Source organism: Diadema antillarum, unplaced genomic scaffold (genome assembly GCF_040938485.1).
Source record: "Diadema antillarum isolate AM-2024a unplaced genomic scaffold, OU_Dant_1.0 scf00000126, whole genome shotgun sequence".
Taxonomy (NCBI): Eukaryota; Metazoa; Echinodermata; class Echinoidea; order Diadematoida; family Diadematidae; genus Diadema; species Diadema antillarum.
Genome location: NW_027271015.1, coordinates 1,208,952 through 1,281,040, shown reverse-complemented (window position 1 = coordinate 1,281,040; position 72,089 = coordinate 1,208,952). Strand labels below are relative to the sequence as shown.

Below are 72,089 nucleotides of genomic sequence, written 5' to 3'. Positions count from 1 at the left end.
TAAATGCAAAAATTTTTGGTTTACGGTGGACTTGAAATTTAGATGTAAGCTACTACAATGTAAATGTACAATGTGTACCATATACACTTTGTATCCTGCTTGTGAGTTTTCACAGACTGTAAATATGCATGGGATATCTGGGAACATTTGGCAGAGTTATCATTTTGTAAGCACAGTAAATGCCCAAAAGCTGTGAGACTATCATGCGAGCATCATATACACTGTACTATCATAGTATGATCAAGTTTGAGCAGAAAAGAAAGTTATAGCAAGTTTGTTTGTACACAGTTGTACATGCCTGTTCTCTTTGCAAGTGATTATGGCTCTATGATGATTTAGTAAAGAAGTACACTGATCATGTGTTTCTCTCACTAAGTATTTTCAAGAGAGGCTTTCCTGTGTATTTTATCATGCAAATAAAGTCTTTTGCAATTGACTGCTTGTATAGAAATCAGTATTTGCTAGCAGACTATGTGTAGCTTCTTTTATACATAATGTAATGCATCTTAAAGTTATTGTGTTCTCATGATTACTACACTTGTACATAAAAGGTGTAATATTCTGTAGGAACTACAAGTTATACAATATAAAATTGTATCACCAATCAGTAAAATACAATAGGTTTACTTTAATTGGGATAAACTTGCACCCAAAGCATTCATTAGATCATGCCAAGTGTATGAAAATAAGCTTTACAAAACAAATCCTCTGGTGTTCAGAGGTACAATGTAATTTGATGAGTGTCAGCTAAAGCAAGTTAATATGAGTGTCTCAATATGCTTGTCCACACATTTGGATTAGGCAGATTTTTTGCGTTGTGGGTGTGCAGCACTCCACACACTAACCCCCCCCCCCCCCCCCAAAAAAAAAAAAACAACAACAAAAAACAAAAAACAAACAAACAAAAACAAAAACAAAAAAAAAAATCAAAAAAAAAATCAGAGCTTTTGTCATTACATAATGGAATCCCAGGTTATAAATTGTGTTTATGGTAACATTTTACATGAGCTGTGTACATGCTGTGTAGTATCAACATACAACATTTGTTATCTCTGGAGATTGTACACTGTAACAGAAAGAGTCAGTACAGATGATAATCAATTTGACAACTGGGACACATTTTACCATCTTGTTACTATAATGCTGCCTTTGAAATTTGTATAAAGCATACTTTTGCAACACATTAATATCCAATATCATCCTTTGTATGTTCAGATGTGTACTAGTCAGTGATAGTGACTTTCACATACAGGGCTACATTGTGTACATATTTGTCTGTTTGAATCTTATGCTGTACACTTGAATGATATGCAAAATTGCATACTTACATTGTATGTACTAGAAACTCCAGTGTGAGCCAGTACTTGTAGTGTGTCTTGAGTCATTTGAGCACTTCATTTATACACATTTGGTTCCTCCGCACTGGTGCATGATCATGTCAAACATGTCTAATGTAAGTTTATGCTCATCTTTCCCTGTACATGTACAGGTTGTATAAGATTAGTTACAGTATCTCATGTAGATGCTCATTACTGGATGTTAACTCCCATTTGATTTGACAGAGGATCTCTTCTCTTCCCTAATGTTGTAGATCATGCCATGAAAAGGGTCCCGTTTCCCTGAGCAAACATGCATTACGATTCTTCCCATACAAATTATTTTGACATTTACCTGTCTTGTGTGTGCATCTGGTAGTGCAATTTGCTGACACACAGCGTGCATGTACCCTGCCAAATTTGTCGCTTATTGCTTTCACTATGCTCTGTGTGCCTATGGCCATTTTGGACTAGCCTTTTCCCTTCAATAATATAGTGCCTTACATGTCTGCAATTAAGGCGTGATAACACAGTACCCCTGGGAATGTGTTTTAAATTTACCCTGTGATGCTTATGTTTACTGTACGTCTCATTGCATAGTCCTGTGTGATTCCCACAAAGGTGGTTAGTAGTGTAATTATCTTCTTCTTTTTTTTTTGGGGGGGGGGGAGCATTTCTATTACTGCATTGTACAATGTATAGAGTAAGGCTGTGTTTTGCATGTAAGTTACTTTCCCCTCCTTTCTTTTTGCTGAAATCTGGATGTGTTTATCAGCTATTCCAAGCTAGTTCAGTTTGTGAATTACTCACACTCTAAACCACTTACAATTGTATAAGATGGGTTGCAAATTGGAACCATTTCACGCTACTTGTAAATGGTTTTGGATTACCTTGAAACACTGCATCAGTACTGCCCAAACATGCAAAATTGTTGGCCTGATCAAAACACTTGTATTGACCACTGCAATTGTCTCATTTTCAAACTTCAGAGTAAATGTAGTTTTTAAGAAACGGATTTATATTTGTGCTTGCTCAAACTCTTTTTCGGTGAAAGGAAATCTTGATTGATGGTACAAATGTTACCAAATGCTAACAACAATCCCTGGATGACATGTTACACATGATAGAAATGTGGATAAAAGTATGTGACAGCATTGTCACTTTGAAGTAAAATTTGTGTGCTGTCAATTTGAAGAAAGAAAGAAAGAAAAGAGATTGAAGTGAAAAGCTGTAGATTCAATTCAAGTCACCAGTTCACTAGTCGTTCTTTGTGCCTCTCCCATATGTATGTGCATAATAGTTTATTGGCATCGAAACCCACAATTTACAATGTACTGAAAGTGATTTCTAGATCATTTTATCGGATGCACTGAAAGGCAAACTGTACTACAGTTACAATGTACATGTATTTCACTTCTTAATGGCCGTTATGACCTATTGTATGTGAGTGGAAATGGGCTTTCATTTCTATAAGGCCAAGTAAAAAACGAAAGTAGTTTCTCATCCTTACGCGCATCCAATTTTGGCGGTGCATCAATTTTTTTTTTTTACTATTTACTATTTTTCAAAATGGTAATGAAAATATAAAAATGTGTTTCTCGTCCTTTTCTGCATCCTTTTTTAGTTGCCACATCAACTATTTGATATTTACTACTATGGAGCGGCCCAAAAACATTGGAAATTCACCTACCGATCATGATGTCATGCATACGCTGTACATTGCATTAGAATCTCCTCTAGTATTGTATACATGTAGTTATGATATGGTCTGTGCAGGGTATCGTATCGCCAGGCTGCAAGAGTGATCTGTTGTACAAACCAGCTGCTGTATCTTGGACCTGCACGCGAGGTATTGAGAAAGCATCACAACATGTCATACATTTGTACATCGTCAATACACAAACATATCTCCATACGTCGCGTTTGCATGCATATTACACATATTTTCATTGGTTTTGTACTCATGCCAGCTGATACCGTGCTTGCCAAAACATGAGTGAAGTTTCGTGCTGCCTCGTAAATGATTTTCAAACATATACAAACTCACTGTAAATATTTTATACACTTTCTATAGGGCTTTCTATAGCTCAGTCGGTAGAGCACCGGTCTAGCCCCGGAGGTCTTGGGTTCGAATCCCAATGGAATCCCATTTTCTTTGCTCATTTTTCCACTAGTAAATTAGTGTATATTCATTTCTAGTCAATTTCCTTCTCTGTTTGCGTTTGTTACATACAGCTGTACCCAAAAAGCTGCATCACTTCAGTGATCCCTGGCATTTATCCCCAAGTTGAATTATCCTTTGGGTTTATGTCAGGTTTAAATGTGGGTGTGTGACACACACGCACACACACGCAGCTACATGATAGCTTCTGACCTCACGAGCATTGAGAATTAAGGGTTTCTGGAACAAACACTGTACTAGGGCCTTCTATAGCTGAGTCAGTAAAGGAACCGGGCTACCTCTGGAGGTCTCAGGTTCATATCCCGATGGAATCCCATTTTCTTTGCTTGTTTTTCCACTAATAAATTATTTTTAACACTATTACACGTGCTTCTGAGTCTCCAAAGTCCGTTTGAAGACAGGTACCTTTCGGAATAACTAGATCGCGTGAATTGAAATCTTTATGATGTCTTCATCACAGGCAGTCGGTCGCGGTATATACGGTGTACGATACATACATGGTATAGCACAGCCATTGGTGTGCGAATATGATACGTACACACATATGCACCAATACTGTAAAATCATTCTGAATTGTGTAAAAGTGCCAAAAGTAATGGCAAATATCTGGCAAATATTCAATTTTTACCTTTACTATCTAGACTCAGATACAAGTGTTCTAGGTTGTGAAATTTGTAGGGGTAGTTTGTGCATTCATAAAAATCATTCAAATACGAGATCGTGCAAAACTAGACTAGCGCCTTGCGCTAGCTTGCAATGGCCCTTGATATTCAGCGGCTTCAGATCAGAAAAATAATAGGATATCAAATAGTAAGGACCTCCTGCATCACCTCTCTCAAAAAATTCGGACAAGAAACTATTTTCTTTCTTTACTTGGCCTAATACTAGTATCTATATGTAATTCATGCACAGGACTTCCTCACACTGGTAAGCTACAATGTACCATATCCACCAGCAATTTTGGAAGGCTGCACCTCGGTATAAGCCTCATTTGACTTTAGTTAAACTAAAAAAAAAAAAGAAATGCAGAGGATTTTCTGAATGTGGACCACAAATTTCATTTACTATTTCTGCCTGTTTTACATATCCTACATTGTGCTAGTGTGTGTGCGTGTGATTGTTCATTCTAAGTTTATAGAAGTGCAAACTGAATATATACACAAGCTCTGTTGTAGGATTTTAAAGAATAAGTGAGTGTGTGCAAGCAAAATGTTGATGTGGAGAGCTTGAGAATTAAACTGGTGTGAAAAAGAGTCTGCACATTTGTGTTTTCATTCACACATGCTGTACAGGGTGCTACAAATATGACAGTAGAGTGTTGCACGAGTTAGCGTTATCAAAGTGTGATGTTATGATGCGTGCAGGGCAGGTAATTGCATTGCAATGGCCACAATGGCTGTGTAAAGTTACTTGCTGCACTTTGTGTCTAAGACTTTGCCTAGTCTCTTGAAAATTGTCACAAACAGGGATTAGCAGTAATGACAAAAACAAAGAAAGAAAAAAGAATGAGTTCTTTCAGTTGTTTTTTTCTTGTGAGATAAGCAGGTTGTCATTTTTTTTTTCATTGTCCTAAGTTGAGTGTGGAGTAGACCCAATGATAAACAAATGTGTTTAATTTGAAATGGAGCATGTAAAAGCTTTTTAGAAGCTGTACAAAATGATGTTCCTGGATACTTTGCAAAAAAAAAAAACTTGCAGAAAATATGCTTTTAAAAGCATTCACAGAATATTGTCATAATAGGCAGGTTTCCCACTGTCTTGCAATCCGCTACACATGCCACAATTGACCATTAGCAGCTGATCATAATTTCTTTTTTTTTTTTGGTATAAAAATGTTTATCAAAAATTGCACCACTTTTAAAATTGTGATCCTAATCATGGAGTAGTCATGGTGATCTTGTCAGACTTTAGCAGATCTTAACGTCAGTCCTGGCAATCACATTGTTTTTGAACCATCCGAAATTTGTCTGTCATCAACACAATGCCACAACTGACCTCAAGATCTGATGAGATCACCACGACTACTCTGTGATAAAGACTGTCATGATTCCGATTGTGGCACAAATTTTGATAGACGTTTCAACCAAAAATTCTACGATCAGGTACTATTGGCCAATCATGGTACGTGTAGCAGATCACACAACAATGGGAACCCAGCATACACTGTAATCATGACAGGCAAAATGTCATCATTAGCAGTTATTTGACATGATTTATTACAAGCATTTTTATTATTGGATGTAGGGCCTAATGTATGTTTCAGAAATTTGTTGCACATGGACGTGAGTGTTGAAACTATGATGTAATATGGACCTTTAATTATTTACAATTGTACATGTATGTGTTTTCATTAGAAAAATAAATAAGATACAGTACCTGTATGTCTCCTTGGAGATATCGTTTACTGATTAAAATGCTGGAAAATGTACTTAGAGATTGGAGCCTGATACACAAAATCAAGCCTACCCTTCATGCTAAGACCAAGTATTGGTCCTTTAGCGGAAAAAAAAAGAAGTTTGAAATTGCCAGACGGAACTTCTTTGCACATCATAGACATCAGCATCATCAGATAAACCGTGAACCTCTTGATTGATGCAATTACGAAGTAGTTTTCAAAGGAGTGATGTTTCCATCGGCTGTATGGTACAAAGAAGATAAATTTCATGTGATTCAATGATTTTCGTCATGTGGGATTATAGTACTGCAGGAAAAATGTGACCTGCTACAACAAAAGGATCCTTAAAGTCGCTGACGGGTGAGCCGAGAAAATCGAGTTTGAAGTCAGATCCTCAAAATCTGTCCAAACATTCGGATTTCTGTTTTTGACATAATTTTGTGGTTTAATGTATCTTCTATCATCTGCCAAAATTTTGGAGCTAAATGATCAAAGGAAAGGCAAGAAAATAGCATTTTTCTTGGCCATGATTTTCCGACTTTCAACGGAACAGAAATGTGTCCAAAGATTTGGACTTAGCGCCGCAGCTAGACTCCGCCCATAGCAACGAGGGAGTGATCTCATTGGTCAGTGCGTGGCATCCTGGTAACTGATTGGTCGTGCGTAGACCACTGGCGCTAAGCTTGAATGAACATCGTAGAGGTTGCTAGGAGCGTTGCTAAGAAACTTACCTGGCTGACGCGGTTTGCTGGAATGATGAGTCGGTTTGGAGTATTTTGAGAAAAATAATAATAGTAGGAAAACCGACTTTTATTCCAGAAGGCTCCAGACTAACTCGGTCTCGGGAAAAATTCGACCCTACTTCAGACAATTCACACGCAGTAAGTGATCGCCACATTCTACTGGCCACTGCATAATATCAAATGAGGCCTAACTGAATGGACAGGAGCGTGCTAACGTAATCCTGTACAAAACAAAACAAAAATGACAGCGCGCGGTCCTCAGTTGCTGAGACGCGCGGTCTTTGGAGTTTTTGTTGTTGTTTATCAAGCGCCTTTGATTGTTTTAGAGGTGCTTGATAGGCGCACACTAATTTTGCATGCGCGCAAACGAGGTTTTTGATGCGCGCGTTGTAACACCTCGGACCATTACTGCGAGTGGCCAGAACACGAAGCGCTAGTTTATACAGGCCGCTCCCATAGGACAACACTGTACAATCAGAGGGACAACCATCCCGCCGTCAAAGCGAAGCCGAGTTATCCCCGAGTCCGAGTTTAGCCTGACCCCGTTCGGGTAAGTTCTGAGACTGAACCTTTTTGGTTAATATTTCACATTTTCGTCGTTACCCATCGAATATCTTGTTATTACAGCGTTATTCCGCACATATCCTAGGCATACGTTCACATTTGGGAGCGAAATTTGACAACTTTTGCAGGCATACCAGAACTTTGTTTGGGCTTTAAACCACTCGACATGCGCTAATAAAATCATCCATATCTCCGCAACCGAGTACATTTATGAGTCATGTTATATATGACATTAAAGTGGAAGAGTAAGGGAATAATGTCATGTCATTTTCAGAAAATTTTCCTCCCCCGACTTTTGGATCCTTTTGTTGCAGCGGCTCACAAATGTTTCATGTGAAGATTTAGATTCATGAATGTTCACTAAATTGGAAGTTGAGTGAATAATACATACTGTGTGCACATGGAAACTCACTGCACATTTCCAGGGAGAAGTTTCCTCCTGAGGCCAAATCTGATTACATGCTGCTCCGAGGTCATAAATTAAGTGGGTAGGTCGTGGCTGCAGGTGTACTTGAACAGTGCATGCAGTTCGTCTTCATCTCAAATCATGAGCTAATTTTGCAGTTAACCATTCTGAAGGTTGATGATTGGTTAGCTTGCTGCCACAGAAGTGATTAGAAGTTTTGTGCACAGTGTACAATGTATATGACTCTCAAGAGAAAAATAAGCAGCATGTGCTTAAAATTAAAGATGGTGTTATTTCAATATGAAAACACTTCGTGTTTTACACTTTGTGTTTTACAGTGTCAAGTGCATTTGTAGTTTATATAAAGATACATGTACCAGTACACAGAGGAGACACGTACAGTTGTACCACATGTCATGCACAGATACACATGAAATGCACTCATATGCACATCCACACCAAATATACACACCCTCCAGTAGCATCGAAGGCAGATCTAGTAGAGGCAATGTATGTCATGCCACATATCAGACATGATATTTTACCGATCCAGTTTCTAATCCTGGCAGAGTACTTGTAACATACACCGTGTGGCTACACAGGCAAATCACATATAGTCATAATTGATTGAAAGCGCAGATTAATCAGCCAGCATATAACAAACAATTTCTGCGTAGAGAGAGAGAGAGTGAATGCCATGCTGGTGTGTGGGCCTCACTGGGACTGCCTAAATGCCGGCTAACATGAACAAACGTCGTCGAGCTAATAATTTAGCTGGCGTTGGCCTGCTCGCTGTGTAGTATAGGGGGGAAAAAAAACAACAACTTTTGACTGTTGACATGGCCAGCCAAGCCAAGTCACTGCTGACATTTGCATGCTATCAATTTCCCCATGCAAATGAAATTGCAGGTAACAAATGCAGGCCGTCCATGTCTGGCAGCTTACATTGATTGCCAAGGATGAGAGGAGGGGAGAGCCATGGTGATGAATGAACACTTGCTTTTTGGGGATGTTTATTCTGGAAGCCATTCTGTGATTTATGCTATTCATTTTGTGAAATAAGCCCTCCCACATGTCCCTTTTTAAATCTAACTCTGCCAGTTCGATTCACCGAGCTTGAAATACCGCTTCGAGTAACACTTGGCATGTGTTTGTGATGTTCTAGACCCCCATTCCCCATCCCCCACAACTGAGAGGTAATTTTATGAATACAGGAACAAACATTTTAAAGATTTAGAGAAGGAAAATATTGGTTTTATTATGTTGCATTCCATTTGTTTATACACTCTAACACTTGGTGGTAATGAACGAGTCAAGACTTCCATATGCAGGGAACTGCATCTCACATCTTGGAAATTTCACTTGTTTACCTAGTGAATGAATATTCAGTAGTTTGAAGTGGATCTTTTGAATCATGGAAACATCTTCATCAAACTTGAATGCTGTGAATTACCTTTGCTGTGTACAGATGTAGGTACTTGCATGGTTATCTGATCAATCTGTGGTTAAATGTGATTGCAGTGTAACTCTCTGGGTTACACACAAATCCTCCTGCTGCATAAAATCACTATCACAATTTCAAAATATTGTATACATTAATACCTCTGTTAACCTGTGGTACATTTCATGACCTACAGCTATCAAGGCATCAGTAGTAGAAAAGAAAAGAAGAAAAAAAAAGGATGGTGGTAGTTGAAAGTGATGGCAGCAAATCTCTAATTTTATACTGCTGTTTTTTAAGACATAAATTTGTTTAAAGTAAAGATCCTATTGATGTTTCTTTGAAAGAGATATATTGTATGAAAAATCTATAATGGAATTGAGTGACAGCCGACCTTGCTCAAAGCCCTGCTCTTGTCTGGGTAAGACTGGTTGCACGGTTATAAAAGAACAAGAAAATGGAGGAAATGTAGGTTACCTAGTGTTGCTAATGCGCAGTCATTATGATGTTTCTTGTGCATGTAAATAAATCAATATCTGGCAACATTTCAGGTTGGCCATTGCTATTTCTATTCCAGTGCATCAGAGTGGGGCTTATTCCATCGTTGACTTGAATGCCAAAAGTGGACGGTTGCCGCCGGCTGGCTGCGCTGACCTTTCTTTCCACTCACATAATATTCCACAGACTTGAGTGCTTTGCCAGTTTTTAAGTCAGGCATCAGACCCACTCAAGAAATGCATTTCAGACTTGGCTTGGCGCAGCCTGCTGCGGCGTACGCCTGCCGTATGCCTGCTTGGCCCACTGCACAGGGTTATATATTCATGCAAGATTGCACTGCGTTGTGTGAATGCATTATATACTGTACATCTACGGGTTGTGTCTGCCTGGGTCCATAATATTCATAAATAATCATGAATGGCTTTCAAGCGTAATTGTCTCTGCATGGATGGGATGTGTAGGAGGAGTTGTTGGGGACATAGTTGGAGAAAGGGGAGGGGTGGACGGAGGGGCAGGTCAGAACTGACGTCTTGGTTATGAAGTTATCCTGAACAACTTGTAATGGTAGTTTTCGTGTCGTTGAATATTGTACAAAGATATTGCCATCTGTAGATTTCAGGATGTAGCAAGCTGCAGAAGATAACAAAACAGTTTGCTGCAAAGATGTCACAATTATCTCTGTGTATAGGCCTATGTCTGAATATTTAGAAACTGTAAAAGTGTACATTTTTTTTATAAACCATGTCTCTAAAATCACTACCTACATTGTACCATCATATTGGTACCAAAATTCTTCACACTATCAGAGAGCATGTTCTCTTTCTGAGTACATTTGTTTTATCAAATACAATATTATTTTCATCAGATTAACAATTTTATTTTCGTCTCATCATATGTAAGTTATTTCTGCCAAAGTCTGATGAAAAGAAAGAGGAATCAGTATAATATCCAGTGTCCTATTTCTTTTTTAAAACCCAATTTGCTGCAAGGCAACCCCTCTTGGTAAAGTTATATTAATTTTAAGTGATGTTAGATGCAGCAGATACATGCAGAATGTGATGTGAACAGATGCATACAGCTGTAGTTTCCTGCAACTACTGCTTTAGTGTGAAATAGTATGACACTGAAGTACAAGTACTAGTATGTCTTTTCTGTTTCTTTTGTTTCAGTATTTGTTTTTTATTCATTAATCTGTACTATAGCTCTTCCTTGATAGTCCAGGCAGATTTGTTCATCGACACTGTGACCAAAATAATGCACTGAAGATTACTAAGTATTACCAAAGTGTTCTTTATCATCGCTGATGTAGACCTGTGCTTTTCTTCTCAGGAAGCAGCTTGATATTACTGGATGGGAGTGCAAACAGGAGCTGCAAGGTTGTCGTAGTGTGTGATATACAGAGAGTAAACATTTATCGATGAATGTAGCATCAGGGTTTTATATTCATTGATCCACTGGTTGCGTAGTTCTATCCCTGAAATAATTTCCTGCTGTGCCTGGAAAACGAACAAAATTCATGGGCACCCAATTTGATATGGCAATCAATGATGACTGCTGTTGGAGGAAGGAAATAGCCTTGAACTGTTTTGTTACTGCTGGTTGTCATAGCAACTAACATACATTGGTTAAATCAATATGCAGTAAGTGCTGATAATAGGCTCGCTCCCAAGATCCACCGTTTCCCCTCTCCCTGTATTATGGTTTGTTTACTGCTTATGAACACTTCTGCAATATTCATTTGCCTGTTGAGTGGATGTCTGCAAGTACCCATGTGTGGCAAGATGCAACAGTGCTACCTGTGATGAGCTGTGAACTGCCACTGTGTAGGACCTACGTATGTACAGTGGCTGGAAGGTTTAGAAATAAAGGTGGTAGTGTCCTGATGTACAGAGTGTACATAGCCTTCAGTATGTTTCTGGGGGTGTCACCTTAATAGGAAGACGGAAGTGAAATATCATCCAAAGCATTATGTCAAATGAATTGCACTGGATTCGTCACACTCTTTGTGCTGGTACCATTGAGTAGGCCTACAATGTATCGGAGTAGGAACTGATTCGTGCATTGAATAGTAACAAACAAGAATATTTGAGTACATTGATCCCTGATGTACTTCAAACATAAATGACTTACATTGTATTATAAGAAATCTCAACTTGTGTACAAATTGTAGCTTGTCCTCCAGCAAGCCTCCAGTATACAGTGTATTGGTCAGAGATTCAAATGAATACCATTTGCTGTGCCCAAATCAGTTATTTTCTGAAACTTCGCAATGGGCAAGAAAAAAAAGCAACAACAATCAAATTCTTAACCCAACCTACTTGCTACTGAATACAGCCAAACTTTTAAATGAATAAAAAGTTTTGCCCTGAAATTATGAATAGTGAAATTATTGCCACAGACTTTGTGACAGATAGTAAAACTTCAGAAAATTCACTCAGTAATGGGGTGGGGATTGGGGAGGGGTTTACTTACTGAACTCCTAACAGTTTTTATATCTTTATGTATGTGCATTGATATTAAACGTAGTTTTTAGTTTCTGACTCCTTGCAAAAGGAATATGTTTTTAACTGCTCGTTGAATGTCAGTGGTTATTCTTATACAGGCCTGTATATTCAGTGAAGTGTTACTTTCTCTCATAATGATAAAGAAGGACATCTTATCGGTGGAAGAAGAGATCCAGAGAGGTTTGTTGGTATGAGCAGTCCATTTAACCTCACAAACCTCCATAAGAAGATGATAATAGTCTTAAGCGATTACTGATTACCCTCAGATTTGTATAAATCCATACAGGCCTCATTGCACCCTCAATGAGCTGTGATATTTTACTTTATTATTCCCATTTATCTGATGGTGCATGTTTACGAGGTGTGTCTTTTTTTCTTCTTTCTAGATAAGTGCAGTTTTCTAAATGTCTGCCTAGATCTACAATTTTTTTTTGTAAATTACCAAAGTGTAGGATGACAGCAATTTGAATTCAATGATGCAGTGATGCATGTTATATTGCATAATTGATAATCTAATCATGAAGTGTTTTTTTTTAATAAAGTTCTGCAAACCTAGCTTACATACAAAATTATTAATGTTAAGTAGAACTTTGCTTTTGAAGGTTCTGTCATTGAAATGTCTTCTATGTATATCTCTATATATTTGTCAGAAATAAGCATCAGAGGTTAACAGTTTGTTTAGTTAGTCGGCCTTCACATTTACAAGAAACTGATGCATTTGTTCAATAAGCAAGTGTGATTAAATATTTTTCCAGTCTGTGAGGTATAATGCCATCATGACAGTGAAAAAAAAAAAATGTCAACAAGGATATGCAGGGATTCTTCTGAAGCTAGCAGACTTCCCCTTCCACATTGTAGTAGTGCTAACATGCCTGGATGGTGGCTTGCTGCTCCCCATTCATCATGAGCAGGCCATTTGCCCATGTAATTACATCAGCCTTTCCGAAATATTTTTGCCTTGACTGTTTCAAGTCAGGATCAATACTAAAGTCATTAAGCAATTTTGGTCCATATGCCTCTCCTGGCCAACTCGGTTGTTAGTGAGGGCTGATGCATTGTGTGAACTCTTGCCCTTATATCCTGTGGGAAAAATCAAGCAAGAGAATGAGTGTGAGCAAGATATATCAAGCCACAGTTTGACTATTCATATCACTATACAGCTGTGTGTGAATTCAGTGCCTCAATAATATCACCTGAATTAGCCCAGTGTCCCTTAACTAGTTATAATTATAAACAAGACAATGAAAGCAAGATGAAGGTACCACCCATGTCCTAATCGTGGTAGGGGGCATCGCCCTTGCCTTAGATGCATACAAACCCAACGTAATAGCACAAATAAAGGAGTGCTCAATATCTTCTTTGTTATTGAAATCATCGTGCTGCTTCAGCGCACCATGGGTCCAGGGGGAGGTAGCAACTATGCTCTGAAACCATTGTCCTAATCCATGGCTTTTACAGGCAGATAAACACTCCTGGAGTTTAGCATGAGTCTTTTGTTGTAGTTACAATCAATGAGATTGTCACCCCATTATAGAAGGGGGGGGGGGGGGGGCAGTGCAAGCAAGAGGTTGAGAATAGAGCGGGAAACAGAAGTTTCCATCACACTATGGTTGTGATTTTGAATGCCTGTCTTTTTTTTTAGACCTCTCAAGGTGTGACTGAAAGGTGTTATTTTTAAGACACAAAAAAAGGGAGAAGTAACCTCACATCATGCTCTGACTAACTTTAATCATGCAGGGGTCGCACTTAACTTTTTTTTAACTAGCCAGGCGGACTACTTAGAATCAATTTTGACACTGAAGCAATATTTTGGCTAGCCAGACGGACTAGTTACTTCAGAATGTTATGATTTTTAGCTAGTCCGACATGATTTTGGGTGGCCAATGGCCAGCGGACCATCGCTAATTTCGAACCCTGTCATGGCAGTCTAAACACACATCTTCAAAACAAACTCATAACACAGTCAAGATCTAGCATGATTGTTACATTGTATTGCATGATATAGTGTATCAAGTGCCCCAGGGAAGATTTCTCTTATCTCAAAATGTTTTCAACATTGAGGTTTATGGTAGTGGAAACAGGTCATATTATTGAATGCCAAGTCACATCTTTTACTACTCAACAATATGACAAAATACTTTTTTTTTGGTCACATCTTTAACAACTCAACAATATAACAAAATACTTTTATTGTGTGTGTGTGTGTTTGTTTTGTTTTCCTTTCTTTGTTTACAATGAGCAAAGTCTAAGCAAGTACATGTACATCATATCGCCAAATTCCTGAGTCTAATAGAATGGAATGAAGTAAGGTTAAGGATATGGAATAGATTTTTTTTTTTTTTATAGCATCAAATGCATTGAGCACTTTACTCAATAAGACGGCAGTATCCCAATCAATACATTACGAGAAGTTTACAGATGTATCGATTTTCTTTCACATTCAAATGCCGCTCCTGAAACATTTTTTTTTTAATGTTTAATCATGCTGTTATACTCTGTACCCCTAACTCTGCCTTTGTATGACTTACTAAGCTAACACAAGTACAAAAGCAAGGAAAAGTACACATAAACTGATGATAAAATATGATATTTCTCTATGCAAAAAATATATTGAATTTGTAACATTTAACATACTTAAGACACTTCAAGATTGTTCAGGCACACAATTCAACACAACATTGCAATGACACAAATATTGCATATCACTTTGGCACAAAAGTTGTTTTTGTATGCCCCATTCGAAATGCATCTGGCAGTAAACCCCATTTCATACAGCAAAGGTTAAGACATGCTAAGAATTAATCACGTGAACCAATCCGATATTGTTCTGAGCACACATTCTTGTGAAACCACAACTACGTCAATGATAAGAAAATTCTCTCAATGATCCTTTCCCACAGCTTGAAAGAATGACACTCATATTGAAAGGAATGGTATAGTTTTTGTTGAGATGGGGATTCAAATTTCATTTTTCTTTTTTTTTTGCAAAAATAATTAAAAACCACTAATGAAATACCGTGTATTAAAGAACAAACAATTCTATGTGGAATTCAAAGTTCACGTGATGAAAATCGGTTTTGAAATGGCTGAAATATTCAAAAATAAAGCAAAGCAAAGAAGCAAAGTGATCTTATAAAAGGTGAGTTCCACCTTTTATCAGGACCTCTTTGCTTTTTGATATTTCACCCAGGGTGCTACATAACTTTTTTTTTTTTTTTTTTTTTTTTTTTTTAACCACTTGCCTAGTCTGGCAAGCAAATTTTCAAATTGTTGCAGAACACTTACGGCTCAAATATGAATTTTACTTGCCCGACAAGAAAGTCCAAAGATATACGAAAATGATATAGAAATTACGTAAAAAGTCAAGGGCTTGATAAAACACAATCATATAAAAAACATTCGTATAAAAAAACAGCACATGCATGAAGTAACAAACTTGGTTCAGTAGAGTGTTGGTGTTGGATTGCATTAAGATGTATTCACGTATGTGTTGGGAAGTAAAGGACTGGTGGTTTTAAAACATTTTGCTTGCCCAATTCCGGCATTTTTTTTTTCTCATTGTTCGAAAACACTTGCCAGACTTTGATTTTTACTTCCCCCGGGCAATCGAGCAATCGGCAATCGGGCAAGTGCTTATGTAGCACCCTGTCACCCATTTCAAAATCCAATTTTCATCACATAAACATTGAACTCCTCTTGGAATTTGATAGGCCTATTGATATATTTTCAAAATACACGTAAGTTGCTCATTATCTCACAAAAAGTTGGAAACCTCAAGCTACACCTCAATCAAAAGTATACCATCCCTTTAATTTCAAAATAGTTTGTGGAACCCCCCCCCCCCCCCCTCCCATGGCCTGTTTGCATAAATTGCACATCCTATGCAGACATGTCACCCATGTCACAAACACATCTCACAAATGGCTATCCAAACCATGAGATTATTCTATTTGACCTTATTGCACATGCATGTACCTCCACCTATAGCATGCCTTCCATATTACCACAAAACCCTGGAATTAAGACAAGCCACGCCATTGCTCTGCAGAAATTCTCTATTCAAAGAGTCACATAAAACATCAGATATTACTCCATTCTAAGCAGTCCTGTATTCAGGGCTCAATTTCATAAACTTGTCATGACAGCAACTCTTGCCACAATATGACAAGCAGAACGTTTTTCAGTGTTGGGGGGGGGGGGGGGGGGGGCTGCGGGACGGGTGTCAAGGTCATATCTCGTATACGCATATAATGATGGAATATTTGGGAAATTATCAAAAAAAAAATGATGGAAGGAACTGAGAGAGGAAAGGGTTGATTAAAATGGGATATTCCTCTTATACATGAGGGAACTATTGATTTTTCGGAATGTAAGTGATAAGTCTTGTGCACTCAGAATTATTCAGAATCTTTTTTTTTTTTTGGGGGGGGGGACCGCCCCCATCGCCCCCCCCCCCCCCCCCCCCCCCCTTTCTACCATGTCAGTGCTTAGACGGGAACTTTATGTAAGGGCGGAATCTTTGGAAATTGAAATTCATGGGTGTTGTGATTTTTTCCCTTTTTTTTCCTTCCTTTCTTTTCCTTCCTTTCTTTCCTTTTTTTTTCACGAACCAAAAATGCGGGGGTGGGGGGGGGGGGGGGCTGCAGCCCCCCCCCCCCAGCCCCCTGGGTTCCGCGGCCCCTGATGGTAACGACAAGAATCCTGCTTTCTGATTGGCCGCTGCTGCAAGCAGTTGCTACATGTATTACTGCAAATGTCCATATTTTCGTGTGATTAATTTTTTGCATTGAGTGGCTCAAAAACAAATTTGTGAGCTCTTGAATTCATGCCGCATAATTGTCAACCCATTCAAAAGGAGCAGAGAAAATTGTGAAGATATTTTCACGGGTATTAAAATTCGCGCTAGCCAAAAGTAGCATGAAAAGGGCAAAAATCAATGTACAGCAAAAAATTATGCATTTACAGTATAGAAGGCACTGCTATCCTAACGTCTTTCATGACATGAGACACTGAAAGTTGCTTGCCTGTATGTCCCATGAGATCAGGACTAGTCAAGTTGGCCATTCAATGTCATAAAAATCATCTATCCTTGAAGTCATGTCTGGTTGATTTAATCCTCTCTTTGTCGGGGACATTGGGCAGTGTGTAGAATGGTATTAGGCTTTCTGTGTCAATCTGCACTCAAGACACACAAAGGGTTAATTGTATGTGATTTTAATCTCTGCAGGCAATGCCCTGTAATCAGACGATCCCTCTGAGATATGTTTGGAAAACGGTAGGCACTGTGGTTAACACAAGTATCACAATTCATGGGTTGTGATTCATGGGTTAAATAATATTATAGAAACTCTTTATATGGTAATATGCATATAGGCAAGAAATATAGGCCCTACACATGGTAGTACAAAATCTGTGCTTTTGAAAATGAATGAATCTGGACCACCATATTCGATGAGTAGGATCATATTGTTAAAAAAAACAAACAAAAAAACAAAAAAAAAAAACTGCAGGTAACCTGTATCAAACTCTGTATGCATCATGGGATATCGGCTCTAAGGGATCATCTCGGAGAGTACTTCGCGTATGATGGGCTCGTCCCTTAGCAACTCCTTCGCCTCCTCCACTGTGCATTCCCTGATGGCAAGGATGATGGCAACTGGTACTACCTGGAGGACAACACAAAGAGCGATTCCAACTCCCGGACATGGCACATAGGGGGAGGGGAAGGGAAGGGGGGGGGGCATTTGAGCTGAACAATAGACACAGTTATACGCCTTATGAATTCACTGCTCAGTGGCGGATCCAGGGAGGACCACACCGGGTGCACAAACCAGTGTGGTCGAAACAGCAGAAATAAAAAGAAAAAAAAATAATGGGGGAGGGATGCATGCCCCCCCCCCCTTTAATTTTGTAAATGCACCCCCTCTTTACGGAATTCCTGGATCCGCCCCTGCTGCTAGTACTACCTGCATTTTCACCATCACCACATGTTCATATTCTTGCAAATGTTTCTACGGACAAATTTTTGATGTAGCAATGAATGTTAGGGCACATACATGTACATGACTACGTCAATTTCTCAGCTCAAGTGTTACAGGAGGATGATGTCACAACTAGACTATGAATAAAGAGGATCTGGAGGATATTTTTACAGGTACGACATCAGTATTCTGTGAATAACTTCTTCAAGACATGCAAAAAATTAAAAGAATTGAACACTAGTCAGTTTTATACACACTGATATTTGCGTTAACTATCATCCCCACTACGCTTACTGCCTTTTCAGTTTCAGATTCAGTTTATTTTCAAAAACATTCACATAGTTCGCATTTATACACACACACATCATGAGAGCTGCATGTACCTGTCCAATGCATATCGGTTTTGATACAAAATTGAAGCAGGTTTATACACTGAATGTTATGAGGGACCTGCATAAAGCACAGCATATTGAACAATTTCCCAATAAATGAAAGTGATGGTTTCAGGAGGTAGGGCTGGGATAAGAAACTAAGTGGGAAACTGGGGGCAAATTTACCATCGAGTGGCAAATCATTCCAAAAGTATTTACATCAGATCAATTTCTTTCCATTATCAGCGTTTTTTCAAATGCATTTAACATGGGTATAATTCTTGTCTTACCTTTTCTACCAAGCCAGCCTGTCCAATGATGCTGGATAGGGGTATGTGGGAGACTTCATCATGTTTGATATCATTGGTGCGATAGATGGATCGGAGCACTGCATTTCTGGCCTCCGTACCCTTATTGGGGCGTTGGACAAAGCTGGCCACTATGCTGACGCCCCGCTCAAAGAGTTTGGAGTTGCTGTGGTTAAACGCACAAGGGAAACAGAAGAAGAAGAGATCTATCAACTGGGAGCACCAAATTTCATGTTGATATTGTTGTTTTGTGTGTATGTGTGTGTGTATGTGTGTGTGTGTGTGTATGTGTGTGTGATGGATATTGAGATGAATATTTTTGCACAACACAGCCTTCTCAGACTCCCACAATGCAATTATAGCTACTTGTACCTCTGTCTGTTATTCTATTGCACAGGACTGTCTTTTCATGCTGCAATAGGCCTGCTCATAATTGAGCAATGAATAAGTTCCTAATTCTAGCACATAAGACATAATGCTTTCCAAAACTTCTACCCTTCTTTATGATTGGTAATATAATAAAGCCATTATTTCTTTTTACATTTGATTTCTACTTAAACAACAACACACATTTTTATTTTAGATATGCATTTTACACTTAAACTTACAACTTGTCTCTTTTGTCAACTCCCTGTAATTTCCTACTTGATTTTGGCTGAAGATACTCTTAACCCTTCAAATTAGCATTATAATTCATGACAGTCTATGCATGAAACAATTGAAATGTCATTCAAAGAGCACATGTTTTTCCTGCTATATATGTATGTATATATATACGCACACACACACTGAATTTATATTTGCTGTTTACCTAGCATTATCCCCCCCCCAAAAAAAAACAACAACAAAAACAACAACAACAAACTAAGCAGTGGAAGATAAAGGAAAATGACTGCTTTGAAATCCATGTGTACCTGAGTCGGAGGTCCACCATAAGATTTTTGAGGACCTTTCCCTTTGCAATGTGTGCACCCGTGCTGATAGAATTTAGGACCGACTTCAAGGAAAATTCCGTCAGACTTTGGATGACTTCCTCTACCACAGCCCTAGCCACGCCCATTCTCCTGAGTTTCTCTCCGACCGCCTCGTCTGGCTGGGGCAGGATGACCTCTTTGCAGTGCTTCCATGGCAATGAGGAGGATGAGACAGCCTGTGTAAATACGATGCCAATATGAGAGGTGTTTGACAATACACGGTGATGAAAGGCATCCATCTCTTCCGTGAAGTTGTTTTCTGTTGGTAATGAGAAGATGAGAACAGTTATCACTTTAATTAAGACAAAGATTCAGTTTTGCCTTCATGTGGTCTTTGACAAAGTATTGTACATCGTGAAGAAACAAAAAAAAAAACACAAAACAAACACAAAACAAAATACAATTGAAGTTTAGCGTTAAATGCTCACCATTAGTAAGGAGAAGGAAAATGACTGTATCATGCGACTTGATGGTGGGAATGATGTGTTCCTGGAAGAACAGAGTGGACGTCTCATCCTTCAAAACATCAGCATGTCTCGTATAATCCTAGGTCGGAATTGAAATGACAGAATTAGCACAACAACAGCTAGAATGCTCTTTATCATTTTATTTCCCTCAAAATAAGTTGTTGTTTTTTCAGTACTCAGGGATTGACATTCTCGCATTATGACCTTTTTGCTCTTGATAAATTATGAAATATGAATTAGAAGTGACTCATTCAAATGCTCTGACTTTGAGATGCAAATCATCATAATCATATTCTTCTCCTCCATTTCTTTTTTCACAATGAGTTTTTGTTGTAGCTACTTCAAATGAAGACCACAATTGCAGATATCAAAGTGGGAATGGAAGTAAAGACAGACATCAATAAAATTTATAAGAGAGTGTGAATCACAATTCTCCTCAATAATAAATGATTCCATCGCATGCATACAGAGTTGTACATCCTGGTCTTAATCTGAAGAATTTTAGAGAGAGATGTACCAAAAAGGGTGTTCTCATGGAACAATGACCTCAGTAAATACACCTATTATGATCTCCCTCATACTTTGTGGCCACCTACACATATGAACCAGTTGACTGAATCCACTGAAAATGGTTCAAGGTTATTATGTTTGTTTGTTTTTCATACTCATCTATGAGAATATTTGTTTACCTTCAGCACTGTTTAGAAAGAGAACCAACAATGGCAGTTGATACAAGTCAGTAAATGTCCATTTCTCCCACACATCACTATAGTACACATTCAAACGAATATGGCTTGTGGTTTGTTCATAATATCAAAGGGACTGTACAGTACTGGTTAAGGTGAGGATTCAGCTTGTAATGTTTTGCGAGATATTTAGAAACCACTCTATAAAATGTTAAAGAGCACGCTATTCTAAGGGGATTCAAAAGTTTATTTGATAAAAATCGGTTTTGAAATGACTGAGATATCTAAAAACAAGGAAAAACAAAGAGATCCTAATAAAAGTTGTGGCCAGTCAAGTTTATTATAGGATCGCTTTTTTGGATATCCCAGCCATTTCAAGGCCAATTTTCATCAAATAAACATTGAATCCTTCTTGAAATTACATGCTCTTTCATATTTCATGAGAAGTTTATCATTATCTCACCAAAAAATATTATAAATCTGCATCCTCACCTCAACCAGTACAGTACAGTAACTTTAAGCCTGGTGCAACTCATACAATATGCCTGCAGGAAGAGCAGTTTAACAAGTGTGATACAAGGAAAACTCTCCAATACACTCTCTCCTCAATGTAAATCATAGACTACAAAAGAAAAAGATGAGGGGAAATACAATAACAAGCAAGCAACACTACCAATGTCTGGTGATAATTGGCCCCTACTGCTGCAAGACCTCCCTTCAAAAATCCTCGCACATTGTCAAAATCTGTACAAAAAGAGAGTTACTATCATCACTAAAGAGACACATGCCCAAAACACAAACAAAGACCCCGTTTACAGTGTGGGGCTGGGCCGAGCCCGGCCTCAATTGCGCGGCCGAGCCCCGCAATTTTGTCCGTTTACACTGCCGGGCTCGGCCCGGGCTTTTAATTCAAACCCTTAAATATTTTGTCGTAGTGGCGCTCTGCTTGTAAACAAACGCAATTTGGTATAGTCTGGTTTCCAGACCCTTTGCCAAATGGACTCCGCAGCGGCGACAAAGTCGCTGCTTTTGCCGAAGGAAAAATCCTTTGCAGGATAAAACCACCTTAAACTGTAGTCTAGTTTTCGACGTTGAGGGCGTTAATATCCTGAATAGTGAAATAGTACGGACAGAGGGTCTGGAAGCCAGACTAAATTTGGTACTGCATTTGGCCAGGCCGGGCTCGAGACCACCTCCAGAGCGTGGCCAAATGCGCGGCCAATTTTGGCCCCGCATTTGGCCTTTTGCGCGTTTACACTGAAATGAAGGCTGGGCTCGGCCGCGGCTTTTTGCACACTGTAAACGGGGTCTATGCTACCAGCCTCATAGGAACTACAATTTGACAACAATGAGATACAAGTCATGCTTCAGTACTGCTTATCAAACTAGAAATGTCGCTACGGCGACTGATATGCCTCCGCCATAATGCATGGTTCTCCTAATAGGTCTATAGTACAATGTCTTGACAATGTGTGATGACAGTTTCACACAATTGGCAAAATATTAAAATGACAGGTTTGCCACAAATGTGCTGAATGTTCACTTTCCTAGAACTAGGTTCAATTGGATGAACGATTAAAACGTCAGAGTGCAGGTATTTGGGGAACTGATGATTTTTACTTGACTTTTTACCCTTTTATAAGTTTATGCATAGAGTAATTTTCAAGGTATTGAGAAAAAGTATAATTTCAGTATCAAATGGTAAAATAGTATTATCTAAACCTGGCCTTTGACCTTTGACCTCACAGTTCCAAAGAGAATCACTGTTAGGTAGAACATGCATAAATATGTAAGTTTCATGATGATACCTTGAGTTACTTTCGAGATATGGAGGAAAAAGTGCAATTTAGCACTTTCACTTGACCTTCGACCTTTTGGCAAGAAACTTCCAACAGAATATATATTGGGTAATACATGCATACATCAAGTTTTAAAAAAATCCTTCAGGCATTGCATGAATATAAGGAAAGTAGTGATATTTTGAGGAGTTGACCTTGACCTTTGACCCTTGACCCATGACCCCCAACTTCCCTAGATAATCACTGCCCATCGGTTCATGCATATATACTAAGTTCCATGAAGATACCTTGAACCATTTGCGAGATATGGAGAAAAACATGAAATTTCAACCTTTTTTTTCACAAAATAACCTGTGACCTTTGACCTTTGACCCGTGACCCTAAAATCCAAACAAAGTGTTATCCCCCCAGGATATACCCTCATACCAAGTTTGATGTAAAACCATCACACGGTTCTTGAGATATCGACAAAAACAAAACAGGACGGACGGACGGACGGACGGACGACCCGAAAACATAATGCCTCCGGCCACTTCGTTGGCGTAGGCATAAAAACAAAAATATACAACATTTTGACAAAAGTTTCAAGAAAGATTATATGTGTGTGTGAAACCCAAGGTGTCACATTCCACTGCACACAAATTGAATAAACAGCAAGACATGACAGCTGTATGAAACAACAGAAATTTATGCCGCAGACAGGTGGAATTCACCACAACATCATTTCACTGCCATAGTCTTTACTATTTGAGAAGTCTATTATGCTAAAATAGTTTAAGGGCAGTGAGAAAGACAAAGAGAGAGACTGATAATAGCCAAATATGTTGCTTTGTCTACCACAATTTGCTTGTTGCATTATTGCATCCTCTGAGGAGGATTTTCTTTGGGTTTTAGCACCTCTGCAATGTCTTTTCTAACCTAAGTAAGAAATCGGGGAAAAAAAAAATGAAACGTACACAATTTGTTAACATGCTTGGAAGAATTTCATACAACTTGGCATACAATTGTACAGTATATATTTGTACTGGAAATTGCCAAAGCTTTGAATGTTACATCATACTTCTAGTATTTAATTTTCCACTCATTAACCCACTGAGGATGGACTGATTTTGCTACAACACACATTTCCCATAGATACTTGCCAGAGTATATTCCAGATTCGTCCTCAACAGGTTAACTCTTTATGTGCCACGTTTGCATGCCCGACTCAGTCGACAGTGTGCCAACTATGCATATTCTGCTCAAATGCACAAACCATCCCAAAACTGATCAATAAATTGCCAAATGCCACAGCACAATGAAAATATTTCTTGCAATTCCATTCCTCTAGCCTTATACATATAGACTAGAAAACAATGTATCTACGTATTGTCATTTGAAATAAAAACAATCATAGACTTGTCATACAGTTTACACCAACGCGAAGCTTGGCATTTTCTCTACAATATTGCTCACTACATGTCAAGCTGAACAGAAATCTATAAAAGTACCAGTAACACAGATTTGAAAAACAGAATGTTTTCCCAAAGCATGACGATGCTTCTGTCTCTGAATAATGTGGCACACAGGGGGTTTACACCATGGCACATAAAGAGTTAATGATATCTGAAATTCATCATCCAAAAAAGCAAATGTTTTCAACAGTTAATCAAAACTGTACGACCGTTCATGCAACACATATTTGGTCAATTTTTGTAATCACAAAACTGACAAGCTTGCATTCTTGTACGCCTCACCTGAGCCAAACGTTGGCGGGCACTCTGAAGCATCAATCAGGCCGAGGATTCCAGTCTTGTCCTGCCCGATGTAATATACGTGACCTCCTGCACGCAGACTGGTAATCAACAAAGAGACAGAGAATGCTTCTTGAAACTCATACAATCGAAAGATGGGTGGTCACTGAAGAGCATTATTGCTGCATTTATCATGGAGCATGAAAGACAAATACAATATAGTGGAAAACTCATTACAACTAGGTTGAATATAGCGAGCGAGATATCTGATATTCAGTTGAACCTCTCTTATCCGGCCTCCCTTTATCCGGATCTCTCTATTATACGGACGCAATCTCGCCGTGACTTTTTTTAAATTTTTTAATAATTACGGAAGGAAAGGGGGATTCCCAACTCAATCTAACAATGGCGACCTACAGTCGACTCTGCCGAGCCGTGATGATCGAATTTTGAAGCGTCGTTTCGTCGACTCGTACTGTGTATTTTCAAGATCTACTTGACACATTTCTTAATAATTATTTAGGTAAATAATCTTTCTACTTTACATCAATGACTTGCCTGATGGTCTCGCGTCAAAGGTTCGCCTTTTTGCTGATGATGCAATTTCTTACATGACTATCGACAATCAACATCATACGCAAAATCTTCAAGAGGACCTAAACATAATTGGTGACTGGGCGAAAAAATGGATGATGGATTTGAACACAGATAAATGTAAGGTTTTGACGATATCCAGGAAAAGAAGTAAGGTGCAACACGTGTATCATCTAAATAATGCCCCTCTTGAATCTGTTGTATCCGTGAAGTACTTGGGTGTAACCATCACTTCTGATTTGAAGTGGACCCAACACATCAACAATACTGTCAATAAAGCCAATAACGTGCTTGCATTTCTAAAACGCAATCTTTGCATAAAATCTTCTGATGTAAAAGCCACAGCTTACAAAACATTGGTTCGACCAATTGTTGAGTATGCTTCCACAGTTTGGGACCCATCTACCCAGAACCTAATCCATCAAGTGGAAATGGTCCAGAGAAGAGCTGCGCGATTCACTCTAAATCGCTACCATAACACCTCGAGTGTCACCAAAATGCTACAAGAACTTAATTGGACCACTCTGGAACAGCGCAGAGAAAATGACAGGCTAATTATGATGTACAAAATACACAATAATCTCACTCCTCTTTCAGCACAGGACTATATCATCAAACAGGCTACTCAGTTAACGAGAGCCTCGCAACCACACTCCTATCAGGTACCATATTCGAGAACTGAATCGCATCGCCATTCGTTCTTCCCAAGAACTGTAAGGAACTGGAATTCCCTGTCGTCAGAAATTGTTTCAGCGCCATCTGTGGGATCATTTCGAAACCGTCTAACGGTTGATCACAGTGGCTAGTATTTTCGTCAAATTTTCTATGTGCTTGTAAATATCTGTAAATAAATTGTATTATAATGTAAATAGCACCAGTCTGCAAGAATCTTTAGTCTATTGAAGGAGGCAGACTTAATCAGAAGAAGAAGAAGAAATCATCCCAAGAATTTAAAAAAGAAAATGATTTCATTCTTGCAAACACGAACCTCTATTTTGGGGTCTGTTACTGAGTGTAACAATGAAAAGGTTGCAGTATACACATTACTACATGTGGTACTACATTGGGCTACATCAGTACATGTGTATGTATATGTACATGTATAAAGCATTGAGTCTCCCGTATCCGGCCAAATCCCTTATCCGAATGAGCCGCGGTCCCGACTTGTACGGATACGAGAGGTTCAACTGTATTGAGATGACAGTGCTTGTCCCATATAGATCTCTATCATGATATTTGATTTTTATTCCTGATATAAAGAAATACCCTATCTATAAATTCAAGAAATTTCAATTCAGTGTAGTCTTTAGGCAGCTCAATTAACTGAGGATTCAATGACGTTCTGTTCATTATAGAATGAAAAAATATTTTGATAATCCTTAAATTGGCAATAATTCTCTGAAGTCCTCTTCAAAGCCATCAGATACCCCTCGAGATTATTACACATTCTTACAAGCAACCTACCAGTGGGTTGTAGGGCATCACATTTTTGCATCTCCTACAATGTAAATGTACCAATCGATAAATCTGCACAATCCTTTAAGAAAATTCAGGATTAGTCACTCCCTATTGGGATGAAATCTAAATTTCTTTTCAAAGATATGATTACAAATATTCTATTCATATCCAGGAAGGGCATCAAGATGAAAGGCAGAAAACAAATTGCTATGATCAGTGGTGTATCTGTAGTGGTCAGCAGGGCAGGCTTACACACCATCAATGACAAACAACAGCAATAAAAAGAACAATGATAATGATAACAATAGTAATAGTTATACTACTAAACTACTACTACTACTACTGATAATGATAATAATAACAACAACCACATTAATTTATATTCCAACAAATCCACTCTGTACGAGTGCTCAGAGTGCATACATACTATTATTACCCCGGTGCCTGGATACATCATTTCCCACCAGCACTGACAGTGCTCACTCTCCACACCACTTCGCAGTGCTTGATTCCACGAACCCAAACCACACTCACATACTTATCCACTCGGCCACGACACAATATATCAATTAGAATCTTGCCAGTGTCTAAAGGGAGGATGTACAACTAGAAATCACCTCTTGCCTGCCATTTCAACAACCTCTGCCACCTGCTCCCTGGTTGCCTGGTAGGAAACTTCCCAGTGTTGTTCGTACATCTCCATCAAAATACTCGGCAGTTCATCACCATGCCCACTCTGGACTTCATTCATACTCTGTCCTGCATCAGCTGGTGGTAGTTCTGTTTCTGAAATAATAAAGAAAAAATCATGGGTTTTCTGAAGGAGAAAACATCTACCATCTCTACACAGAGATATTTACCTCAGAAGTGGTGGCTGCCAGTATTACAATTTTATAAAGGGTCCTAATCACATTTTCCCCCTCTAAAGAGGTTCTTAGTAGTTGCTGTGCAAAGGTGACTGTTATGATAAGTATGTGTGTGACACAATTACATAGAAGTCTACATACCGTATACTGTATAGGGCACATTAGTGAATATAATTTTTTTTGCAAATCGTGACTTCCAGACAATTTTGTTGGTGGTTGAATATGCGATCACTGAGAGCAGTAATGGATGGAGATATGCAGGCATGTACATCACAATTCCATGACATTTGCTCCAACGAAAATTGCTCTCATGAAATTTTTGCACAGTAAGCCAATCACAAAGTAACCCTAATCCTAATACTCATAAAACTAAACCTAAAACCCTATCACCACCCTAACCCTAAGTCTAAGTCTTTGGAGAAAATAAGACCGGAAAATTGTCGTAGGAGCAAATGTCATGCCACTGTATGTCACATTCATGTCAGGATCAAAGTTAATGCTTTTGTGCATTGTAACATTAGCGAGAATAGCACCAAAATAGCAAAATCTGTGAAAATGGCAACACCCTGAAACATTATGGTGCATACAATTATCTGTAGAGCTTCAAACATTCATATCCGATATGTCAAAATCAAGGATGATACTCGCATGACCTATCTGGGATCTGCCTAATGTCAGAGACTCCAACCCCAAGCACCTTCTAATCTGGAGATTCTCCCGCCTGAAACCCTAGCAAACGGGAGACTCCAACTTGATGTGCGCGAAGCGCAAAGTTCCTTGCGGCCGGGGTCCAGGGTTTTTAGATGCTCTCTCGTACTATCTAAGGCTTATTTTTCTAAAATACAATGACACTAAGTAAGAAATCATTTCAAGCGGGAGACACAGAGCCAGGGCGGGAGAAATTACATGTACATCTCAAGAGGGAGAATGGAAGAATTTGCAAAAATGGGCTTTGGCGGGAGATCTCCTGTCGAAAGTGGGAGAGTTGGAGTCTCTGCTATGTGCTACATACATCTTGAAAATAATAATGCCATAATTCCAAAATCTGACTTAGAGGCTTTTATTTGCATTTCTAAAAGATTTTATTTTTTTTTTTTTTTGTCAGGGCATGATGGCTTGAGAAAATAGGTCAAAGGCCAAGGAGTCTAATGCATAATCTTAGAGACCGCCCCTCTCAGTACAATGTAGGTATGAATCTGGGGATTTACATTCATAGGAAATTACAAATGATTAGAAAGACATGAAGAAGGTATAATGTGTAACCGAACAGCTCACCCTTCATTTGTCAAGAAACAAAAAAACATAATTGTTGCAATACTGCTTAACATTCAGGCAGATAGAAAAGCTAACCTTACTTCTTGGGCAGTAGGACGTCTTCCCTTTTGTACCCACACGGGTTTCCCCAAATTCACACATTTTTACTAGTATGCATATGCATGTATGCGTATTCATAGCTCAATGTACGAACACCATTGTCTTTTTCTAAATTTGCTCTCTAACCTGCATACGGCCTGACCAGGTGTTGGTCTTGGGTGTCAGTAGGTGTGGCTGAAATGCTGATGGTAGAGAAGGCAGAGAAGAAGCATGCTTCCAGGAGAAGTTTGGTGGCTCCACCCCCCTTCAGCCTGGATGATCCAGTGATAGCCTCTGGCTGGGGAACAACATGTACAGATAGATTGATAGATAGACACTCAGATAGATAGATAGATAGACAAATAGATAGACAGATATAAATAGACAGATAGAGAGATAGACAGATGGATAGATAGATAAATAGATATATAGATAGACAGATAGAAAGATAGATAGACAAATAGATAGATAGATAGATAGATAGATAGATATAGATAGACAGATAGATACATACATACATAGATAAATAGACACATAGATACATTGATAGATAGATTAGGTATATACAGTAGATATAATAGATTGATTGATTTATTAATTGACTGATTGATTGATTGATTGTAATAATGGATTGATGAATTGATGACTAAATGATAAATTTATCACTTGATTGATTGATTCAGTACACAGATGCATGTTGTTATTTGTTCAAGATGAAACATTTCTGAAAGCATGATTCAAACTAGAAAAGCACTCTGAGAGCGCAGACCTCCGCCAAGCAGTTACTTTCCACCAATGATCTTGCTCTTGTCAAAGAGATTTTTTTTTTTCTCCTGTCTACCACTGGGGAAAAGCTCTTTGGGCTCGTCCATAGAGATCAGTGAGTTCCACCCATAGGTCTACATGCTGAAAAATTTCCCAATATAAAAGCCTTTGTTATGTCATAAACCCTCAGCTGCGCGGCGCGCCTCGCTTTTGCAGAAAGTGGGGCACGCACTTTAGTGCGCGCATGCAAACCTCAAATACGCGCAGCCTGAACTTCCAAGTTCATTGACCCTACCTGCCAAAATATCAAAAATCCTTCATAAATTCCCCCAAAATTCTCTGATCACTACCAAAAGTCAATCGTTTGTTATTTGTGTCATTCTCAACCTTTCCTGCAAGTTTCATCACAATTCGTTCACTACTTTTTGAGTTATTTTGCACATGGACAAACGAACGAACTAACTAACAAACTAACTAACGAACAAACCAACGGTAATGAAAACATAACCATAATCATTCAAGGAAACCCTTCACACTCCATGCCAAAACAGTGATTCATGTCATCATTACTTGAAGGTGAAACATTTCCAAAAGCATAATTCAAATAATAACAGTTGACAAGATGGCATTGTACTCTAGTTTTGAGAAGTTGCCAAAAGAAGCAAATTAATTAACATTCATAACCAACAGAACTTCAAAAGAAGAGATAACACTATTAATAAAGTCATTACTTTCCCTATCCACTTATGCATTAGGAATCATAAAAGTCAGAAACATGATTTATTGGACAGCATCTTCTCAGTCATTTAGTGGTAGAATCTTGATGCAGTATTTCCCACACAAAACTCACCCCGACGACAGGATTCAAGATGAAAGCTTGAGAAGCCACGGCAACCGCCTCCATTCTCTTTGCCACTGTCCAAAGAGAGAAATCCAGTCAGAAATATTTTCACTGTTCAGTTTTCATCAAGCTGCTGGTTTACTTCATGCATAGGAGAGGAGAGCACAACAAAGACATTTTGATTTCTTGATGCAAATTTCGACCTCAAACCTGCACTATGCAGTACAAAACACAATAGGCTCGTTCCTACTGAAGATTTATCTGTCTCTGGATCGCAGAATAAAAGTTAACCCATTGGGAACGATTCCCAAGTACACTTGGGCAGGTGTCTATGGGAAATGTGTGCTGTAGCAATATCAGTCCATCCTCAATGGATTAATTATTTCTTTTCTTTTCTTTTTTTTTCCTCCAAAGCATTCTTTTAAGGTGTGTGTGAACAGACCTAATATCAAAATTGTTGGTGACAAGTCATCCTTTCTAGTGTAATTTACCTGAGAGGAAAGTCTGGTCCCAATGTTTGATGGGCTGATCCTTGGCCAGACTCACTGGATTAAACCCCAGGAGGACAGGGGTGTATTGCTCTGCATGCTCCAAGCAGTAATCCAGTTGTCCTGCAACATACGGTGCCTGTTGGACAGAGGGAAGAATGAAAAAATTGCAGTAGGTTCAGACCACTGTCAACAACACATGTCAGCAAGCTTGGGTTACCTACCGCATGATTTTGTACACTGACAGTCCCCATTGCACACTTATCTGCATACTATTACTGGAGATGCTGTTGCATTACTATTTCAGTCTAAATACTTTCTGTGTCAGCGCTGTAACTGAGAGTGTGGCTTTGCGTAAAGAAACTGAAATGAACTTCATTCATCGACTTTAACTATTAGATGCAATGTCCACTCAATACCTGCTAAGACAATAGAAGGATTGACCTCTCATACGAACATGTATACAAAATCACTGGATTCAGTTAACTTCAGAGCCATTATATTCCTGTAGATTAATATAACAATGTGTGCATACTTCCTTTGTATTATACATAATATGACTGCATCATGTATGTGTGAAGAGCTAGGAAAACTGCTGAAAAATTTCACAGCCCTTACTTACCGACAAACCACATGTTATGCCAATAAACAGTATTCGCTGACATCCTTGGGAAGCCTAGAAAAGAAAAGAAAAAAATGAAACATACTAAGTGCACAATGCAATCAAAAAGAAAATCACTGAAGAAGTTTGGAAAATTCCCATGTGGCACAGTTTATGCACCATCATTTTATATGCAACAGGAAAATATCATTGACTCAAAATTTTTCAGCTGTTTTTTCTCTATTGATTGATTTTTTAAGGGGTTTATGAAACTAAATATGAAGTGTCTGCAATATTCATATCCTTTGATAAAGATACACTTTTAATATGCTGGGAAAAATATACATTTCCCAAGCAGAGCAGTTTCTGAAAATGCTGTTATTTGAAATTCATAAACAACAATGGAAAGAAAGGTGTCTCATCACACTGTCATTACAGGGCTGTAGCATGAATCTGTGACTACTTCAAGCAGTAACCACAAATTAGGTGGCCCAGTGCTGCGTCAGAAAGGTGGCTGCTGTACCTAATTCTAAATTTGACAAACTCTTTGCTCACAGTAAGTGGCCAAATGAAAGAGACGACCACTATAAACAGGTGGCCACTATGACAGGTTTGACTACACTTAGCTCATTGGGGACGGGCTGATTTTGCTACAACACACATTTCCCATAGACACTTGCCCGAGTATACTCGAGACTCGTCCTCAATGGGTTAACGAGCATTTACAACCTCAGAGACAAATCAATGCACTGGGGACCTTCTTCTTGTCTGCCTTGCTTTAGCATTTCAGGTGAAAATGAAAATGCATTAACTTTTCCAAATGCCAGGCTCCTTTTAATCAACATTCAGTAATCCCTCCACAATTTAGTTGCATGTACCAAGCTAGCAAGCCCTCTCAGAAGTACCAATGTTTCTTAGTCCCCCTACACATTTGACTTTAGTTATAATAGGAAGTCCACTCGGGAGTGGCAATGTGCCTCAGTCCAACAGGAAGGCCATGGTGATGCAATAGGGATTAGGGGAATCAATCTCTATTCATTGGCATTTAGTTTCTAGACAGCCATGCTAATCAGCAAAGGGAGCACACCTGCATCCCTGAAAATCCGTGAAGAAAGCACAGTAAGGTTCAAAGGCCCGGTAGCATGGGAATAGCATGGAGTGGGAAGGCTGACCCGGCTAGGATATACTCAAGAACCCCTGTAACGAACTGCGTGCAACTTTATCACTGAGCTCTAAATAAGTACACACACAGCCAAAGAATCTCAACTGGAGTAGACCGTTAGTGATGAGCTTCAATGCTCACATTTGCTGACCAATGCTATTCATGATTTTTTAATGCATCCCGCTGGCCAGTGAATGAATCTCGCCACCCACGAATCTCAATGCTACCAGGCCTTCAAAAAGGGGATTTTACCAGAGATCGTTCCAATTCCTGCAGGTCTTTGCTTCCATGTCCTGGACTGTCTTCAAAGGCCTCCACAGAGTGTGTGAGTGCCCTGACGCCTCCTCCTATGAGGTAGTGGCAGCATGGCTCACGGCCCATCCTTGTCATCAGGCCATTCATCTTGGTCTGAATTACAATTCAGTAAAATGAAAAAACAACAACAACAACAAACACCATGATTTCATTGTATAACCTCTTTATTTTATGTGTACCAATTGCCTTTATGCAGTCCCTTCCTGTCGAACGAAGTTTCGTATGTACCTTCATGCAAAGCCTTTAAAGTCTATGTTTATAGTGTGCATTATGAAGTGAAAACAGAGTCCTATTAAAATAGAGAAAGATCTGAGTTTTATGAATAGAATGCCAACTTACACCTAAATATGGACACCTGCTCACTGTTTGTTTTTTGTTTCAATCTATCAGTTCTTTCTTTGTTTCTGATAATACAGATTCACTGTTTTTATAAGAACATATCATTCGAGATAATTCTCCCTATGGATGAATTATGATATCTAACCGAAATGTACCTCTATCCCCCCCCCTCTTTCTATATTTATTTATTTATCTATCTATCTATCTATCTATCTATCTATCTATCTATCTATCTATCTATCTATCTATCTATCTATCTATCTATCTATCTACAGTTGAACCTCTCGTATCCGGACAAGTCCGGACCGGGGCTCATCCGGATAAGGGATTTGGCCGGATACGGGAGACTCTATGCTTTATACATGTACATACACATGTTCTGATGTAGCCCATTGTAGTACCACATGTAGTAATGTGTATACTGCAACCTTTTCATTGTTACATTTGGGGATGTTTCGGGATGTTGAAATGTCTGAAGGTAAGCAATTTGGAAGGAAATTTGATGCAATGTATGTTAATCATATTGGAAGTAATATGTAATTCATGTGTGTTTGGGTAGGAGTTCTCAAGGAGTTGGGAATCCCCCTTCCTTCCCGTAATTATAAAAAAAAAATCACGGCGAGATTGCGTCCGGATAATAGAGAGATCCGGATAAAGGGAGGCCGGATAATAGAGGTTCAACTGTATCTATCTATCTATCTATCTATCTATCTATCTATCTATCTATCTATCTATCTATCTACCTATCAATCTTTCTGTCTGTCTGTCTATCTATCTTTCTATCTATGCACATATATATAATGTCCTTGTTTTGTTTCCTGTCATCGGCATGGGGGCATTGACACTGTCTTCCTATAAGAACAATATTCTCTGCGTGTTAACAGAAGATTTTGATGGTACAATCATCATTATCTATTATATGTCTGACACAAGATTATAGTCCTTTCTTGGAAGTAGAAACAGGAAAATTTGCTGAACTCACACTGATGAAGAAAGCCAGTCTCCCTGATGTACCACAGCCGCTGATGACCACAGCCCATCTGCCAGAGCTCTAAAGAAAGAACAAAAAGAGAAATGTCAAAGATGCTGACTATGAAGAAAACAAAGTACTTACCAATTTTGCTTGCAATTATCATTTCCAAAACAGTTGCCTAACAGCATAATTCATACATTGTATGATACAACGTAATGACAAGGTCCTATAAAAGACAGAAATTAAAACAAGGTATCAAATAAAATATGCAAAATTCCTTGCACAAAATTGGCTAAAATAACAACAAACAGAAACATTCACAAGCAAACAACAAGAGACCCGCGGGTCTAGCGCTCACCTGAGTATCGCAAGTTCACCTTTCACGCAATCACTAATCTAAATTATTCACAGCTCTACCAAAATTTGACCAGGCATTCTCAAGTAGAAGATGAAAATGTACAATAAGGGCCCAAATTTTTACAGATTCCTTAATTTGGGGGGATTGGAGCCCCCTGGGGCCCTCTGGGTGGGGCATGGTGCTCATTTTGATAAATTGAGATCCTGACCCCCCCGGGATGCTACCTGCCAAGTTTGATGAAAATCCGTCACGAGGTGTTCAGGAAGAGAAGATGAAAATGTACAATTCAGGCCCCCATTTGGACCTTCCCAACCACCCCCCCCCCCACCCCTGCCCCCAAGAGGGGCACCCCTGGATCTCCTATGAACAAACTTGAAACTACAGTCATTAATGTACTCACTCGTAGTATTATCTTAGCTCTATAACTTCTGATTCTAGAGAAGATTTTTAAAGATTCCTTCATTTTGGGGGTGTGGGCCCCCCTGGGGCCCCCTGGGTGGGGCATGGTGCCCATTTTAACAAATTGAGATCCTAACCCCTTAGGGATGCTACCTGCCAAGTTTGGTGAAAATGGGTCATGGGGTTCTCAAGAAGAAGATAAAAATGTACAATTTAGGCCCCATTAGGACCCCTCCTCACCCCCCTCCCCTGGGTCCCAGGGGGGGGGGGGGGCACCCCTGATTCTGCCATGAACAAACTTGAAACTACAGTCATTAATGTACTCACTCATAGTATTAACTTAGCTCTATCACTTCTGGTTCTAGAGAAGAAGATTTTTACAGATTCCTTAATTTTGGGGGGTTTGGGCCCCATGGGGGCCCCCTGGGTGGGGCATGGTGCCCATTTTAAGAAATTGAGTTCCTAACCCCCTACAGATGCTACCTGCCAAGTTTGGTGAAAATGGGTCATGGGGTTCTTAAGAAGAAGATGAAAATGTACAATTTAGGCCCCATTAGAACCCCTCCCCACCCCCCTCCCCTGGGTCCCAAGGGGGGCACCCCTGATTCTGCCATGAACAAACTTGAAACTACAGTCATCAATGTACTAACCCATAGTATTAACTTAGCTCTATCACTTCTGGTTCTAGAGAAGAAGATTTTTACAGATTCCTTAATTTTGGGGGTTTGGGCCCCATGGGGGCCCCCTGGGTGGGGCATGGCACCCATTTTAACAAATTGAGATCCTAACCCCTTAGGGATGCTACCTGCCAAGTTTGGTGAAAATGGGTCATGGGGTTCTCAAGAAGAAGATAAAAATGTACAATTTAGGCCCCATTAGGACCCCTCCTCACCCCCCTCCCCTGGGTCCCAGGGGGGGGGGGGGCACCCCTGATTCTGCCATGAACAAACTTGAAACTACAGTCATTAATGTACTCACTCATAGTATTAACTTAGCTCTATCACTTCTGGTTCTAGAGAAGAAGATTTTTACAGATTCCTTAATTTTGGGGGGTTTGGGCCCCATGGGGGCCCCCTGGGTGGGGCATGGTGCCCATTTTAAGAAATTGAGTTCCTAACCCCCTACAGATGCTACCTGCCAAGTTTGGTGAAAATGGGTCATGGGGTTCTTAAGAAGAAGATGAGAAAATGTACAATTTAGGCCCCATTAGAACCCCTCCCCACCCCCCCTCCCCTGGGTCCCAAGGGGGGCACCCCTGATTCTGCCATGAACAAACTTGAAACTACAGTCATCAATGTACTAACCCATAGTATTAACTTAGCTCTATCACTTCTGGTTCTAGAGAAGAAGATTTTTACAGATTCCTTAATTTTGGGGGGTTTGGGCCCCCTGGGGGCCCCCTGGGTGGGGCATGGTGCCCATTTTAACAAATTGAGTTCCTAACCCCCTAGGGATGCTACCTGCCAAGTTTGATGAAAATCGGTCTTGGGGTTTTCAAGAAGAAGATGAAAATGTAAAAAGTTTACGCACGACGCACGACGGACGACGGACGACGGACGACGGACGACGGACGACGGACGACGCACGACGCACGACGCACGACGCACGACGCACGACGCACGACGGACGCCGGACGAAGGGCGATCGCAATAGCTCACTTGAGCCTTTGGCTCAGGTGAGCTAAAAATGTGTATATATACTGGCCCATAACAGGGCAAATGTTAACAAACATCTCTATAAATGACATCCTCATGAGGAAAATATCTCTTCATCTGTTTATTGACTTGTCCTCCTGTTGAAAAGGTCTTTCTTACAATGTGTATTCAATCTGTGTGCATTATATGATACTTGCATACAACATCTAGTTGAGATTGCCTTGTCCAGTAAACAAATAAGTATGGGTCAACAGACATATTTGCCCATTTCATTATATTCAGCAAACTTACTGTTACAAAAATATGTTTGCAATCTCTACTTCCCATTTATGCTACAATTTAGTACCACTGTAGTATATTTTATGAAAGGGTGAGAGATGATAGTGTCAAACAGGCAATGCCTGTTCTATACAGCATGAGAGGAGGAGATATAAAATGTCTAATGTTACCATCCTGTCCATCACACAACTATTAAAACAGCAGATGAACTGACCAAGCAAACAAATATTGGTTTCAGTAGAATATTTGAGTTGTCAGAAAGACCATTTCTTATGGGAGAGTTGTAAAATTGCACATCAGGACAGATTATCACACATCAGCAAAGCAACAAAGCAAAACTTACCTCAAGGACTTTCACTAACTTTTCTGCAATTCTCTTGATGGTGTCAACCACGTCTGCATCATGAATGTTCTGTGCAATGTCAAACATGAGACACAAATAGTCTATTGGTAGCTTAAAAAAACCCCACATGCTTGCACAATGAAAGCAGGAAACAAGAGAAAGATCATGGAAAAAACGTACATTCCATTATTTTAACCCTCAAAAGACTCCTCGACATTTTCCACGACCATTCCTCTGCACAAAATGTTTTGACCGCAATGCTCAATGACATTTACTTTCAAGTCACACACATAATATGACATAATTTTTTTTTTGGAAATTGGGCACACTGTTACAACGTTGCACAACCATTTACTGTACGAGCTGAAATTTTTACGTACAGATATTTTCGCGAATTGCTACTTGGAGGATATTTTCGCGTGTTGTTAATTTCGCGGTTGTGAGGGTCTAACTGAACTTAGTTATTCACACGTTGTTATTTTCGTGTGTTGTTATTTTCGCGGTTCAAAGGCAACTTGTGAAATTCGCGAAAATAAAACCACTATGAAAATTTCAGCTCGTACAGTATACTAGCTTGTCAGACTGAAAATTGCGCAAAAACTCAATTTTGTGTTCAAAGTCAATGCAAATTTTCTATTCAAAAAGATATTATTTTCACTTTCATTGTCTGAAATCAATTCATTTGAGCATAATCACACTTGAAGAAGGTACTGTGATAAATTTTGAGAAAAAACATAAAAAGTAAAAAAAAAGAGAGAAATACATAAGAAACTAATAAAACACTAAAATACATAAGAATTATTTATTTATTCAGTTTTATTAAAAAAAAAAACAGGGTAGTCACGTTCCGGGCCCAAGGGCCTGCTTTTCAAGTGAGCCCTGTTACAAACAGTACATATTGCGAGTAAAAATCACGTAATACAACAGCAACAAAAAAGAAAGTAAATGAACACATAGAAACAAGCAAGATGTGATATCTACATAAGTAAAAAAGATACAAAATTAACAAATCAATAGTAAAAACAGCAGGAGATTACCATATGCAAAAACAAAATAAATTATGTTACCAGAATGTACAAAAAAATGACCAAAAAGTGATATGGCAACGAGTTAAAAGTGCACTTTCACACTTTGTTCAGAATATTGAAATATTGCAGGTAGGTTTACAGAGTGCAACGCAAACAAAAAGAAAAGAAAAGAAAAGAAATAATTTTGATAACAGATCTTTTTTAAAATAAATTGTTAGGAATGCTACAAAGAATATTTTCACAAAAGATTAGGATTCTAGGAGCTTTATTTTCTGATTTTAGAGCAAAACATGATTTTACGCATATTGATCAGCATTATCAATAAATATGAAATAAAAAAAATATGAAAATTTCAACCTTTTCATAGTTTGGTAGATTATGCCACTGGTATAACATATGTGCCAATGATCATGGCAATTGCCGCCTTGTGCAATCAAGGGGGTTGATTCATCCCCCTGTAATCTGTGATTACTCTCACCTGATAACTGTCCCAACCAGTGAAGATTTCTCTCTCGCACTCATGCAGACAGTCAACAATGCCTGGAGAAGAGATTGTCATCAAATAGATAAAATGAAATCACATCACAGAGTGTGCACGAATACATCAAGAAATATTGCACACTAGAAAACATCGTCAATACTATTTGGATGAATACCAATCAGCAATTGTATGAACATGATTATGGGATTGCAAATCATTTGTAATATTCTCCTTTGAGCATGTACAACATTCTTGGAAATGTTTTGCCAGAGCAGAACATTTCACAATTCAAACAAAAGAAAAGCGATTCCTCTTGCCCAATTTCCCTTTAGCTTCTCTAATGTGTGCATTATGGACATTTCCCTGAAAAAGATAATTCCAATGACTTGGACCAAGATATACTGAGCATGCCATATGTGACCGTGCACCACAAAACGAACAAAAAGTCGCACACACTGATTTTGTGTGAGGATTGAAAATAGGTGAAATGGGTCAACCGAGCCGAAATTGACTTTTTCATATTTTCTGATAGAGCAACTCTTCTTCTACATTATGCTAAAATTTGGGATCATAAAATGGACAGGAAAGTGTGTTATTTAACAGTTTATCTCGAACATTTTTTGGTGGAATAGTGTGATTAAGTGTGTCTTTAGAGTCCCCTTTTCATTTCTCAAAAAACCTTGTACACACTCTTCACTTTCAACTCTAATAACTTTTGAAAGGATGATGCTACTGCTTTGAAAGTTGGCATTAATTATGGACAGAATGTGTTAATAAGGCATGCTCAATTTCAGTTAAATCTGACAATCTCTTCATTGATGTTACTACGGTGGTTTACATCCTGTTTTTTTGTCCCATTCATCGCACAGCCAGCAAGGCTTGGTAAAGATTAAGCGCTTGAATAGACACTGTACTTCAGGGCCTCTTTTCTCAGTTCACACTTTTCCTGAGTGTGTACTTTCTTTCCAATATTTAGATAGGTTAGGAGAGCCCATCTGATTTGAGTTATACATCATTTTAAAGCTTAAAGATTGCTCTTTCAGAACATGCTCTTACCTGAAATTTCATGTCTGGCGACTTTCTGTTTGTTTTGTGATGCAGGGTCACATATTGAAAATCATGTTCCATAATAGAAGATCTTTCCTCTGCATCTACCATGATTCAAATGCTGTTGGGTTTTTTTTTTCTCTAATAACTCTCAGAGTAAGCTTGAATAACACATTGCTGCTGTCAAGATCTCTTTTCCTCTTCTTCCTTCTAAAGTGTCTGTTTCTTCTTCTTCTTCTTCTTCTTCTTCTTCTTCTGATTAAGTCTGCCTCCTTCAATAGACTGAAGATTCTTGCAGACTGGTGCTATTTACATCATAATACAATTTATTTACAGATATTTACAAGCACATAGAAAATTTGACGAAAATAACTAGCCACTGTGATCAACCGTTAGACGGTTTCAGCTAATTTTTCTTCCTTTTCTAGAAATAGATCAAAATATAAACTGAACTATATGGACAGTTTTATGTCTCAACATCACACAGCTAAATACTTAGCCAGACTGCATATGTAGCTCTATCATAAGGCAGAAAACAAAAAAGTTGATTGTGCACTTTAATTTGTTGTAGATTCTAGGACCTATACTAATGCTCAGATCCTAAATTGAACCTTAAAAAGATGATTCCGTGCAACTGAGGTGGAGCTGTGCACACACATTTCACTTGCATTCTCTCTGCATCAAACTTACCGATTGGGGAAGCTTTGTCGATGTTCTCACTTTTGGGGTTGCTTCTCTCTGTGATGGGCAATTTGGACTCCACTATACCATATGATGAGTGGAATGCCATGGTGATGCTGAGCCAACGAGTCCCCTTGCTCTCTCTGTGAATTTCAAAATCAATAAACACGGATATTTCCTGCACACAAGTACACGTCCATGCGCACCCAAGAAAACACTTGAGGAAAAGATTCTGGCTCAAACATCAAGCCAAACATTCTATCACTGAATAATATAAGTCTGTTAAATTCAGCCTTACTTTGCTTCCACTGGACTTCGGAAATGTCAATCAACTGATCCTTATCAACTGATCAATACACTCTGAAACATAAACTTGTTACAGCACAGCGAAGCGCTGTATTGTGCACAATAGTTTCCAGTGAGGCACCATGCTCTCTGCGAAAGAATCAACAAGCTTCTTTTAGGTCACACTATCATACTTGGTGGAAACAGACAGTAATACAGTAGTCTGTACAGTACAAGCCCTACATGTCAATCTTGAATTATCATACTAGGATGCATCTTGATAGACCTGACCAGATAGGATCTACAGTAATGTAGGTGGACTTTGGACATGCATGTTGACTTTGTGTGGTAAATAAGTCTAAAGTTTTGCATCATCTGAGTACCGGTATACTTTATCTTCTGAAGCATGGCCATAAATAGTGGATTTGCCAAAGGCTTGTGCCAGTCTCTGACCTAAAGACCATAACTTTCAATACCGGGTATTAAATGGGTTAGTCAAATACCGGTTAGTGATTGGCTAAACACAGTAACGTGATGGAGGCACATTCGTTATGCTCAACCATGGGCGAACATTCTTGTAATGTTCTCCCATGGGAAAACATTTTTACGTAACTAATGACAGAAGGCCTAGGACCACGCACGAACAGTGAATTTGGCTCTGCGCGAGCGAGCGAGCGAGTGCGTTGTGCTTGTGGTTGATGTTGACGTATTTGACTAACCCATTATAATATAACAGATGATGACTTTTGTTGTCGGGAACATGTACCAAATGTTCCACCCTCAGGGTTTGAAATGCTATTTCGGGAGGCTATAAGTCCCGAGACAAAGTCGAGGGACTTATAACCTTCCTCAATAGCATTTCAAACCCTTCGGGTGCAACATTCAGTATGTTCCCTCCCCCGCCAGTCATCATCTATATAATGTTCTGTAATTATTGTCTCACCAACAGACAAAAGGCATATTATGTATTAACTTGCTGATGACTACAGTCCCAAGTCAACTCGGGCAGGTGTCTTTACTAGAAATATATGTTGATTACCTCATCCTCAAAGGGTTAACACATACATGTAGTATCTTAAAATACCACTGAAACCCATATATTTGTATGTGAATTGAGTGAACGCAGCAATATTTGAACACATCAGTGAAGTTTTAGGAAAATTCAACAATCTGTTGAAAAGTTAGAATTTGTAAAGTTTTTGTCAAGCAAAAGTGCATGTGTACAATTGATGTTTTCAAGAAAATACTGAGAAAATTCCAAATATTTCAGTTTCTTATGAAAAGCATGCACAAATTCCCATAACTTGTTACTGACATACCTATATATTCATATGTTAAGACAAAATTATCCCCCTGCTTCCTGATAGAGGTAAGTCATGTGCTTTTCATTATGGTAGAAAAGTAAAAATATTAATACTGTCAATTTTCAATGCAACAGATGAGATAGACTATTACAGTAGTGATACATTTGCAAAGGGTCCATGGCAGATGAATTTCATTCTTGCTAGTACAGTACACAATGGTCTAGTATGTACGGTAATTTACTTTGTACCTGGGTTGTATTATACATTAAAACTGTCATGTGATCAAATTGCAATTATGTACGATATGGAAGTAGGGCAGTACAGTTTGTACAGTTTAGCCTAAAGTTGTCTCTTTGCTTGAACATGAAGACTGCAAATTTGAATTGGTGCAAATTTTTAATACAAAAATTTTGCTACCGGGTATATAATGAAAAATGCTATGATTTAGAAGAAAGCTGAAATAATGGGAGGAAGAAAAATCCCCAAAGCCCTCTAGCTTCCTGCTGGAGCCAATTAGGGAGCGAGAAGTGGGAAGTGAATGCCATCAAATCTATGGGGGCATCCCACGAGACCGACACCCACGAGTCATACGGTCCACGAGACCGACATCAATAATAGGTCCATGAGTCATACAGCCCACGAGTTAAATACGACTCAGGAGTCATACAGCCCAAGAGTTCGACACTACGCACAAAAGGCTCATGAGACCGACACTAAGCAAACATAGCCCACGAGACCGACACTAAGCAATAAAGGCTCATGAGATCGACACTAAGCAAAGAAAGCCCACGAGACCGACAGTAGGCAAAAAAGGCCCACGAGACCGACACTAACCTTAAAAGGCTCACGAGACCGACACTAAGCAAAGAAAGCCCACGAGACCGACAGTACGCAAAGAAGGCCCAAGAGACCGACAGGATAAACAGCGCCATCTACATGTCAATCACCTGTACAGGGTGTTCCATGAACGGAAAAATAACATACTGGCGGGTGTAATTTTGTAACACTATCAATTGAAAGATGTTGACCATCTTCATAATTATGAACATCATCAAATATGTATTTCTACATACTTCTGGGGGGGGGGGGCAAGTGTGTCAGGGAGCGACATTGTTATCAAGTAGAAAAATTGAATTGTATTCTTCATGCCCCCGCCCCCCCAAAAAAAAAAAAAATAGAAGAAATTAGTATTCTTCATCCCCCCTCAAAAAAAGAAGAGACAAAAAACACAAATGAATTTTAGAGGACAATAACGATGTATGGATTAATTTTAGAGCTTTGATAATGCCATCATGCTATTCTAATAGGCTTTCCCAGTTTTTGGCTAGAAGATGGACAAGATATGAATTTTACCTCTTCTCTTTCCCGATGCACTAGTTACTTATTCTATTTTAGATATTCTACCCTCCTGCTTTGACGTTTTGAAGTAAGATCTATCTATAATTTTCTCTGTAACTATAATGTAATTCTACTGATTAAAACGTTTTATATTGCAGGGATTCACCTCAATTTTGTGGCTTGTGTTATTCTCCTCCGAACAGTACATTTTATCGTGAAATACAATAGCTGTTTTCATGGATGCATCTGGGTTTTTTTTTCCGAATCCCTAACGCTACCTTTATAGACGATTACCTTATTTTTTATTTTTTATTGATACTAAATCAACACCCTCGCAGGTTTATTGTGGAAAGATCTGTTACACACTTTTACTGTACTTTGTTCATTTTTTTTTTGTCACAAACACACACCCATGCAAGCACAATTAAAGGGGGGGGGGGGGGGGGGGGGGGGGGGGCAACTGATGGGGTAACACCCTACCGGAGATGGCAACTCTTCTTTTCCATCTCTCATATCTTCCTATGCTATTATCAGGACACCCTATACAATTTCATGGTCTATAGGTGGCACTGTTCATCCTGTCAGTCTCGTGGGCCTTCTCTGCTTAGTGTCGGTCTCGTGAACCTCTTTTGCGTAATGTCGGTCTTGTGAGCCTTGTATGCGTAGCGTCGGTCTCGTGGACCTTTTAAGCGTAGTGTCGGTCTCTTGGGCTTTGTTTCCTTACTGTCGGTCTCATGAGCCTTTTGTGCGTAATGTCGGTCTCGTGAGCCGTATTTATACTCCTGGGCTTATTCTACTTGATGTCGAACTCGTGGGCTTTATTCACTCAGTGTCGAACTCGTGGGCTGTATAACTGGTGGGCTGTATGACTTGTGAGCTGTATGACTCGTGGGCTGTATGACTTGTGAGCTGTATAACTTGTGGGCTGTATGACTCGTGGGTGTCGGTCTCGTGACGTGCACCCAAATCTATAACCCAAGGCCTGATGTCCTTGATGAACATTGCCTAATGCAAGCTGATCCTGACCATGCAGGGAGACCCAGACTAGGAATGGGGAGGGGGTGGTTCATAATTGACTCGATGATCCTAGCCCTGCCCTGCAGTGCATCTGGTGATGGACAGGGAGGGAAAATGTCTACCCTTTCACATGGGAGCAGAGAGCCTATACTGGCAAAGAAACTCCATGTCATTACCAGCTACTGTAGCTGACTCTAATTTCAGGAATATAACTTAAGTACAATGCCAAGAAAACAAGACTTGGCTGAGAAGGCTGTTATGCTGTCTATAAAAGTCAATGAACTGGCTGCATGAGACTGTCATCAATAGACTAGTACTATAAGACCAATGTTGTAGAGTTATGTTGACTTTTTAACTGTTTGTGATCATCCCAATCCATCATTGTCATGACTATGAACCATAGGCATAGCTACATGTATGTACTGAACGACTGCGACTGCTGGAAGTGGAATGCATTAATACATATATACATAGGGGTAAAATTAGGATTGAAACAGACTTGCTGCAGCTGCACCATCATTCTATATTAACTTGTACAATAACTGTCATTTGAACATTTGACTGTCAATGTCTTGGACATGTTCAAACATCATAACTGCAAGTCAGCAGGGTAGTGCGAGAATCTAGTGCAAGAGTACAATAGTATACTCTATAGTGTAAGAGTATAGTAGGTGTCAACACATCGACACTGTACATTAACTGACACCTCGATCTTTTTATATTATTTAGCATTGTGCGTGATAAGCAAACATTCATGCATGCCACTACACGCAGTGGTTTTGTATTCTTCACTAGGGATTTGAAGATGCCGAAATATTACCGGTACGGGTACTGAAAAACCTTATAATAATTAAACAAGATCAACAGCAAAGCAATGATACCATATTATAAATGCACCATTGGAAAAGCATTAAATGCATTTCACATGTACTGTCAATGGAGGGTAGGGGTGTTGGCTTCAAAACTATGGCGCGACTGCATGAGTGATGTGTTCGAAGCAGTTATCTTGGAGTGTGTACCGCAAATCACATTTTTAATGAGGGCCTGTGAATCATTAAGAGTAAGAGTATTTTCTTAACATGTGAGTAAATTTCAGGCAAATTGTGACATATCTTTAACGTTAAGTATCTATATTGATAAGGGTGTCGATGTGTTGGACACCTAACCATACCTCACACCACACTTTTTTAATATGATAAAATTAATAATAATATGCCCATTGCCATTCATAGGCATGGCAATGTTGTGGCCTTTAAATTTCAATTCCAAGCCCATGCCCTGTAATGGAAAGTCCGTACCGAATGCAAAAAGATCACTATCCCACTCCCAGAGTATACAATAGTTAACATGCTAGTACATAGTATCTTCTGTTTGGTGGTAGGGTCTTACATTTTTCACCTCTATACTCCAACGTTAGTGGTTAGCTACAGTCTGTAGAGAGGCGTCTATGACCGGTATAATTTGTATACAATGTCTAGCTAGTAGGCCTAGTAGGCCTACAATAAATTACAAAATATATAAATCCTTATAGTCTACATGTAGTAGCCACGATAACACATGAGGCCTGCCGCCGCGCCTACGCTATGTCATGTTTTACATGCAATATTCAATAAACTAACCTGAAATGCGATGTGGGGACCAGTTGTCGTTTCCGGACGTGACATTTTCTCACTAAAGTCTTGACTGGTGTGTATATCATTGGATCCTGGTGTATATATAGGCCTGTAGTCTATCCTGGCTGGATCTGGTCACAGGGCTCTACATCATCGGTTGTTTACGAAAGGGAGGTTCTCTTCCCACCTCCCTGTTTCTGTGTTTACAATGAATCAGCTGTAACCCAAAGTACGGGAATTTCCCTTCATAATTCGGTTGCCCGCTAAAATAGCATGCATTTGAGGCTGTTCATACACTTCTCATTGACTTTACGCGTACGGACAAACTATGGCACGCTGATTATCCAACTTGCTTTATCCCAGCGCATCCGGGAGGCGTGTTTTTTTTTAGACGGCACAGATTGGGGAAACTAAAAATTTATCGGGGACGCTATCCCTAAACCTAACCCTAATCCTAATGCTAACCCTAACCATGAAACCCTAACCCTAACCCTAACCCTAACCCTAACCCCAACCCTAACCCTAACCATAACCATAACCATAACCAAAAACCCTAACCCAACGTTTTTCCCATAGGTTTAACACGCGCCATGCCCCATCCCCGCGTGTTTTTTTTAGACGGCACAGATTGGGGAAACTAAAAATTTATCGGGGACCCTATCCCTAAACCTAACCCTAATCCTAATCCTAACCATAACCATCAAACCCTAACCCTAACCCTAACCCTAACCCTATCCCTAACCCTAACCATAACCAAAAACCCTAACCCAACGTTTTTCCCGTAGGTTTAACACGCGCCATGCCCCAATCTGTGCCGTCTGCGAGTAAGCCGCATGCGCTGCGCTACGCAACACGGCACGGAGTGACTAATGTCTAAGAGATCGGTAACAAACAAACGCAAATGAAATTACTCGCCTACGTCTTTGAGTGAAGGTATCATGGCGGCAGGAAACGGAACTCTGCAGGTAGCTAAATCAGTGGTTGATTTACTCGTCCGGAATTCACCGAGATTCAACTCCATATTTTCAACGGTAATAACACTTCACGGATCTCTTCGACTTTGATTTTATTGACAGTCCCAGCTATTGACTATCATGTTAGTAATGCACAACACAATAAAACAGGAAAACCAACTCGTAAATTACCGTACCGTACACTCAGAGTCAGACTCGCGTAGAAGTCCCATCAATCTCTAAATGACAAACATCGAAATGAAATTTCATTTTATATTATATATATAGTGCATGAGGCTGAATGCACTTGTCTATGTCTAATTTCTAAAGCACCGACGAATTCTGAACAAGTTGCTGAATTTGCCCCGAAGGCCAGTTATATTCAATGAGGCCGCAGGCCGAATTGAATATAATTGCCTGAGGGCAAATTCAGAATTTGGAGGTGCTTGGTACTTGTTATAGTGCAACAAGATGTCATGCACTATGTGTTATATCAGTCCGGGAAACCCGCTCATGAGGACCGCTCCCGCGTATGAGGACTGCCCCGCCTCATGAGGACCGCCCCCACGCCTCATGAGGTCCCCTATTCACTTCTATTCATCTCACATCTGACGTATAAATTGTCGCAACTTTGCACGGTGATTTTTTGTTACACACACATGTCCATTATCCATGATGAAATGAAGAAAAAATCCTATCTGTTTTTATGCCTCCGCAACGAAGTGGCCGGAGGCATTATGTTTTCGGGTCGTCCGTCCGTCCGTCCGTCCGTCCGTACGTCCGTACGTGTCCGTCCGTCCGTCCGTCCGTACGTCCGTCCGTCCCGATTTGTTTTTGTCGATATCTCAAGAACCGTGTGGTGGTTTTACATCAAACTTGGTATGAGGGTATATCCTTGGGGGATAATACTTTGCGTGGATTTTAGGGTCACAGGGTCAAAGGTCAAAGGTCACAGGGTATTTTGTGAAAAAAATTGAAATTTCATGTTTTTTTTCCATATCTCGCAAATGGTTCAAGGTATCTTCATGGAACTTAGTATATATGCTTGTACCGATGAGCAGTGATTATCTAGGGAAGTTGGGGGTCATGGGTCAAAGGTCAGGGGGTCAAAGGTCAAGGTCAACTCCTCAAAATATCACTACTTTCCTTAAAATGCAATATGCCTGAAGGGTTTTTTTTTTAAAACTTGATGTATGGCATGTATTACCCAATATATATTTTTTGGGAAGTTTCTTGCCAAAAGGTCAAAGCTCAAAAGGTAAAAGGTCAAGTGAAAGTGCTACATTGCACTTTTTCCTCCATATCTCAAAAGTAACTCAAGGTATCATCATGAAACTTACATATTTATGCATGTTCAACCTAACAGTGATTCTCTTTGGAACTATGAGGTCAAAGGTCAAAGGCCAGGTTTAGATAATGCTATTTTCCCATTTGATACTGAAATTATACTTTTTCTCGATACCTTCAAAATTACTCAATGCATAAACTTATAAAAGGGTCAAAAGTCAAGTAAAAATAATCAGTTTCCAAAATACCTGCACTCTGACATTTTAATCATTCATCCAATTGAACCTAGTTCTAGGAAAGTGAACATTCAGCACATTTGTGTCAAACCTGTCATTTTAATATTTTGCCAATTGTGTGAAACTGTCATCACACATTGTCAAGACATTGTACTATAGACCTATTAGTAGAACCATGCATTATGGCGGAGGCATATCAGTAGCCGTAGCGATATATCTAGTTTTTTTCAAAAATCGAGTTTTAATCAACCGATGCAGAGCGCCCATCAAAACAGGGGCGCCAGCGTGTTCGCACAATGCAAGACTGCCGCACCTAGCGCCCTGTTCTTTCTAGTCGGATCAGGACCGGTTAATTTATACGTCAGATGTGAGATGAATAGAAGTGAATAGGGGGCCTCATGAGGCGTGGGGGCGGTCCTCATGAGGCGGGGCAGTCCTCGTACGCGGGAGCGGTCCTCATGAGCGGGTTTCCCGGACTGATATAAAATAGCATACATGTACCCAGGCGAGATAAATTGAAAAAATACGAAAGCCTAGATCATTTAAGACTCTAAACGTGTCTAGACAGGCAATAATACCAGTTTCTTTGAACCTGTGTAGACAAAATCCTGAAGATCCAAATTCAACTATAGAGTCTAGGGTCTACGTGGTTAAATCTAACGTTTTCTAGGCCCTACGATAGGTTAGGTCTAGGGGCCCTGGCCTTGCGTTATACTACTTAACTAGATCTACATCACTTACGAGCGACAGAGCTAGTTAACACTTGACCCTACAATAGGTCTACCATGGATCTAACAGTAACATGTTAGATGCCCTACTTACTGCACTGTGGGTCCAGGACCAGGACTAGATGATGTTTTGTAGGATTAGGGATCTACTGGATTTAAACACAAGGCTCGTGACAGGCATCATTGAAGTCACCATTGCTGCACATGTGGATTCCAAGAGTGTGTTGTAAATGTCGTAGTAAAAGTTCATAGCGTAGCGTGATCAAAGAGCGCTTAGCGTATACCATACACACGCTGCCCATTTCCACGGCGCACTTTCGCGTAGAATGTACGGAGATAGCGGCACAAATCTTGGGTTGGCTTGCTCAATATCCGTCGAATTGATTCCTTTTTCAGAACAGTAGGAGTCCAAAATTCGTAGGGCGTATCTGATGGCATCCTTTGTGTCCTTATTGTCTAAGATACTGTTTATATAGATCAGTCTCTGTAAAAGTAGCAAACCTGTTCATTTCAGCTTCCATGTTTAAATCTACCGCTGAAAGTCTAGTCCCACACAGATAAGTTGCTGGCATAGCCAGCCAGAATCGAGAATAACGATGATATCGAGCAAAGCATATCGCAGTTGTGGTGCAATCGCGTCGATAAGGTGTGGGATTCAAGTACTCGATGATTAAAATGAGGGAGCAAAAACCGATATCAAATCGATAGTGGGTTATCGTTTGCAATCGTTATATTTTGCGTGCACTATAACTTTTGTCATGCACTGACGGCCTGTATCATAAGTATGTATGCTATTTTATATTAATTCCTAGTTCCGTCCATACGTATTGAGGCAAGCAAGATGAGTACCATACCGCCTTCGACCAGTACAGACTAAATTTTACAGTAAATTACAGTATTCGGGTAACTTAGTTGTAACTACAAATTATGTACCGGTACTACGTACTATCCTAGACCTAGGAGGAGTGTGGCTAGGACAAGTGTATTTAGTAGTAATGAATACTACTAATACTTTAATTTAGTATTAAAGCCCAAGGGTCAGTGATAAGCAATAAAGGGTCAGTAGGCCTACATTTAAATGTTGGTTGAGTCCAGTGGGTTGGATTGATTGCATAATGTCCATGTAATGGAGATACCGGTATCGACTTTTTCATTTCACAATGAAGATCATTTCAAATGATGTTTATTGATTGCTCTGTCAATATGAAATTTGCCCCCTGTTGTTGTGCTAGCCTGTTGCATGTTTAACGTTTTAAATCAGAAATCTTTTGTTCGTATCATTGGTTCGACCTCATTTGGAGTATGGCAACATTTTATGGCATTTGAGTATAAAATGGACTCTGACAAAGTTGAAAGAGTGCAGAGAAGAGCCACTCGTATGATTCCTGAACTCAAATGTTTGTCATATGAATAACGCCTAAAAAAACTCAACCTGCACTCATTATACTACAGGAGACGAAGAGGCGATATGATTACTGTTTATAAGTTGCTCACTGGAAAGTTGGGGATTTCTGGTGACATGTTCTTCGAACCAGCCATTCACTCATCAACAAGAGGTCATAAATACAAGCTCTTCACCAAATGTTCGAGATTAGAACTGCGAAGTACATTTTTCAGCCAGAGAGTAGTTGCCAACTGGAACAGATTGCCTCATAGTGTTGTTGAAGCTTCCTCGATTAATTATTTCAAAGATTCATTAGATAGACATTGGAGGGGGAAAAAATTCAAAACCTCTGCTCCTCAACGCACATAAAGCAACAAAGTTGAAGATAATTATATTATGTTGAGACCGGAATACTACAGGACCAATCCTCTACTTCCGTATCAGATGTGATGTGATGTGATGTGATGGATTTGCTGCATCACTGTTACATGGACATCACATTTATTGGCAATTCAATTCTCTGGTCTGAAATTGTAATACTCATGATGCTTGAGCAGAAAACTTGGTAGGATACCATGCATTTTCTTCCTGAAGTCATTATTTTCAGATTTTGAGTGCCACAAAAGATACATTGTACAAGGTAACTCTGTGGACTCACCGCCGGCGCCACATTTTCTAGACTCATGGAAAAGCAAACTCACTGACTGTCAGAAACACGCCTCAAGTCACTGTCATATTTTGTTGCATAATATATATACCAGACTTTTAATGTAAGTGCTTGATATTGAAAAACAGGTACTGTACATACGATGTATTTAAGAGTCACTCCACTCCACTGACAATGGTGCATTGTAACCTGGATTACAAGTCTACTGGGAGCATAAAATCTATCTATTCTTCTGTTACATAAAGGTGCTCAACTTAATCTGTAACTTGGGCAGTGAAGTAGTGACATATAAGTGTTTGCAACCAGTTCCTTGTCATTGAACATTCTTTAGTAATTTCCTCTTCTTTTTTTTTTGGTCCTGTTTGAACAGTTCAGTGTCACCCATGCTACCAAAAACAAGCTGACAATGGACTACGAGGTCCTAACCAGCCACACCAATGATGGGAACACGCTCCATGGTGGATTCACCGCATCTGCCTTTGACTTTGCGACCACTGTAGCTCTTTTATTGGATCAAGATGACCCTCGTCCTGGTGTCAGCCTGAATCTGAGTATCAAGTACGTTCAAAGAAATCCATTTCACCCGTTGAGTATGAGCTGACTTTGCTGTAACACATGTCTCCCATAGACACCCAATACCCACTGACAACCAACTATGTCGATACAAAACATGGTGCCCTGAACTTTATCGAAAGAAGAAGAAGAAGAAAACTGCCTGAGTAGACTCGGGACTAGTATTCTACAGGTTAAGCATGTTCTACTGACAGTTTAGTGACTTTAGAATGATGATTATTGCTTGTGCACCTTTACCATGTTTGCATCATTTGGGTACAATCAACTCCATGTTAGTTGATCTTGACGGGATTGAGAAAGGGGGCACAACTTTGTAGGTGATATTTAGCCTAACTGTGTATACAGAGAAGGTGATAACAATCAGGGTAGTCAGTCATGATTTTCTTATTTCTAACAGTTGTAGCTATTAGAATTATACCAACTAACTTCAAAATTCACTTGCAGCATGCTTAAACATCAATAATCAGTTAACACTGATTGATGATTTTCCCTATGTAGTTATAATTGGTAGTTACTTGGAAAAATATCCGTACCACAAAATCAAGAAAATCCTATGTAATGGATCAAAAAAAGTGTTTTAGGACTTCCCTTGAAATCATGTTTTGAGGTCTGAATGTCAAGACTACCCATATAAGTTTGGTATCAAATTAATGGAATTTTTCCTGACATCCCTTGCAAGAAATAAAGAACTGTGGTCCTTTGTGCTGGAGAAAGTTACAGTATTAAGTCTGAAGTCTCTAAAGGCCGTGTCACACCTTTCCAGGCAAGCCTTGCGTGCGACTTGTGAAGAACAATTTTAGCTAGAGTTTAATCTGATTTCAGATTACTCTGCCCAAAACCTACTTTTCAGACTTTTTATGCCTCCGCCACGAAGTGGTGCCGGAGGCATTATGTTTTCGGGTTGTCCGTCCGTCCGTCCGTCCTTCCGTCCGTCCGTAATGAATTTTGTGGACAAGGTAACTATCAAAACCTGTTGAGATATCCTAATGAAACTTGGCATGTATGTGTATTAGGGGGTGAAGTTGTGCCTATCAACTTTTGGGTGCACATGCTCAAGGTCAAAGGTCAAAAGGTCAAGGTCAAATACATAAAATTTCACTATTTCCACCATATCTATTGAATGCCTGAAGATATTTTCTTGAAACTTAGTGTATACATGTATTACCCAATTAAAATTCTCTGGTGAAAGTTTGGGTCATGAGGTCAAAGGTCAAAAGGTCAGGGTCAAATACATAAAATTTCACTATTTCCATCATATCTATTGAATGCCTGAAGATATTTTCTTGAAACTTAGTGTATACCTGCATTACCCAATTAAAATTCTCTGGTGAAAGTTTGGGTCATGAGGTCAAAGGTCAAAGGTCAAAAGGTCAAGTAAAAATATTAAAACTTCTTTTTTTTCTCCGTACCTTGGAAAATTGTTCAAGGTATCTTCATGGATCATAGTATATACATGTACTGACTGGAATTGATTATCTAGAGAATGTAGGGTTCATGGGGTCAAAGGTCAGGGGTCAAAGGTCAAGTGCAACACTTCAAAATTTTACTATTTCCCTCATATTTATGTAATGCCAGCAGGGTTATTGTTTTTTTACACTTGGTGTATGCATGTGTAACCTAATAGAAATTCTCTGGAAAGTTTTTTTTTTTCTTCTTTCTTTGCCTCAAAGGTCAAAAGGTCAAAAATCAAGTGAAAGTGCTGAACTAACTTTTTCCTCCATATCTCAGAAGTGGCTCAAGTTATCTTGAAACTTAGTACATATTATGCATGTTCTACCTGAAAGTGATTATCTTATGAATTTTAGGGTCAAGGGCCAGATGAAAATGGTAACAATTTACTGTTCAATTCAGAAATTCACACCAATTTTCCACACCTGTACCTTGAAAATTACTCAATGCCTAAATGTATGAATGGGTCAAAGTCAAGTTAAAGTCCTTAAATCCCTAGATACATGCTCTCCTATTCATCCAATTAAACCTAGGTCAAGGAAGGTGAACATTCAACACATTTGTGACAAATTTGTTATTTCAATATTTTGCCAATTTTGTGAAAATGTAATCACACATTGTCCACATGTACTATCTAGACCTATTGGGAAAATCATGCATTATGGCGGAGGCAGGTAAATTGGCACCTCGTCTACAACCACCCTGTCCACTGTCCACCTAGTCTAATGCCATCTCGTCTAAACTCACTTCGTCTACTACCAACTCGTCTACCAACCATTTTGTCTATATGACAATTAGTCTAATTGTCATTTCGTCTACTAGCCATTTTATCTAATGTCCAATTTGTCTAAGTCACATTTCGTCTAACACCCATTATGTCTATTGACCATTTCGTCTATTAATCATAAGGTCTATGAATAAAATAGTCTACAGCTCATTTTGTCTAATAGCCAGTTGGTCTACAACTCATTGTCTAATAGTCAATTAGTCTAATAACCAGTCAGTCTACTCCCAACTGGTCTACTGCCAACTGGTCTACTCCCAATTGGTCTAATCCCAACTGGTCTACACCCAATTGGTCTACTCCCAACTCGTCTACTCCCAATTTGTCTACTCCCAACTCGTCTACACCCAAGTGGTCTACTCCCAACTCGTCTACTCCCACCTAGTCTACACCCAACTGGTCTACACCCAACTTGTCTACTGCCAACTCATCTACTGCCAACTCGTCTACTGCCAACTAGTCTACTCCCAACTGGTCTACTACTAGTTATAGTTTTTTTTTTTTGTTATTTAAGTCTACTTCATCCAGTTTCTTTTTTCCCAGTGAAACAGGTTGAGCGCTCTTGGTGCCCCATTTGGTTTAAATTTTTATGTTCTAATTATGACATTTTTTAAAGGAAAAAAAGATAATGTCACAGTGTGACAAACTTGCTGTGTTATTTTTGTGGTGGATGTGTAATTTATATCAGAAGCAATCATGCAGCATTTATATGTCCAAACTTCAACGCTCCATCCATTCAACTTTGATAGTGATACACAATCATAAGTATGGTAAAAATGAAAAGGAACACATTAGAAGTACATTATCAGTATTCTTCATTCTGTCTGCCACGTACTGATGTATGTAAACGGTTAAATGCAACACAGTACTAGTATACGCGAGCATCCGGTGTCAATCCATCCAACTACACGCCCACATCGTGCAGATCGTTAGTACCTTCACTAGTGTACCAAACGCAATGAAAATCAAATTACACTCGTACTGGATAATTCCTCATTCGGGATCCCGCCAAGATCGCTGCATGCATGCCCACGGAGGTACGGGTGGACTGGGGTGGTCGGTCGAAATGTAATTCTGTTTCGTATGACTGACAATTCGTTTGTGATGGAGTATTGTAACTGAGCTAGTTTATCATTATTTAGTTATTTTACGGCCAAAATGTAGACTGGATAGTCATGTCTCACCATTGATTAGTATGCCTTTATATTCAGCATGTATGGAATAATTAACAACTAGAATAGTCTAATATTGATTTTTGTGCTAATCAAGGGCAGGGTTTAATATGAATAGTTCATGACAGTGAGACGGACTGGACACTATACAAAGTGGTATATTCATTATTAGCATGACCAGATGGAAATGATCATTTTGGGTAAATTGTTGAGAGTAAAACTATATCAGTTGGGAGTACACCAATTGGGTATAGACGAGTATAGACCAATTGGGAGTAGACAAGTTGGGAGTAAACCAATTGGGAGTAGACCAATTGGGAGTAGACCAATTGGGAGTAGACCAGTTGGGAGTAGACCAATTGGGAGTAGACCAGTTGGGAGTAGACCAGTTGGTAGTAGACCAGTTGGGAGTAGACCAATTGGGAGTAGACGAGTTGGGAGTAGACCAGATGGGTATAGACCATATTGGGTATGGACAAACTAAGGGTTGGACGATATGATAACTAGACAAAGTGAATGTAGACTAAATGACTTGTAGACGAGGTAGGAGTAGACTAACTAGTAGTAGACAAAATAGATATTAGACGACATGGCAAATAGACATTGTGAGTGTAGACGATTTGGCTATTAGATCAATTGTTTTGTAGACGAAATGCTCCTTAGACGAGTTGGGTATTAGACAGTACGGGTAGTGGGCAAAGTGACTATTAGACAATATGGGTACTGGACAAAACGAGTTGTAGACCAAATGGGTATTAGACGAATCGGTAATAGACGATATGCCAGTAGACCAATTGGAAAATAGACATAGTGGCTGTAGACGAGGTCACTATAACCGCGGAGGCATACCAGTCGCCAAATGGCGACATTTCTAGTTCTTTTTGCAATTTAAATACATTGAAGTGTTCAAAGTTTAATGCACTTGAGACCTTTTAAAAATACTTTTCAGAGTTTAATTACGCAGCACCTGCTGCATGCTATAGGGATTAGAACCAACACTTGCTGTCGGGCGAGAGCGCCGTGGTCTAGTGGAGATGGTGCCTGTCCGGTGATCAGGAGGTCGTAGGTTTGAATCCTGCTCGAGTATGTACGCCCATGATTTTTTATCATGGCTATAACTAAAACTCTGATCAATTCAGTGCTTATTTACGTCAATGTAGGGCAATTTGTCAATCATTTGCAATTTTCAGAGTTTGTTCAGACTTTTTTTTTCTGCAAGTACTCATACCTCTGATTACAATTGTATCTTGTTTCTTTTCTCTTGGTTGCTTTTCTGCAGCTACCTGAAGGCCCTCAAGGCTGGAGAAAAAGTAACATTTGAGGCTGAGGTGCTACGGAGAGGCAGAACAATAGCTTACACGGTAGCAAGTCTTTTCAATGAGAAAGGGGAGCTTGCTGCCCACGGCACACACATAAAGCACTTGGGATCTAGATAGGATTGAGGATAGATATTCAGAAGCTATTCCACCCATATACCTATCTAGCTGCATTTTGGACAGTTACAACCGTATGTTCTGTTTCCTTGTATTTCAAGCGAGCAAAGCTATCCGTGAAGAGGCAAGTCAGTAAACTCAGGAACAATTTTGTAGATTCAGTTTTGAGTAGATCAAGCAAAGAGAGTTATGGCTCTTGAGATGCTTATACATGTATATATTCATATTTTATGCCTCCGTAATATGTTTTTGCATTGTCCATCTATCCTTAATCAATTTCTTGGGTGATGAAACTTAAGAACTGATTGAGGTTTTCAATGAAACTTGGCATACACTTTGTATGTAATGTATGAATGCACGAAGCAGTGTCTATCAGCTTTTTGGCATATACACTGTACACTGTTGGTCAAAGATCATTGAGTCAAGGCTAAATGCTAGTAAATTTTATTTCCCCCTATCTGCAATTCCAGAATGTATTTCCATGAAATTTAGTGCATGGACTACCAGATTAAGATTAAGCTATTAGTGAAGAGGCACCATATCCAAAGATTTTCTATGAAAAGTTCTGGACCACGATGTCAAAGGGCAAAGGTCAAAAGAAAAAAGCATTTAAAAATGTCACATTCATCCTCCCAATCTCGGAAATGGCTCTAGATTTCTTCATGGAACTTAATAGTAAATGTGTATTGCCTGACACTGACTCTCTCTTGAATGTTTCCTGAGAGGTCAGAGATCAAGGGACAGAGGTCACTTTAAGATGCTAAACTGACACTATTTTCACCGTATTCCGGAAATGACTGATCATATACACTGTACTTTGCAGAACAGTGTAACAAAACTTGGTGTATTCATACTTTACTGCACAATGATTATGGAAAGGAAAGTTTTCGGCCATAGGGTCAAAGGTCAGGTGATGATGCTAAAATTTTGCCCATTTTCTGTATTTTGAAAGTGGCTCTAAGTAGTATCATGAAAATTGTTGAATTAGTTCCAGATAAGGGTTATTTGCCAATCAAGTTAAATAGTCCTCTCGCATTGATAATTGTAACTGGAGACCTATTGGGAGAATACTGTGATGTGGTGGAGGTGCACCAGTCATAGCAACATTTTATAGTTACTGTATTTTATGCATTCTATTTCACCAATTGTGAATGTATGATACCACTGAATGTGCTACCGTTTTGCAATAAAGTATATTTGTCTTCGAAAGACACCAAAGGAGAAAGAGCTGGACTCACTTGTATTTTGTGGAAAAGAGTGACAGCAAGTGTTTTTGTCTACATTTTACAACTGTATAACATATTACATGTATTTTATATTATCATTTTTATCATGTCAGAAGTTCCAGCTTAAACTGTGCTCTCAGAAGTTTGAATTTAATACAAATTAGTGTATGTAATGACGATTTTCCAAGAATCTTGGGATGTCTTACGCAAAATGAAATATGTTTGACTGTAGTATCCAAGTTGGGAAAAAGAATAGAGCGTGATGAAAAAAAAAAAATTACATGTGTTAAAGATTAACATGCTATGTGATCTATGCTGTCATTTCTAACTGTGATTTAATGATGTTTACAACTGCTCATAGCAGCCAATGTTAGCAAATATTTAGGAGCATTGCACACATGGAGTGTTTGCTAACCATACACGGTTAAAAAACAAAAACAAAAACAAACAAAAAACAGGCGAAGCAAATATATATGTATGTGCATGTATTTAGAGACGACTTCTCTTTTTCTCCCTTTTCTACAGTGCATAAACTCTCATTATAAGGAATACATTATAACAGAGTTCTCTTTACATTTACAATGAAGTAAAACTTCAGGTCCTGAATACCATCTTTATGTCTTTGTTTTTTACTGGTCAGCTTTAACAAAATTTTGATACAAGGAAAGAAAACCACCGGTCACGAGGACTTCGTTATAAACCGAGAATGCACTGTATCCGCATACAAGGAATGTGTATGTACAATATTTGTGTACAATGTGCATTCAAAATGAATGTGCTATGACAATGTATACATTTGAGTGAATATGCTAGTGTTCATGCTCGTGTTGGCACTAACAGTGGGTTGTATCCTCTGCATTAAAAGTTTTTCCTCTCTTAGTTTTCTTTCTAAATCAGATCTTTGACCCCGTTTACAGTGCGGGGCGGCTGGACCGAGCCGCTGCCGAGCCCGGCCTCAGTTGCGGGGCCGAGCCCCGCAATTCTGTCCGTTTACAGTGCGGGGCTCGACCGGGGCTTTTCATTCAAACCTCTCAATATTTTGTTGTAGTGGCGCTCTGCTTGTAAACAAACGCAGTTTGGTATAGTCTGGTTTTCAGACCCTTTGCCAACTGGATTCCGTGGCGACGAAGTCGCCCTTCGGGCAAACGGGCAAAAGTTTTTGCCGAAGGAAAATCCTTTGCAGGACAAAACCACCTTAAACTATACTAGTTTTTGACGTTGAGGGGGTTAATATCCTGAATAGCGAAATAGTACGGGCAGAGGGTCTGGAAGCCAGACTAAAATTGGCCGCGCATTTGGCCCAGTTTGCGTTTGCACTGAGAAAAGGCCGGGCTCGGCCGCGGCCGAGACCACCTCCAGTGCGTGGCCAAATGCGCGGCCAATTTGGGCCCCGCATTTGGCCTTTTGCGCGTTTACACTGAAATGAAGGCGAGCCCCGCCCCGCACTGTAAACGGGGTCAGTTCACAGGTTGTTGTCCACCCCTTTTGGAAAACCAACAAATTAGATTTCCCCAGGGACTTAGCATATGATTCATATAGGCCCTACTGAGCAGTAATATGTCTCCCTGTTTCCATTTTTATAGTAAAGTGCTACTCTTTGTTCACGCTGTAACAACTAGTAAATCACACAAACTGAATACATTGAAGGAGATTTGTTAAAATGAGAAGTGAAAATAAACAGTAGAAGCAGTCATTGTATATGCAGATAAATGATATACGTGTAGGTATATAATAATATATATATTATTATGTTATATATATTACATATATATATATATATATATATATATATATATATAGGCCTAGATAGATACATGCATATATAGTATAAATACAAAACAATAATCGTAAACAGAGTATTCAAGTATTCAATTCTATTCTGTTTACTTTATTTTCACTTAAGAAGTACAAGTCATTAAGTGAATTTTTACAAAATATATCTATGAATGAATAATGAGAGTAACAATGCATACGAAAAGACAACAACAAAAAATTACGTAGAGCGACGGGAAAGAGTGATCTACTGAAAAGTGGAGCTTGTAGGACGTGGTTACTAGATTAACAATATGGAAAAAAATGATAACGTATTCATCCAAAACTCATCTATAATTGTAGATAGGGCATTATGATGATAGCATGCTGTAAACAGTACATGTTTGAAAGTACACAGAAATACAACTGCATGATAAGATATCAGTGTTACAGCACGGACACTATTCATTGAGCAGCATAATTATGTACGGGGGGAAAAGAATGGTGAAAGACAACAACGACAGCACATTCATACGCACATAGTTGGTTAAACAAACAAAAATGCTCATTCAAACAAAAGACCAAATGAACATCTGTATGTCTGGATATAAATCAGGATTCGGGTCAGTAATCCACCAGCAACAGCTACACTGTACTGGGAAATAAGTCAATCATCTTATTTATGGTCTTCACTCTTTTTTTCTTTTCATTGCAGAAGGGTTGCAATTTGTGCGTTGGTCAATGGGGGACATTGTTAGCATATGACGATCACCTCACTTAATTTGCGTAATGTGATTGTGATTAATGTAAATGTCGCAAGTTTCCCTTTAACATATCAAAACCTGCCTGGTTTATGACTCCTCTAAATGAAGCTTCCACTGTTCTGTCCGCTTGATTTTGGTTCACGTCAGGTTAAACATGAGAGTCATGTTTCACTTCAACTTTATGGCAATGAACGTGAAGTCAGCACAATTAATTCTGTGTCACAAACAGCAACTCTCATAATCCCACCCAAGATGTATGCCCATGATTTTAATCATGGCTATTACTCAAAACACTGAATAATCAATGCTTATTTACCATATCATGGCAATTACCCCTGAGGACAATTTCTCTCCCCCCCCCCCCCCCGGCTAACTACTGATTAGTGACAAGGTTAGCATGGTTAGAGTAAAGATTAGGGTTAGGATTAGGGTTAGGGTCAGGGGAAGGGTCTGGGGTAATTGTCCATGGATGATTGCCCTAGACTCCTTACTTACACCGATAAAGGGCATGCATGCAACCTATCAGTTTCAACTCTCATGCGGACAGTCAACCTTGCCAAGTCGAAGTCACTTAAGTCGAAAATTGAATATAGAAGTCGATGCCCTGAAGCATTTCTTTTGTCATTACACATGATTTCTTTATCTTTGATTCTCTTGTAAGTCAAATTTCTATGAAGTTGAAATTTTTTTGATTCAGTCTCCAGAAATTCAACTAACGCATGTTTAATTTGTATATTCCAACAGACAATACTGTCGTAGTTTCTTAGTAGGCTTAACGACCTTTACATACAGGCGACTATACGTATACCCTGTTCTTCAGTAATCAGAAAAGAGGAATCGACTGCAGAGAAATCCTAAAGTTCATGCCTGACTATTTTCCCGGATTATATAAAGGCACATGGTCTTTACGGTTATCTTATTCAGAAGGCTCGTTAGTACAGTTGTACATGCAGGCCCTACACACCTTGTTTTCATTTCTGGATAAATGAACCTTACTTCATACTTGTATTTGGAGTAACGAACCTTGAGAATAATGAACCTTATTTCCTTTTTTTTTTTCGTATTTCTAAACCTTCGTCATAACGCCTTGAATACATGTATTAAGAATAAAGAACCTTATGTCATTTTCGGATGAAGGGACATCCAGAATAAGAAATATCGCCCGTTCTTCACTATAGGTTTCCTCGATTATTATTATTTTTTTATGTCACTTCCTCGTTCGTTTGATGACAAACCACGTAGTCATACCAAGAATATAGAGGGGCATTGCACATATTGTGCAAGTCAACCTATCTCGTGATGCAATATACATGCTAGCACAAGTGTCTGGCACATGTATGCGAACATCACAGGTCCAAGGGGAAATGTCGAAACTTTTGACTACTGACTTAAAGGGTCCCTGAAATCCAATGCATGTTGATTTATGATAACCTCAACATCACTTTTGCGGTGAAACGAATATCTAGAAACATTCTGTATATTTTAACATTCCTCGCCATGTCTTTTGTTAGTCACATTAATATCACAGAAACATGCATGTTTTGCTGGGTCGAGGGGAAGGTGTCTTTTGTTAAACATTTCAGTACTTTAGCAATGATTGACAGATGAGGTCATCTGAGGAATATTGGTTTGAAAGGATTTTTTTGTGGGCGTTCCCAAGTAATCTGAAGAAAAGCAGAAGAAAAAATCGTTAAAAATAATTAATTATATAGAATTTTTTAGATATTCGTTTTACCACAAAAGTGATGTTGAGGGTATCATAAATCAACACAAATCAACATGCATTTAGATTTCAGGGCCCCTTTAAATAGAACTTTATAGGGGTTTCATCCTCGTGTGATCTGTCTGCCGTAGACGCTGTGTAACAAATTACCGCTAACAAGCACTTTCATTTTCGTAACATTTCGGATATATCTATCAAGAAGCAAAATGCATTCGTTGATTGCTCCGTCTAGTGTGTTTGTCATTTAAAGTAAGAATTAAGCATCTCAACACTCCTAGGTAGTGTGACAGCGGCAATAGCGCCTAATTGGATTGTGCTTGAATCGGCACAAAATAACATAAAATTATGCTAAATCGCCATGAAATTATGTCACATCAGGTCAATGTGGTGTCTAATCAGCTAACAAGCAAATAAATAAGTCATTTTTTTTCCGCAACAAATTATGGTGCCCAATCGGCAGAAGAAAACGCCAATAAATAGCTTGCATCATGGTGCCTTATCGTTCTCCCATTGTTTGTAAACATAAACAAAACAAAATAAAAAGAGTCCTCACATTTTTAAGGTCACGAGTTATGGCGTCTAATCACCTGGCAAACAAACAAACAAACAAACAAAAAAAAAACAAACAAAAGGTCCTCAAATTCTTTGCTGCCAGCTGAACTGTGGTTCTCAATCGGCAAAGCAAAACTAAACAAAACAAAAAACCCTCAAAAACCAGATCTTCACAACTTTTTATGGTCAATTTCGTCGACAAATCAGCTCACGAACTACCAAATCAGCCAAAAAGAGGTACCACAGTACACAAAACGCCTGGAGATTTCCTTTCTATTGCAATCATGCTATAATTATGCTAAAAACAGTCAAATTATACCTAGCATAATGGTATGTAGATGCTGAAAATTTTAAAATACAATAATTCCAGCTGGAAAGCATACGTAATGCCAACTCTGGCAACATAGCTCTGAGGAGAAACTTTCACATGACTTTTCTCTTCGGAATTGATCTTTCTTTAACAGTGATCTGCACACACACACACACACACACACACGGACTCACACTCTCACTCACTCACTCACAATATCTGTTGATAGCTTATCGGTGCTCTTGATTGTCTTGTGTAAATCTGTATAGTTATTTTTCAGTGTTTGCCTAAGCAAGGGCCTTGTCTGTTGTGGCATATTGTTGTACGAAAGAGCCGAACCTTCCCTTTCTTACGGAACAGAGGTGTCGGCATGGACCCTATGATGTCCTCAGAATTATGACAATGTTACTACGCCTAAGTATATACATGTATACACTCAAGTATGGTACAACGGGCAAATGCATGAACTTTAAAACAGCGAAACATAGGGAAGTTTGCAACGTAAAGATGTCATTTTCATTTATTTACAATGTTCTGTCTGTCATAAGGAATGTGATGGCATTCTCAAAAACTATACACATAACATATATCTTGTATTCTATTGTTTTTACTTGGAAATAATGTTCTGTTATAAGTAAATCTGTAGCTTAATTTATATGATTCATAAAAACACATTCAAAACATTTGTAGAGATTATTATTCTATCACTTTATTTCAATTGAAAAAAAGAGTGATCGGATGCACTAAGCAAGGAAGAATACAAGTTTAAGCTATAAAGTACAAAATATATGTGCGATAATATGTACAATATACAAGATTGCTTCGTTTTAATACAGGAATGACATGGAGAAGTAAATAAAGCGATGGAAAAGAGTGATGCACTAAAAAGAAGAGCTTGCAGACGTAGATCACTCGGTTAACAATATGCAAGTAACATTATATCCAAAAGTGGTCAACACTGGTAATGTGGAATAGAAATATAATTCAGGTCTTGTGATAAAAGAATATTGTCAACAGTACTCAAATGATACAGAAGAAGTACAAATGTAAGATAAAATGTCAGCATTTCGGCACAGACAATTTAAAATTGCAGGAATTCTGTAAAGGGGGGGGGGCGTGATTGATATTTCTGGTGCCACTTCCGGGTTACATTTCATTGTTTTTCTTTTCATTTCTTTTGTTTTTTTACGAAAAATAAAGGGGGGTGGGGCGTCCGCCGGTTGCGCCCCTTCTGGATCCGCCACTGTATTGAGCCGTGTGCACCAGCAAAATAATTATGATGACAAGAAACAATAAGCCAGTTCGGAGATAGCTCATGTGCACATGGGTACAAAATAATGACCTTTCATTTTTCTCAGTTGGTTAGGCATTTCACTCAATTCAAAGCGACATAATGCAACTGCTTGCCCAATAAAGCAATTTATGGAACTCGTATTCTAACAAAGAATGAACTTGTGTAGATGAAGTGACCAGAATGGTTCGTCAATCAACACTTTGGGAAGCATCTGTTTCATTGTGCTGTTTTGATTCTTTTAACATTACCAAATACCAGGCTTGCTGTGAGGTGGATGTACTGGCAGGCACCATTTATAAGGATTCCATGAATAATCATATAGCATTATAGATGCTTGTTCCAGTGATATTAAAAACCAACCTGTCTCTCCGTACAAATGGCCTTTTTCTGCTCATGCTCAAACTGGAACCCTGTTACGGCACATTTTGGTAAATCGGCACATTTTGGTAAATTACCAAAATGTGCAAGTTACCAAAATGTGCCGTAACTAAGGTACGGCACATTTTGGTAACTGCACATTTTGGTAATTTACCAACATGTGCCGATAGTGCATCTATACCTGACGGGATCAACTGTTATCAAAATGTGCAGTTAAAAGTAGATTTGCCTGCACATTTTGGACAATCTGCACATTTTAGTAACTGAACTAAAAACCCACAGAATGTCATTAATTTGGCCGCATACGGGGACTGCGAAGTTACCTGCGTGGGAGTTGCCTGCGAGGTGCTGCCGCTAAGGGCCTCCTACTGGCGTTCTACGTGTACCTCTGCGGGCAATCCCCGCGACTCACCCGGAAAAAAGGTTTTGGTCATGCTCTAGACTTGGCTGCGGGTAAATCGGACTTTCGTGCGCCCCTTCGGGCAAATACGGGCGAGATACGCGGTAGATACTGTCAGGTGCGGACCAACTGCGGAGAGCTACGGGTAGCAAATTTGCTTCCCCACAAGTCAAACTTCCCCAGATACGGTATGACAAGGCCTTGAGCATGTTCAAAATAAAAAAAAAATATGTTCCGAGTGAGTCGCGAGGGTACACGCAGAACACCAGTAGGAGACCCTTACCGGCAGCACCTTGCAGACAACTCCAACGCAGGTACTTCGCATTACCCGTAAGTCGCTCGTAACAGAAAACGGATCGGTTTGAAGGTAATTAGCACGCTTCTAGCGAATAAGACATAAGTCCGAAACTCGCAAACATTCCTGTCCGCCCACAGAAAATATTCCTGCGTGCTGAAAAATCCCTACTCGCAACAAGCCCGCGTAGCTTGCCCGGAAATGTGTGACACGGCCTTTACAGGCCTTTACAGGCCGTGTCACAGTTTTCCGGGCAAGCCTTGCGTGCGACTTGCGAAGAACAATTTTTACTACCCGGAGGTCCCCGCAGATGACCTGCATATAACAGTACCAAGCACGTATCTCACCCGTAGTCGCCCGGAGGTGCGCGCGCAAATCCTTTTTAATCGTAACCATGTAAGGCCTTGTCACACCTTTCTGGGCAATCTAGCGGGCTTGTTGCGTGTGAGGATTTTCAAGCATGCCGGACAATTTCTGAGGGCGGACAAGGATTTGGGGGAGTTGTGCATATGTCTTACCTGCTGGATGAGCAACTACGGGCGAGATATATATATATATATATATATATATATATATTTTTTTTTTTTTTTTGCGTGCTGGAAAAACCTTACTCGCAACAAGCCCGCGTAGCTTGCCCGGATAGGTGTGACACGGCCTTTGGTTACCGAACTCATTCGGTGGGGACAAAAACCAACTGCACAGATGATTGTGGAGGAGCAGAAAGTTATCAAAATGTGCCGTCAATGTCCTGCACATTATGGTAAATTTACCAAAATGTGCAATTTACCAAAATGTGCCGTAACAAACCCCGAACTGGCTTATACACATGCACACATAGTGGGCCACGCAAAGAAGAACAAAGAAGAGAACCAAAGTGCACATATTATGTAAACAAAAGATGGAATGTCATTGGCAAGAACCAAGAATATGACATGACAACACAACGAAGAACAAGGAGGAAGCTGAAAACAATTAGCTCAGAAGCTACATAAAACGTACATCTTGTATTTCAATGCTATTGTTTTTAATGTAGGGAAAATGTTCTTTTGTAAATTCTAGCTCAATCTAATTCTCAATTCATTACTTTCATAACATCCCATTCAACATGTTTACAGTAATGTGTGAGTTTAAAGGAGGACATCAAGTGACTAAGTAACAAAACATTAATCTATCAGACGAGACAAAACAAAAACTGAACTAAAGCAATAAAAAGGCAAAGGCAAGCAAACAAACAAACAGTACTATTACAAATTTTCTTTATTTTGTCGTCCACTTACGTAAACAACAAACCAAGACTGAGGTACACAACAAGCAACATGTGTGTTCTACCTTGTAGTAGGTAATGGACTAGATAAACGCCTTGCTCGAAAGTCAATTTGACAGCAAGTTCCAACATGATGCAAGTAAGTTTATGTGTGTGTGTGTGTGTGTGTGTGTGTGTGCTTGTCTGTTTTCCTGCATGATCCAAGTTATCCACAACATTGACACAGCAAAAGGGACATCGGATATATCGTTGAAGCAATAATCCAGATAATTACGGACAACAATAATGAAATTATATAAAAAATAATTAAAAAAAAATAATTGAAATCGCCTCGACCCTGCCTATATAGGAGTGCGCTATATAGCCCCACTATTACATACCTGCCTCATGTTGGAAGTAGAGAAAAGAGAAAAATAGAGTGTTTGCTTTTTTTGGGGGGGGGGGGACGGAGGGGGCAATTCTATCAGTGTCTATGGTATTTTCAATCGTATGAAGACGAAAAATGATGCACTGAAATATACGTGTTTGTCATGATACACACATACAATTTTGTGCATCCCTCGAACTTGGCTTGGAGCGCATATTAGATTGAATCTAATATGCGCTCCTGGTGTATTCAATACACTGCAAATTTACATTTTCAATAAAATATAGCTTTTTGTATTTAGTTTTTTTTTCTGTAAATCATAGACTGCATTAGATAATAAAAATTAAGATAAATTGTAATGATTATCATTCACAGACATAATTAACAAAAGCCTGTCGTATGATCTATTTCTTGAAGGAATTGACGTGCCCTTGCTTAATCCACTGTCAATAAACTCATAACGGGCCATTCCCAACTTGAGTTCAAAAGTAAGTTTGAAAAGAAAAGTAAAGAGTTACAAACTGATCAGATCTGATAACCTTTCGGTAATTCTTGCAAAACAGTTTTTACACAGTTCATATGCATGTGCAAATGAGAGAGCTGGTGCAAAAAATAGAAAATTTGCTCTAAAAGTGTTACACAATGTTATTCTTGGCTGAACAACTTTAAAGTAATGATCAGTCAGACACGTTGTATATCAGGCAGCTATTAGGATTTGAGATTGGAGAGTAATTGAGCTTAAACAATACCCTTCCCCTAAAAACAAATATAACAAATAAACAAAAACAAACAATTTCAAGGTTTGTTTACAAAATATAAAGAAACTGAAAAGGTTAATAACATTGACCATAATGATAGTTTTAAGAAAAAAACCTATTTTCATTAAAATAATATCTAATTACGTGTACAATAACTTGCTTGATTATAAGTTGCAAATCGTAACAAAAGCTTAATTTCGAAAAACGTGCGTCTCCCAAATCATTTAATTTATATACAAAAGATATCTGTAAGATCGATTTGAATCTCGTATCAGAATAGAAACAAAAGATCTACTAGGGAAAGAAGAGTAGAAAGCTGAATGTGACAGAGTGCTGCATCATTAATGATGAAAACACCAAGAGAAGGGGAGGGGTGAGGTCTGGAGAAATAAGGTGAAATGATAAAGATAAAACATGTGAATTCCAGAGAAGGGAAGGACATGGTACGCCATGAGTAGAATATAATAATACAGCCGTATAACAAGTTTGCAAAAATAGTAGGAGAGCGGTATTGATTGACCAAAATACATATTGAACGCGTCGGTGGTTTATATTTCGTAAGGGTATCTGCTGTATTCAACCCTGACATTGTTTTTTTCTGACCGCTTATGTCAATAAATTTCACACACATGTAGTTACTTATGTCTTTTTGTACCACTGGCCTATCTTTCATGGGGGGGGGGGGGTTAACATCTTATATTTTCTCAGTGTGACACTGAAAGAAAGAGCAAATCAAAATAAATGTAGCAATTCCTATTTGTCATCGTAGCTTAGTGAATGAATTTGATTTCGGTTAAGAGGGTTCACCTTTGGAAACATTGTTTTACTTTACGGTGTCACTCTTGATCCTAGTTTAGAAAATTGCCATCTGGCAATAAAGTGTTGTGATAACTCATATCATTCTGGGTATTCCTTAAATCATTGTTGATATTACCATTATCATAACCGCCACTGTCCCCACCATCTTGCTTAATTTTCTCAGATTTCATTAACATAGTGTTTATTTCCATCATCTATAATCGTGCGAAATCACCACCCGCCCCCCATAAAATAATCTCCTTCTTCTCAGGGAAAACAAAGAGTAAACATTACACATTTCTAACGGGAACGTTATATGGTCCCGTACGTCTTGGCGGGAATTAAAGTGTTTTCTTTGTACCTGGATAACAAGATATGATATCTTTCATAAGCAAGAAGAGCGGTCATGAGTTCAAACATCAATTTGAGTGGAGTCAATAGAATACGCACAAACGCTACCACCTCTGGTTTGAAGAAGCTAGCCTCTAGTGGCTCATAGCTTTCGCCCCAGCTATTCTTGAGCCACTGGGCAGCACTGAAGAACCCAAGGTACACCAAGGTTGCCAGAGTCCACTTGACCTCAGCAATCTTGGAGGAGTCCTGGCGCTGTACCTGATATACGAATGAAGATACCAACCATGCAGTCCACACTTCAAAGACTTGATACACAAGAAAGAATACACCTCGAACGCTCCCATCTAAGACTAGTAGCGCTATGGCTGCCATGATGCTGAAAATTTTAGACATGAAAGTACCGAAGAGAGAGATGAGGTAGATGAGATTATCACCCCCAAAAGCTCTGCCAGCGCAAGGTTCACAAAACTGCCGCAAACTTCTTGAAGCTCTTGTCAAATGATGCTGATATATAATCAAGATGACGACCGGTGAATGTAACATGACATTCATCACGGTTGCGAAGAAGAATTTGGCGTCTTCAGAAATCATTTCGTTGGGAAAGATGGCAATAGCGAAGCGAGCACCAGAGTAGATTGTAACAGCACCTACGGATACTCTCAGGATACGGTGCAAAAATGGCTTGAGCAGTCTGTCTTGTCTGCTGCCTTCATGCTGTAGCAACTCTCCCCCTTCCTCGCTGTCCCCTGCATGAGACGTTGCGTCTTCTTCACGTCGTATGACATTCATCCTATAGTTGGTCCCTCAGTCCCTGCATGGTGCCTTGTTGTGACCGGGGAAGATCAAATGGCTGGATCTTTGGGTTGGATTCGCGTAGGTGAAGGGTGTGTTGCCTTATCATAGGTGACCAAATGGTCCAAAGGAATACCGTACCGATTATAGCGCATTGTGCATACATCGACATCGCTGATGCCCCTGTAATTGGGATATGATGAGAACGATCATTAATACAATAGTTTAAGTTGCATGATACATTCAACATTGCACCTACTTCATACATGTTACAGAGATTAAACCTCATCTAACTTGCCTGAAGACTTTTCAATTTGAGTGTAACAAGTGTCTCAGAAGGGACAGAAGTCCTACATTATCTTATTTGACTTGATTTATCTTGTTTTGATTTATACACTTCCTGTATAACATTACTTTACATGATAAAATTTCAGCGATATCAACAAACATTGCGATATGTTCCTGTATAATACTACACAACATTGTTATTTTGTACGATTTCAACAATTTTCAACACTCTATACATCTGCAATATATTTCCATGTGTCTAGATATCCATACGACGTGGTTGTAGTGGTCAACAATAAGCAAAAGCTTGACTCTTTGGCAGTGGCGTATCTAGGGGAAAACGCGCCCGGGGCAAGCGCGAAAATTGCCCCCTAATTTCTGAAAAAGTGTTCAACCACAACCCCATCCCGGTAGGGACTTTTAAAAAAGTCCACATGATATGCCTTTTCAAGCACTTATAAAAGGGGTTGTTGCGACACGGATTGTCGCCCCTACACGGATTGTCGCCCCCGTCACGGATTGTCGTCTGGCGACAATCCGTGACGCTTATGCAGTTCCCAGTTTTTAACCTCGATGGCGACAATCCATGATGGCAAAAAAATTGTCGCGACACGCCGCCGGATTGTCGCCCCGTCAAGGATTGTCGCCCAGGGCTCGGGGTGGTTCCTCCGGTGTTAAAGGACAAGTTCACCTTCATATACATGATGTGGCTTGAGTAAATGCAGCAATATTAGTAGAACACATCAATGAGAGTTTGAGGGAAATCGGACAATCCGTTCAAAAGTGAATTTTTGAAGTTTCTGCTCAGTCACGGCTGGATGAGAAGACTACTATAGCTTGTGATGTCATATGAGTACATCTATGTAAAGAAAGTATAAAGAAAATTCAAGATATTCTCACTTTTCTCACATAATAAAAGAACACTCGACTTCTCTCTTTCAGAAGTCAGGGGAAATAATATTACCCCTAACATAAGTCAGTAACATGTCGAAAAAATGTGCACTTTATTCAAAAAATCAAGTTTTGTGAAATTCTCTTTTTATTTTCCTTATATTGTTGTACGCATGTGACATCATGCAGTGTAGTAGTCTTCTCCTCCAGCAGTGATTGCACAGATACTTTAAAAATTCATAACTTTTGAACGGATTATCGGATTTTCCCCAAACTTTCACTGATGTGTTCTACTAATATTGTTGCCCTCACTCAATCCACATGTATATGAAGGTGAACTTGTCCTTTAAGCTTTGGTGGGATGGGTACATGACTGGTAATTTATGCCTATGTGTGTGTGTGTGTGTATGTGTGTGTGTGTGTGTATTTGTTGTGAGCTGCATGGTATGTGCTGTGTATGATTTGTAGGTGCGTACAATAAGTGACTTGTGTATGAGTTTCCGTATTGTTGTTGTTGTTGTTGTTGTTGTGTGTGTGTGTGTGTGTGTGTGTGTGTGTGTGTGTGTTTGGAGTATAATAATACAATATGTAGAAGCTGTGCATTGTTTCTCTGTGTGTATACGTGTGCCTGTATGCGTACGTGTGTATGTGGTGTATAGTGGCGTATGTGTATATCAAAGGGTGTGTGATGGTGCGTGTTTGTGGGCGCAGTTTTGTGCCTGCATGAGTATCTGAGCTGGTTATGAGGGGTTTGGTGTTCGTGGGCTACGTAGGCCCTATGTGTGTTGTGTGTGAGTGTTCGTGTGTCTACGTTAGGCCCCAGTCACAAAATGCTCTGTGTCCGGCATTACGTCCAAATAAGTCTTTTTTTTTCTGTCTGCGAACACCCGCGGATCCCTTGCTGTCACCAGAGCATTTTTACAAAACATACGGGAAACAATATAAACGCGGGCGATACGGAGAGATACGACCAAGTGCGAATACTTGCGTCCACGCACTTGCGGGTATTCTTATGCCCCAGTCACACAGTGCTTTACGATGGATTACGTCCGCCGCGGATAGATACGAATGAGTGGACGCAGGGGGACGCAGCATGGACGCAGGCGTCCGCAGGGACGTATGTAGACGTAACTGTCCGTAACTCATCCGTAAAGAAACGTAAAATGACGTCGCCGAACCTGCGAAATTTTGAAATGTTCAAAATTTCGCAGAGGGACGCCACGGACGCAAACTTACGCAAGTCACCGTAACCAAACGTAACTATCC

At 39.3% G+C, this 72,089-nt stretch overlaps 2 protein-coding genes across 2 annotated transcripts; one reads left to right on the top strand and one right to left on the bottom strand.

The window, feature by feature from the left end:
• Positions 1–17,601: 17,601 nt before the first annotated feature.
• LOC139720321 (glucokinase regulatory protein-like) lies at positions 17,602–40,503 on the bottom strand. Its single transcript, XM_071631685.1, has 14 exons — positions 40,404–40,503; positions 38,664–38,725; positions 37,158–37,226; positions 34,133–34,201; positions 32,749–32,904; positions 31,356–31,409; positions 30,737–30,872; positions 30,255–30,319; positions 28,787–28,937; positions 27,038–27,206; positions 24,372–24,469; positions 19,624–19,942; positions 18,692–18,875; positions 17,602–17,715 (listed from the first exon to the last, which is right to left on the bottom strand). The coding sequence occupies exons 1-14, from the start codon at positions 40,501–40,503 to the stop codon at positions 17,602–17,604; spliced, it is 1,746 nt and encodes a 581-aa protein (XP_071487786.1).
• A 6,320-nt stretch (positions 40,504–46,823) lies between these two features.
• Positions 46,824–56,833, top strand: LOC139720293 (acyl-coenzyme A thioesterase 13-like). The gene is made up of 3 exons (XM_071631655.1): positions 46,824–46,982; positions 51,577–51,764; positions 56,464–56,833. Exons 1-3 carry the CDS (start codon positions 46,890–46,892, stop codon positions 56,618–56,620), a joined length of 438 nt encoding a protein of 145 aa, XP_071487756.1. The 5' UTR covers positions 46,824–46,889; the 3' UTR covers positions 56,621–56,833.
• Positions 56,834–72,089: the final 15,256 nt, after the last annotated feature.

Bases quoted from the DNA above. Each gene is read 5' to 3' on its own strand.
- LOC139720321 (XM_071631685.1), bottom strand. From the start codon at position 40,503: ATGGCATTCCACTCATCATATGGTATAGTGGAGTCCAAATTGCCCATC. The intron at 24,470-27,037 runs GTGATTTCTAGT...GTTGATTACCAG, and splicing joins GTTGAAATGGCAGGCAAGAG to TCTGCGTGCAGGAGGTCACG. The intron at 19,943-24,371 runs GTGAGGCGTACA...CATTACCAACAG, and splicing joins CCCGCCAACGTTTGGCTCAG to AAAACAACTTCACGGAAGAG.
- LOC139720293 (XM_071631655.1), top strand. From the start codon at position 46,890: ATGGCGGCAGGAAACGGAACTCTGCAGGTAGCTAAATCAGTGGTTGAT. The intron at 46,983-51,576 runs GTAATAACACTT...CTGTTTGAACAG, and splicing joins TCAACTCCATATTTTCAACG to TTCAGTGTCACCCATGCTAC. The intron at 51,765-56,463 runs GTACGTTCAAAG...GCTTTTCTGCAG, and splicing joins AGCCTGAATCTGAGTATCAA to CTACCTGAAGGCCCTCAAGG.